This window comes from Gopherus evgoodei, chromosome 6 (genome assembly GCF_007399415.2).
Source record: "Gopherus evgoodei ecotype Sinaloan lineage chromosome 6, rGopEvg1_v1.p, whole genome shotgun sequence".
Taxonomy (NCBI): Eukaryota; Metazoa; Chordata; order Testudines; family Testudinidae; genus Gopherus; species Gopherus evgoodei.
In genome coordinates, this window is record NC_044327.1 from 70,423,022 (window position 1) to 70,495,110 (window position 72,089).

General features: G+C 39.8%; 1 long non-coding RNA gene across 1 annotated transcript; it reads left to right on the forward strand.

Annotated features, from left to right (window-relative positions):
* Positions 1 to 31,308: 31,308 nt before the first annotated feature.
* LOC115653040 lies at positions 31,309 to 35,854 on the forward strand. Its single transcript, XR_004000825.1, has 3 exons — positions 31,309 to 31,320; positions 32,791 to 32,797; positions 35,699 to 35,854. It is a non-coding gene; the product is annotated as an uncharacterized LOC115653040 (long non-coding RNA).
* The last annotated feature ends 36,235 nt before the right edge of the window (positions 35,855 to 72,089 follow it).

A 72,089-nucleotide genomic window follows, 5' to 3' on the forward strand; every position in this document is an offset into this window, starting at 1 on the left:
CGATCAATTCCAAAACCAGTATAACTGTATTTTATGAAGGGAGTTAAAATCCCTTAATCAAATATTTGGCAAATACACCATTAATTATATTTCACAAAGAAATAGCAAATAGTTTATCTGGACTTTAGTTTTCACTTGCAAAGAACACCCCCCTGAAATGAGAGATACTTAATTGGGAAATCCACATTCTTGGGGAATTTTGTAGGGAACTGAATTAAGACCAATGCTATTTAAGGACTGATTTAAAAAAAAAAATTAGATGCCTGATTGCATTCATATTTTTGATGTGCATCCGCTTACCTAGATTGGAACAGTGTGTGAAACTTAGGTATTTTTATGCAAAAGCATAGATAGGTACCTATCTAGCCATTTGTCCATGCAAATACTCACTATGTACACACAAAGTACCTGGATATGGACCTTCTCTCTCTCACTCTTTTTTTTTTTTGAAACTCAGATCTTTTATGGCAAAAATTTCTCTTCAATTGGGACACCAGAAGGTGATTAAATATTGTTCAAAGGGTGATAGCAAGTCATTGTGATGCTAAGAGATGGTGCTTTGTCTTCCTACAAAAGACCTCTGCCAGTGTTAGTCCAACAAAACAACACTGATTTAATTTTCCTTTATAGACTCTTTCATTATTTGAAATGACTTTCTCTTCAGGCTGGCAGTATCACAAGACTTTCATTACAGCTGAAAAAAAAATCATTTTGACTTTTTTCTCTGTGGCAGACCTGTCTCACCTTTATCTCTTTAATGAGCGAGCAGCTTTGATGTGAACAAAGTAATTTGAGAACCATTGAGAACAATTTCAGGTAGGAAAAAAAGGCTTTTAATTGTAATTTCCACTTAGATGAGATGAAAGGCCATTGATTAGGGTGTCCCGATTAAGGAGATTTCATTTGTCTAGGGATATACTTGTGTATAAAATACCTGCTACCTACCCATGGTTGTTATTAGCAGAATGTTTGCAAATGGAAATTAGGGATGGTAGGCAGAATTGGGCCTGTGCTTAAGTAGTGAAATGAATGGCAAGACCCATCTGGATTCAAACTTGAAGATATTTCACTATTTAGAAATACTAAACTTTTCACTAGTGTTATGGCACCCATATGCTTGATTCTGATGTCACTTATCTCAGATTTTCATTCGTTTAAACTTTACTGGGATAAACTGTGCTCTTAGGTACACCACTATGAACTGGGAATGTCTACTGATTTTAGTTCAGATTTGCACCTGTGTAAAATTATGGAGGGGAGGGATAGTTCAATGGTTTGAGCATTGGTCTCCTAAACCCAGGCTTATGACTTCAATCCTTAAAGGGGCCATTTAGGGACCTGGGGCAAAAATCTGTCTGGGTATTGGCCTTGCTTTGAGCAGGGGGTTGAACTAGATGACCTCATGAGGTCCCTTCCAACCCTGATATTCTAATTGAGATCAGAATTAGGCTGCTTGACTTTAATAGTTAGCACTGATTTACATTTGTATAAATGATGGGAAAAAATTGCCCCATTGTCTCTAACTCATACTATCAAACTACTGTGTGTTGTAATTAGTGTAAAATATAAATGAACACTCTAATCAGTAAAACAATGCCAAATGTATATTTTCATTTTGCTCAGTAACTTTATCAGTTACATATGATAAAACCATGAATCAGGAAGCACTGATCAGCAATTACCATTTAAATCACATGGTTCAGGAACTAGTTATATTATCATAACCATGAAAATCCACATCAGGCAATAAGTTATTATATATAACCTTAATTATTTGTTTTCATTGCTTCATAAAAAATTAGCAACCTCCAGACTGTGAATACTGAGACCCATTTCCAGTGCAGACTGAAAAAGTTATCTTGGGTCTAATGGACTTAACACTTCAGGCAAAGTTCATTCACATGGACAGAAGAAATCTTTTCTTGATGTGCTGCTCTAATTAGCCTCATGATAATCTCAAGTGATTTCCAGTTTAACAAATTTATGATTCCATCAAGTATCAGTTTCTGATATAGTAAGGACTTGTTTTGAGAAGGAGGCAAATTTTACAGGGAATGCCAAAAAATTAACATAATCATTTTGACAGAGAGTGGAGGTCAGGGACATTTTGTACTCTTTATTGCTCAGTTGTTTTTATGGATGAACCATTCGTATGGGTCTGTATAGTGTAGTGAGAACAAACTTTCTCAATCTAGCCTTTTATTAATTGGTTAGTGGACCTTGAATCTGTTGTTTCGGGAATTAACTAGAATTCATTTAGACTGAGCAAGAATCCCTATTCTGAAATTGACCTGATTGTTACTTGTGTTAGAATGGATGAACTGAAAAATAATCCTAATGAGTTTCACAGTTGGTTTCAGACTCTGATGCAGCCAGGATCTATGTAAAAACTTTTAGAATAGAGACATTGGTTCAGATATTCATATCTCAACAGTGTGGCATCCAGCATGGTTGAATTCTTTATTAGATTTCATATTCATTGATAAAGAGGAACTGATCCAGGAACTAAAAATGAAAGGTAATCTAGGTACAAGTGATCATTACTTCATCATATCTGTAATGTATAAAAAGAATAAAGACTTAATCAGAGAGAGAGAGAGAGATATATACTTAGTGCAGAGGAGACACATCGGGGGGGGCAGGGGGGCATGGAGGGTCAAGTGCCCCCTAGCAGCCACCCGGGCAGGGAGAAGAAGAGGCGGAGCCAGAGCCTCTTCAGCCACTCTGGAATGCTACCCATAGCAGCTGCCTGGGAGAGAACCTAGCTGTGGTGGCAGCAGGCTGCCCCCTTTGGCTTCCAGGGACAACGTCCAGGGAAGTTAGAGCTCCCACACACATTCAGTGCCTGTCCCCAGAAGCCGAGCCCAGGCAGAGAGCGTGCTGCCACTCCTTCCCAGCCAGGCTCTTTCCCATGAAGCTGCTGCTGCACACTGAGCATGCCAGGAGCCGGAGGGAGGCGCTCTGGCTTGCTCGACCCCTGTCCTTGGAATTCAAGCCTGGGCAGGGAATGGGCTGTCACTGCTGCCTCTCCCCAGCCAGGAAGTTGGCTAATCTGCATGGAGCAGCAACCAGGAATGGCTCTGTCCTGCTCCCTTCCCAGGCCTGGCTGCCAGGACAATAAGAAAGAGTTTTCCCAAGTATATTAGAAACGAAGAGCATCTCAACAGTGGTATTTGTCCATTACTAGGTAGAATTATCAATAATAATGCAGGGAAGGCAGAAATGTTCAATAAATATTTCTGGCCCATATTTGGGAAAAACAGATGATGTAATCATATCGTGACAAAACACTTTTTCTATTCCACTAGTATTTCAGGAGAATATTAAACAGCAGCTACTAAAATTAGTCATTTTTAAACTCAACATGGCCAGATAAGTTGCATCCAAGAGTTTTAAAAAGAGCTGGCTGAGGAGCTTGCTGGGCTGTTAAACTTGTTTTCCAATTAATCTTGGAATACCAAGGAAGTTCCATAAGATTGGTAGAAAGCTAATATTGTGTCAGTATTTAAAACAGGTAAATAGGATGACAGGTAATTATAGGCCTGTTGGTCTGACATTGAACCAAGGCAAGAAAATATTGTGGCTAATACAAGGCTCCATTAATAAAGAATAAAAGGAGGATAATATAATTAGTGCTGAGCAACATGGCATTTAACATTTTTATTAATGACATAGAGGAAAACATAAAATCGTCACCGAAAGTTTGCAGATGACACAAAAATTGGGAGAGTTGTAAATAATAAACAGAATAGGTCACTGAAATGAGTGACGTATATAACTTGGTAAACTGAGCACAAGCAAACAATGTACATTTTAAAATGACTAAATGTAAATTTATAAGAACAAAGAGTGTAGGTCATCCCTTACAGGATGGTACTCCCTATCCTGGGAAGCAGTGACTCTGAAAAAGATATGGGGTCATGGTGAATAATCATCTGAACATGAGTTCCCAATGTGATGCTGTGGCCCAAAAGTCAAATGGCTTTAGTGTAACTCAGATTTGGATACATAGTTTGTTATTTCCAATCCTAATCTCCATGCTCCAAAGGCAGGTCATGCAGTTGCACATCTAGCAAGGAAGATGTATTTTTTAGATTAGAAGGTATCACTACATGGTTCATGGACATATAAGTTTAAGTGTGCCACTGAGTGCTACTTCAGGCATAAGCAGATGTAGTGAAATTGCTAATGGAGAAATTATATGTTTTCCTAATTTGCATCCACCCAAAAAAGTGTAATGAAAATTAACATCTTTTTTTATGTGCAGCAATGTGCAATACAAAGTATAGATCTGTGTGTGCTGTGCCTGCCTTAGTCCAGGACATTGGCAACCGCAACACATAAGGATTCCTCTCCGCACTTGCTTTTGAGTGTATCGATTACATCAGTATCCTTTTTCCTTTTTTTTCAAAAAAATAATTATTCTGTTCCCAAATACTTTTCAATTCCCTCCTCAGTTTATAAAATTATTATTGAGGCAGTATTGAACTAGCAGATTCTAGCCTCTACACACATGTGAGTGAAGATGCACTTGGGAAAATATAGCCCACTATACCAACCTCTTTATGTGTTGTGATTTTACAAGTAGCATGGAAAGTCATATCACTTACTGACCTAACAGTATTATGCACAAGAGCTTGAGATCTTACAGAACCTGCTCCTGGTTTTCTGGTTTAACTTGCCTTCACTCTACTTTTGTTACCTCAACCCCAACATCTGGTGAAACCTGAAGAAGGGCTAGAATAATTATATCCTGAAAATGTGTATCTAATACTTGCATCCTGTTAATCTAATAAAAGCTCTCACCTTCAACCTTTTGTCATAGATTTATTCCCAAAAGGTAAAGTTAAAGCTTCCAGGGTAATAAATTATGAAACAACCACAGCTCATAAATTAAGCTTTCATGAAAAGCTACTTACAAATAGGAAGTCAAATTAGTCCTTACTTTAGAGTAAGAGAGAAATTAATTATAGGAAAGAATCTGGAAAACTTTTTTATTATTGCTGTAGTTACTTGCTGGGATATAACTGAAATGTAGAAGCTTGTTTTTTAAAAAAGAATTATTTAGAAAGCCAGTGTGGCTGTAGGAATTTAAGATACTTGAATTTGTCAATCTGAGGACATTATTTTGCTTCCTTTACCTTAGCCCCTAGCAAAGTTTCAGTTTAATATTTCACTTTCCTGAATATTTTTATGATAAACACTTGGGTACAGATCTCCTACAAATTGGTAGAAAGGAAATAAATCACTCTCCTTGGCATGCCCTGTGGTCTGCCAACACAGTTAGCCAGCTTCTGCAGATGACATTCCTGGCATCAAAAACCATGATCCCGCAGGAAGCAGAAAATGCCAGGTTTCTACTTCTGTGTGAGAAGGCTGTGTTTGTTATGAGAACCCTCTGTGCGATGATAAATGCTGCTGTGCTGAATCAGCATGGTGGACAGTTTAACTTTGCAACCTTCTTCAAGTTGACAGTTTCCCCTATAGATTGTCTTTGACACAACCTATACATAGACTGTCAAAACTACTACAGTAAAAGAGATCTGTATTTATTTTACTGCTTAAGACTCCTACCTCTGTGCAGATCACAGGTGTCTTGCCATTCTCCTGGACAATTTCATATGCTTTTTTAGTTGTTGTTGCTTGTCATGTCTAGGGGTTCTATGTAAGGGAGTGAATTCCTTGATTGGCCCTATTCTGTCACCTTGCCATTACACATGTGTTTTGAATGCCGGGACCCAGTTTCCGCCAATGGTTCAGAACAATACTGAAGTTTCTTGCAGTCTAAGCATTATTGCCATTACATTTACTATCTTCTGAGTCTCTGGAGGAGTTTCTCTTTTCCAGTTTGGGATCTGTTTGCAGAGTAATACTTTCCTAATAATAATAACAACAACAATAACAACAAGAAGAAAAAATCTCTCATTCTTGTAAGCAAAACTTAACAGGAATGTTCTGGATGTGTTTAAAACATCACCTCTTGGTTTCTGAGCCTGAATACCAATCACTCTCTTCTTTCTATCTGTGGTTGATTGTGAATATAAAATATAACTTTTAGGTAATTTTGATGCCCAGTTGGCACACACACAAAATGAATGAGGAGGTTAATTCAGACTAGTATTAATATTTAAAGCAGCAACTGATTAGATTGTGAATAGTCAAATGAGCTGGTTAGAAAATGGATCTTCTGTCCTCTCCCCCACACACCCAAAACAAAAGAGGAGAGGGTTAAAAAGTCTTTGGCAACCAAGGATAAAATTTTGAAATTATGTGAAAAATAAAATTCTGAAAAAATTTCCTTCATATAAATTCAGAAAGATTCATTTAAATTTTGACCCATTTTCACTTATTTTTTTAAATAATCTAAATGTAGAAATAAACTAATTTTAAAGTATAAAATAAAAATGTTTTGTTCTGAACATAGCAAAATGACATTTTAAAAATAGTTTTTCCATTTTTTTCTAAATAAAATTTCATCAAAATCAGTAAGATTTCTAAAAATAATAGTTAGGTACCCAGCATCCCCATACAATGCAACAGGAGAGTTAGGCCCTAAGAATGGAATTGCAAAAGCCAGCAGCACACAGTGTGGGCAGCTTCCTAGACTAGCCAACAGGGAATGCTGAGGAGAAGAGAGTGGCTTAAACCCCACCCCTCAAAGGGAGTTAGGTGCCTAACAGACCAGAGGAAGGCACCACCCTCCACTTAGAATTCATAGTCATGAATGTGGATTTAGCACCTTAAGCCAGGTCAGCCCTTTCTCCCCTCAAAAAAAAAAAAAAAAGAAAAAGAAAAAAAGAAGGTGCTGCTGTCCAATAGCCTAGTGTCTCCCACCTCCCAGATGAGTGCCCTAACCTATGACCTATGAGGAACTCTTGGTGGGTTCTCTCAGTCTCTCCTGATGAAGCTGTACCACTTTGTATAAATACTTAAATATTCATTATGTCTAAGAGAAGATCAGAATGACTGTATAGACCTGGGCTTAGGGCATGCATTTGGAAGGTGGAAAGCTAGGTTCCAGTCCCTGCTCAGAGTTCTGTAACCACTGAGCTACAGTATATAAGGGGGCACCACAATCACCATTTCCTCTGGGAGTGTGCTTTGTGTGTGATCTGGTAGACATTTTCAAATGTGACCTCTGAATATCTACTGCTGAAGGTGGGGGAATGCCTGGTTTGTGTATCCTACTGGGTGTTAGGCATGAGTTAGATGCCAGTCCACAAGACTTAGGCAGCTGTGTACATGGCCACTAGCAGAAATTCAGAAACCTAGGAAACTTTATCAGTGGAAACAGTGGTGCTTAGGGAATGTAGGCACCTGAAGTGTTAGGCTACAGCTAAGAGTGGAAATTTTTGAGGATCTAAATTTTGGACTTAAGTGCCTAAAGTGCTAGTTAGGTGTCTTAAATTCCTGTGTGGATCTAGCCCCTAGAGACACACGCTGCAAGTGCTCAGGGCTCTGAAGAATCAGGCCCCCAACTGCAGCTTATTCAGAACCTCTGTAGGTTCATGAATTTAATCCAAACAGTTCTGTTCTATACTCATGGAAAACCTATACCTCTATACCTAATTCCCTCTCATGTGCATATTAAGTACTCCTCTCCCCATGTGTGCTGTCTAACTTAGCCTATTCACTCTAGCATGTCAAAGAAGCATTTTTGCTCTGGGCAAAGCTCAAGTTATAATTAAAATATGTACAGGTAAATCTACCACCACTTCGGGAGGAAGGGAAGGGGGAATCAAGCTGATTATTGCTTTGCTATTTCTCTTTTCCAGCACCAAGAGGAATTATGTAAATGTTCCAATCTCTTTGTCATTGTCTTTAAAAAGAAACCATGGAACAATTAATGTTGCTTGAAAGTGTCAAAAGAGCTTGTTTGCTGAAAAATCACTTGGTTTTACATTTTTTCATGCACACAGAAAAAAAAAGTAATGGCAGTTTAAAGAAAGATGTTAGCTAAAGTATTATCAGTTTACTACTCTTCATATAATATGATAATCAAAGATTCTTTGAAATCCAACAGGAATAACAACATCAATATTTGAAATGGGCAAGGGAGACCATAAAATCTATATGTAGTGTAAATACAGTGGTCTCTTCTGAATGTCCCATACAAATATAATCAATTTTGACTTCATTGATAGAAAATAACAGACAGTGTTTGATGTCTTGGCATAATAAATAAAGCTTCTTTGTATCACTCTATTATGCAAAACCAATGATTGATGGCATAACTGAAATATCACCATGTATGCATGTCCGTATTTATGTGTGAACAAAGTCTCTCTGAGCGTGTATTCTATATGTAAGCCGGATTACAGTGCAATGTTACACCATATATATGTATGTATATAACTATCACACTGGCATTGTGTAACCTCTGATTCAGTGTGTAACACCAATGTCACTGTTTGTGTACCTGTGTAGCCCACTGGTGAGTGTGTGTTACAGCTCCCCCTGTGCGTCTGTTCTGCAGAGGATTTGAGTTGGTTATAGTCCCACCAAGGGAGCTTCAGCTCAAGCAGCAGCAACCCATACTTGTAAGTTTAAGGTTCCCAGTTTAATCTCCCATTGTGTGGCTACTCTGTGCCTCCTCCAGTAAAGTGAGGATCCCAGGGCTTCCTCCTCACAGCCTCTCTATTCCCAAGGAGTAATCTTAGAGCCTCCTCCTTTTACTTTCTCTCTTTTTTTTTAAATGAGGAAGCACACTCAGCCTCCTTCTGTTACAAATCTATTTATCTAGCCTACTCCTGCCCAGCTGGACTTCATGATTAGTTAAACCTGACTCTCTGTTCAGCTACAGCCTAGTATGTTGATTGGCCTCTCAGCCTCACATTAACCCATTCAGACATATGTGGGGTAACCCCATCACATATAACACTGGCTCTATAACTCAAACTGTAGCTGTTTGTACTTCTAATTCTCAAGGTCTCTGTTCAATCCCCATTGTCAACCAATATGGTAGGCTATGAACATACATGTTATTATTCCATATACACTGCTACCTTGATATAATACCACCTGATATAACACAAATTTGGATATAACGCAGTAAAGCAGTGCTCGGGGGGGCTACGAACTCCGGTGGATCAAAGCAAGTTCAATAAAACACGGTTTCACCTATAATGCGGTAAGATTTTTTGGCTCTCAAGGACAGCGTTATATCGAGGTACAGGTATGTATATATATACATATAGTTCCTACAGTTTGCTAGGCTCTTCACCTCCTCCTCTGGCCAGATTTTGAATGGGATCTGATCCTATAGGTGACAGGACCATCGGTGAGCAAGGTAATCCTCCATGTATCTTTGCCCATTTGTGGATTGCTCTGGGGCTTAGGCAAGAATAGGCATCCCAATGCCTAGAGTAAGGCTGCAGTGCACATGCCCAAAGGCAGAAATCCAGGTACCAAGTGAGTTTAGGCACCTATAGGGTTAGGTGGCCACCATTGTGAATTTCACGGATCTCAGTGGAGCCTTTTAGTGGGGTGGTTATCCGCTCCTGCCCTTCAGGGCTTAAAACAGCCCAGGAGAGTGCTGTAGCTGGGGCAAGAAGGGTAACAAGGATCATGCATATTCACAGAAGTGGCTTTGAGAGTCTGTTATATTGTCACTCATTGGCTATTCATAGTGGGGGTATTAAAAGTAAAAATGCAATTTAACATACCAGCGCATCAGTCTCTCTGTGACATACATAATATTCCTAGGCAAAAATGTTAATAATATGTTGAAAATCCAAAGGTATGGAAATGCACAGTTAAGGCATGCAAACCTTAACTCTGCCCTGTAGTAATAAAAATAAATAAGAAAGAAAAATAATTATGGAAATACACCAATCTATCTTTAAAATTCAGTATAATCAAATCTAGGATCACATTAAAAAATCATAATCATACAGGTTCAATATATTCCTCGCCCCATCCCTTTTACATAGACATTTCTCATCCCAACTAAAGCTGAATTAATTTTTTTGACAAACTTTTTTTTTCAGTGAAAAATTCTGATTTAGGTTGACCAAATAATTTAGCAAATTCATATAGATTTTGCCAAATTGTTTTGATCAGAAAGAAAAACCTAAAAAAAAAATCTAATTAAGTGGATGTGTTTTCTTCTGACATATTCAAATCAAAATGTTTTGACTTGATTCAAATTAACTTCATTTCAAAATTTCCTTTTGCTTTATATTAAAAAAGAAACCTGTGAAATGCTTGAAAACAAAATGAATTGTTGAATTTTGGATTGAACTACATGTTTTGTTTTTACTTCACAATTCATCAAAATTTTGAAATATTTCATTTTTTTTAGTCAACTGGAAACAATATTTTTTCAGAATTTCCTCAAATTGTGTTAATCACACAGTTCTATCTCCAACATCACAATGCAGCATCATGGGGAGCCAAGTAAGGGGGGAAGCAGTCATGTGTGGGGATGAACTGGAAGGTTCAGCAAGCAGAGGGGTTGTGAAAGGCAGAGAAAGGGACAAAGGAGGAAAATAAAGGAGCCATTCTTATCCCCATATTTATGTCCCCAATTCTCTGAAGGAGCTGTTCACTTTGTGCCATAAGAGTCTGGCTCCAATGAACATGATCCTAAACATCAGTGCAGAACTAGCCTTTGATGAAACACAGGAGCCAGTGTGTGCCATGGAGCCTGTAAACCTGACTATTGGAGTCAAATTTTCTACCAGTGAGAAGTCTTGGCATGCATAGTCTCCCTCATTGCCAGGACTCTTCTCAGACAATAGAATTGCAACAGGTAAACTGGTTGGACAGGAAAGTTCATGATTGCTTGAATTATCTCTGATGTCACAATGGCCTCACTTAAGAGTAACCTGAGTTATAGATCTGAATCAGTCTGTTATCATAACAATCTGATATCATAATTTTAATAATTTACAGAGCCAGACAGAAAAATTGAGATTTTTTTCTCATGGAAATTTTTGCCGGAAAAGTCCTGTTTGAAACGCTACTGTCAGGAAATTCTTATTTCCATGCAGGAAATTCTGAAAATGTTACAATATAGGATCTTTCACAATATTTCAACAAGCAGTTCTGAAAATCAGTGTGTGATCATGTAATTAAAGACTGTATCATTAGGAATATACATAAGGGAGCCAAATTAATGTTACATAGACAACCTTATCTCTGGTACTTATTTTTGAAACCTTAAGAACATTTTAACTTAACATTTTTATACATAATAGCAAACAGGCAATATCCCTTCTTTAAAAGCAAAACTCAGTCATCAGTTTCTTCATTTCTAAGAGGCAAGTTTTGTAGAAGATCTGTTTGAAATAGTCCACAATCCATTATTTCTTTTTAGAAGGATAATACCTACTCTAGGTTGTGTATGGGCAGTGAATTTTAAATTAAGTATCTAAGGCTGTTGTATAGTTATATCTATATTTTTAATGGAAACATGCACCCCACTACTCTCAAACTGTCTCATAGTCAATAGCAAATAAAATATGGACAGTTTCAATGTAAATCTCCTCATTTGTAACCTGATTTTTATATATATCATTCTTATCCTGTTTCTTACAGCTTCAATTTGATGCTTCTTCAGAGAGCTCTGAAACTTTCCTGTTATTGCTAATAAAATGACGAAATCATCTTCAAAAAGCCTTCATGTTTTACATCTTTTCTGACCTTCATCTCTTTCTCAGTAGTATCTGTATAGAGCTCCTTATCATATTGGAGGTGCATTCTGGCTAGCACCCAGAACTGTGTGACATCTCTGACAAAACAACGGCGTTAGTTCTCAGTCCTGTTACATGTAGAATAGTCTCAAAACTGATTTTAATCAGTGGGCATGGGAGGTGCTCTATCCCACATAAGAGGCACTCAGTACCTCAGAGAAGCAGGCCTTTTTCACTATTACTCTATAAAATTAAAAGGAGTCAGTGTCTATTGGTGTTGTACAAACATCTTCAATACTCAAGAACAGAGTTCTCTAATTGTGGTACATAGCAGCATATGGGCCAAAATGTGGTACACTGGGGTTCAAAGTATAGTATCATAACAAGAATACATTATGCTTACACTAATTAAATTAGAAACATGGTTCTCCAAGTATATTGTGTATTAGATGTGATGTGCTTAGTCTGAAAGTCTAAGAACTGCTGGAGAGACTTCTGCGAAACGCATAATCTCAATGACAAGGAACAATCTGACCTCCAACTGGCACTATTTTACCTGTTTACAGCTCATTCAGCAGACTAATTCTGTCTCTCTAGAGAACTAGGACTCTGATTCTTCCTGCTTCCCAGAGTCCAGAAAGGAACCTACCATGTTACATTTCCACCTGACTGTCATCAGCTCTGCACAATTCACCAACTTCCATGCAGAAGGGCATAGAGGGGGAGAATAATACTGTACTGGTAGCCAGAGGCAATAACAAATGCAAAGAACTTCATCAGATACTACTACAAAGATATAGCCCAAGCCCTCCCCTGCTGAGATACCTTTTTTCTTCTAGATTTTTCTTCTAGCTATATATGTTGCAAACTGTTAAGGAAGTAAGCATAATAGGACATGGAGTTCAGTAACTGTTCTGGGTTTACTCTGGCTGTATTGACTCTTTATACTGTTAAAGACTCTGCATGCCTGTAGGAAGATCTCCCATTTCTGTGAGACAGAAGAGATGCAGCAAGTTACACAGGAGATGCACACTGTGCTCTCTCACAGAGAATTTGTTCTTCCTTGCTTTGTTTCACTTGATGTAAAATCAAAATAATTCAGACTGAAAATAAAGTTTTTTTTGTGTATAAAAGAAAGCCTATCACATAGTGCAGTTGCATACCAAATATAAATAACAAGAACAAACCAACTTTAAAGATAACAAAATTACTTCCTACTGGAAGCCTGTTAAGGATGTTCTATTTACTTGATGGTCCCATTAATTTGGTGCAGGGTTCTTAACATTAAATACCATTCTTCCAAGATTCAGTTTAACAAGTGTGGCAATTATAATTAAATTGCCATTGATAACTACATCACAGTGTTTTTAAGTGGTTAACAAGTAAAATAAAAACTGGAATTACTATCTGCAGTCTTCACAACTCATATACAGTAAGAAATTCAGGAATATAACTATATAGTAGGAAACACAAAAAAACAGTGGATATGCATATTAGCTGTTTCATTGCTTGATATCAAATATATGAAGAGATTTAGCTATAGGTTCCATATTCCTAAAACCACATAGCCTTCCAAAAAGTTACTGAAGAAGAGATAAATTCAGATAAACCCTTTGAAGATTTTGCAGACAAATCTACTTACAGAAAAAAAAGTATCTGCTTTTGTTAAGATTTTGCTTAGCCTTTTAAAGGCAAGAACTTAGCTTGAATAGACTGCATCAACTCATTTAATATGGATTTGCATCTTATCTAAATTCCAGTGACTCATTGCTTCTTAAACAGGTAGGAGTACAAATCTGAATATTAATGCAATAACTGCAGTATGACGTCAAGAAGATTCAATAATAAAACAGACCAAGTGGTCAACTATTAACTTGTCCTAAGAAAGATACTGGCTTACTTCAGAATTTATTTCTGTGTAGTCGTGCAAATGACTACTAAATATAACATTCAACTGGAATGTGGAAGTGATTCAGAATGCATTAGATCAACTAAGTTGTATGGAAGTCGTTTAGAACTCAATATGTCAAAGAACAGAAACCTTGTGGCTTTTTAAAAGAGTGATGCTGGAGTAAATTTGCATTCTATTATTTCCATATTATGTCCCCTAGGTTTTGGTAATGACTTCAGAAAGCAATTCCAGATGAGTTATGCTTATGAAAACATGCATACACTGCTGCAGCTCACAGCAACAGCAGTCTTATACCTGTCTGGCTAAACTACTGTGACACATACCAAGTGCTTCAACATGCTAGTAAATTATACGTCTTTAACAAATGTCAAAAAATGAACAGTATCAGGCTTAAACACCGAACTTTGTTTTCATAAAGACCTGATATGAAAAACATCACCATACTCCCATTAAGCTCTACTATCATACAGAGTTATACTTAATCATCCACAGACAGAGAAAACAGAGTAGCTCTTGAGGTTCACTGTGAGCTGCTGCTGCCCCCTTAAGACAAGTAAACATAAATAATAGTAAGTATGCCACAGTTCCCTGACTACATTTTCTCAAAGGTCTTTCTCAATGAACTATCACAGGATAATCATAATAAGGGGCTTGCTTAGTGGAAGCTGGTGCAACGATAAATCCAGGAATTTTAATGGACTCCATTAGAACTGCAATGAAAACCTAAGGTTTAGATTAAGGACCTTAGAGAATAGGAGAACCAGAGTCCTTCAGTGAATTCATGCTAGCAGCTTTAAGATAACAAAGCTCAAACTGTGAAAAAAGGATACAGTTAACATTATTCACTCTTTAAATAAAAGTTACTAGCAGAGGGAGAAAGAGGCCCAGTTTCTCTCGATTCACTTTAGAATGACATACTGTGCGGTAACCCAGGTAGGCCATGAGATGATAATCTGAAAACTATAACAAGGATAAGTTATTAGCACTTTCCATTCCTTTAACCTTTGTCAAGAGGTCTGATTAATGTTTGGTCATTTGCTCCTATCTTTAAATTTTGACTAAGGCTCTGATATTAGAATTTTAATGACTGCTATAGATGTGCTTTGAAATTGATTCAGTGTAATATTTTGATCTAGACTGATTTTCTTTATTTTCATGTGGATGTTTATTCTATCCCTTTGATTCAAGTTTGCCCGGATGCAATTGTGCGAGGAGAAGATTAGATACACTAAGATCAACATTGTGTCTTTAGCTGGTTTTCTACAACCAACATAATATGAAGTAAACATTTGGGCACAAAGAACTCCGTTTACTGAATATACAAAATTGAACATATACAGTCAAATTTTCTTCTTTGCCTAGTTTATGCTGTGCAGAGCGGACATGGGATTCTGTAAGCAATGCCAGCTCTGAGCCCACTTAGGGACTCCTCCACGCCAACAGAATCCCCAGCTGTGGGCTGCAGCTAGTCTCTGCTCCCTTACCACCATCTTGAATAGTGCAAAGGGAGCAGAGCAAATCTGCCCCAATGTTAAAACTGTCTGAATACAAACATACGTTACAATGGAGATATGCAGAATATATGAGACCCAACAATTTTCATTTTAAAAACAAGGATTTAAAATACATTAACCTATTCCTGTAACACAGATTCAGTAAAGTGGGAAAGGGAACAAAAAAGTTCCTTTTGTTAAATATTATTTTTATTGGGGTTCACACCCAGATTACACTGTAAATACAGGGTACAAGAGAAAAGCAACATAGGGACCAGGAAAGAAGTGACATGTTTCTGCTGATTATCTTCCTGTTTCATGTAAAAAATAATATATGTATTTTTAGCTTCTAACCCTAGTGTGTGTTAAGAAATATATTACATCTTAGGTATAAAAGGTAAATAAATTAATTTTCTCTAGCGTTTTTTCTTCTCTGTTTGGACAACAAGAATACTCTAAACTATTGTGTATTTACTAGAACTGAACAAATGAAACAAAAATATTTCTGAGAATAGTTGTCCAAGATCAAAAATGAATTTTGTTGCCACCATATTCACTTTCAATAAAAATAATAATAGCTTTCCAGTTTTACTAGCATAATCACTTAAACCTCCATTCAGGAAACAGATACAATACCACATGGTTTCCCTAAGTATTGAATGCAGAGTGAACTTTGAAAATAAGGCTTTTGCAATTGAATATGTAAGTCAATTTGTTTTTCAGGGCCAGCCCTAGATCCAGCATTTAAACATGTGACTTCAATGGCACACCTCACATGCTTAAAGTTAATTTTGAGCTTAATTGCTTTGTTAGAGCGGGATTTATGTGTGTCAGTCATTTAGGATACAAAAGTATGTGAATTATATAACGACACAGATCAGACTATAAATATTTATAATAAACTTTTGTGAAAGATCATCAGAGCATGAATTATTCTTTAAGAAATATGCAAATAAATTTAAATAAATAAATTCTGAACTTTCACAACATGGTCATGGATACTTCAAAAATAGGGGAAAGTGCAAAAATGCTTGTATTATTTCTTGAGAGTTATTCATTCAAACTCTAGTAATTATCTTAATTAAGTCAATGGACACAGGATTAGAGGGGGAAATGTTGAATAGTTGTAGCTTAGCATTATTCACTATGGACACTGCATTTGTGCAAGAGAAATCATAACTATAGTGTGGTATTTCAAGTTGTACTATATGTTGCTTTTGTCACAGAATATGTTATTCCTAATCCATTTTTCTCCCCTTAAAAAGATTTAACAGTATCTTTTTGGGCTAAGCAACATTTTTTTTTGTTCTTGTTTTAGTCATTTAGTGGTTTTTGTCTCTCTTTTCCAGATAGAGTTCATTTCTTCTTGCGTTGTTATTCTTTTTGAATGCCCATTTATTATGTGCAATCTAGCATTTGTGACATTCTGCATATTTATGATAGCATGCACAATCTGAGTGGTTTTGTTTATTGCAGTAAAAAATTCTAATTGGTTTGAGTTTACCTTTTGAACTGGGAACATTTTAACTTCTTTGCTTGGTGTTCTACTGTCTCACAGTTGACAGCTTTGTCCATAGGCTTTTTTTAATGTAAGGTCTGCCGTGCTAGTGCTTTCCTGTGCATTCCAGATATTAACTGATAAGACAAATCTGTCCTGTGAAATCTCTTTTAAAAGCTATCCAAACCTCTCCTATGTTGCCATTTTAAAACTGTTGAAAATTGTTGATTCATGTTCATGGTCCTTTAATTAAATTTTTACTTTTCAACTTATTATAAATATCCTTCTATATTAATGCTCGTTAACCAAAGCACAGGTTTCTTCATAATATTTTGACACTAAAACATTGGGGATTCTAATCAGAGCGGGGCAACATTTTTCGACCTAAACTTTGTTTTGGAAAAAAAAAAAAAAAAAAAGGCAGATTAATTGCCACCAAGAAGTATCATGAATTTTGTCCATTTCACCATGTTGTTTTGGTAAATAAAAACTTTAAAATTTTCCATTCAAAATGGCTTTTGTTTCAAAATTTCCTGTGGGGTCATCTAAGTGTTTTTAGGATGCTTTATGGCTGCCCAGAATTTGGCCATTAGTTTGCATTAGCTAAAATCTTTTAATAGGATATTCTCGGTCACTTCTCTGGCTGTTCCAAGCAGGTGGTTTGTAGAATCCCCATAAAAAGTGAATTAGCCAAGTACCTGACTGTAACTTCTTTTATTTTAGTTTTTATAAAATATTTGAATTTTTTTGATCAGCTTTTCTCAGCTTAGTTTTTCATTATAATCAAATGTTTGCTGCAAATCTTAGAGCAAGGGTTCCCAAACTTGGTTTGCGGCTTGTTCAGGATAAACCCCTAGTGGGCCGCAAGACACTCTGTTTACCTGAGCATTTTCAGGTACAGCCGCTCACAGTCCCAGTGGCCTCAATTTGCCATTCTTGGCCAATGGGAGCTGCAGGAACCAGAGCAGGCCTGGCCACCACTTCCTGCAGCTCCTATTGGCCAGGAACTGTGACCACTGGGAGCTGCAAGTGGCCGTACCTGTGGACGCTCAGGTAAACAAAGCATCTTGTGGCTCGGCAGGATCTTCACCTGAACAAGCTGAAAACCAAGTTTGGGAACCCCTGCTCTATGTTTTTTTCCTCAAAGATCCAGCTCCTGGAGTCATATGATTAAATGTGAAGCTCAGCTTTCATGTTTTAAAAAGTATATTTCTGTCCATTATGTTGTGGGGAAAAGTTTGAAAATGTGATTCAAGTGCACTCTAAAAGCTCAGAAACCAAAACAAAAAATAAAATGAGCCCCAAATTTACCCTTTCTTAAAAATGACATGATTTCTAAGCCAATCTCATGATTTTTGAGGCCTGACTCATGATTTTTGAATGTTTAGGGTTGGCAATACTGGCGTAGCCCTTGTGCTTTCTTGGCAGATGCAGTAGTTTAGTACAGCCCTTCTGCCTACTCCAGGAACTCGGCCAGCATAGACCCACCCTCAAGACTGGGAGCCGTAAATGGCTTTTTTGGGCACTCTCTCTCCGCAGATACATGGAGTTGCTTCATTAGCACAAGTGTGAATCTTGAGCTGGTCAAAAAACAGTGAATTACTTCTTGATTTAAAAAAAAATGTTACCAGTTTTACAAAATTACATTTTAATAATAATCTTTGTCAAAGAGTTTCAAAAACAAAAAATTCTAACCAGCTCTGCAGCAAGTTAAAAATCTTGAAAATAGTTTCATTTTTTTCATTACAAATGTGAAAATTACCAGCTGTAATAATAATGATCTCTACCAAATATCAACTATTTTTGCCAAAAATAAAAATTATTCAGTTTTGTAGAATAATTTGAAATGAGTTAGAAGCAGTGTTATGAGAAATGGAGAGTAAATCTCACCATATAGTGCATTTCTACTTAAAGAATAGAATATAAAGCTACTTCTTCTTTTTCATCCCAAGATAATTATATATGCTCTTTCATCTGCTTTTCCAAAATTATACACAACTAAGAAAGGAAAATTGTCCTTAAAAGTTTGTTTTCACTTTCTGTTTTTATCACACCATGAAGATGCTAACTGAAGCTTTTTCAAAACTAAATTTACACTTGGAATAAAGCAGAAATCAAAGACCTGCAGCAAGAGCATGTTTTCAGTTGATACGTTTGACATGATTGTTTATTTGTTCCGTGAAGTTACTGTTTGCTTTTGACTGGCATTCAGTTTGTGTTTTTCTTCTGTTGCAAATGTTGACATTGCTGGATTTGAAAGGGTTTTAATCAGCTCTGTTCCATGTTTTTAGATTTATTCAGATACACAGTTATATAGTCTTATAATTGCATGAATTTCTCATCTGCAAGATGTATATTATCTTCTTCAAATCTCTGTCCTCCTCACTCCTCTGTTCCATTTTATTTCGCAAGTAAGAGGAATGGAAGCTAACACTTTCTTTAAAAACAAATTGGAAAAATATAACCATAGTGAAACCTGACTCTTTTTTAGCACCTTCCTGATTCCTATTTTCATAAATTCTTTAAATTTTAACCCATAACTTTAATAAGAAGTATCTTCTCCTTTAACACTTAATCATAAACCATACAGGTAATTTGCACAGTACTTGAAACAGCAAGTTAGATGTGATTATATCAGTGTGAGTTCTTGATGGCACTAATTTACTGCTGTGACATTGTAAGAATACCTAGAGATTCACATCCTGAAAATGTTGCCTCTTGTCTTCTATAATTAATCCATTCTATAAAGAGTGCACTAAAGGTTCATGAAATCAGGCTAGTGTTTCCAAATAACAGTACCACTTTGAATATCTTATTTCTAAGGAGCAAACAGATATTTTGGATTTGAATAAGACAATATGTCTAGAATTTTTTTTTATTTTATTTTTTATTTTTTTTATTTTATTTTTTATTTTTTATTTTTTTAAAGAAAGGTAGTTTGTTTGTCTTCTGCTGAATTCTTGCAGTGCAGACACAACCTGCTCTTCTACACATAAAACTTCTACACTGTGTGACAGGACTACTCTGTTTTGTTTGGGGTTATTTTTATGGTATGATCCTGCAAAAACTTCATATTGAATAGAGTGCTTATTAGTTGTTATTATTATTATTATTTATTTAATGTGATTGAATCCAAATATAATAGGTATTTTTCAAATGCAGAGGAAGACACAAGTTTCTAGGAACTTTCTAAACACAAAGACGTAGACTCCAGCCCTGAAAAGCACAATCTGTCTATATTTAAAAAAAAAAGCATGTTAAAGATGGTATGCTCTCTCCTTCTCAATAGTAACAATTCGCAGGATTTTGTCGTTTTGTAAAAAGAAGTCTTTGCAGCAATCCACATGATGAACTATGGATACAGAGTGAAAGAAAATTAAAAACAGAAGCTTACCAGTGATGATCATATACAAGAAGCAATTTGAGTGAAGAAGAGAAAGAGAGAGAAAATGAATCAATTAGCATTCATTTATCTCCCACAGTTGCTTCCACCTTTTTACTCCCTTTTAAAGGCCTGGATGGATTCTCCATTTTGTTTATGCAATAAGACTTACTGATTTGTTATACATTTTCAAATGGAGGCTAATTGATATTGATCTCCATGCCTTGTTTAGTATCATTGTGTAGAGAGGAAATAAGTTTAAGGGTGGTATATCTGGAGTGAATTGTGGTCCTGGAGGCAAAATCAATATGCTCAGGAAAAGCTGAAGAAGTGGCTATGATTCTAGCTTGTTGTTCTTAAGGGAAATATACTTGGGGATAGATCTCAGTGAAAATTTTCACTCAAATTTTTTTTAAATGAAAAATGCAGATTTGGGTGAAAATATTTTATAAATTTTCTGAATTATTTTAGTTTTTAAAAAAATCCCCTAAAACTGAATTGTTGCAATATTTTTTAAACTGAATGTTTTATTTGAAACTATTTTTAATTTCAAATTTTACTTCAATTTTTTTAACATAATATTATTTTTCGCTGGAATGAAAAAAAAATCTAAAAATAATTCATTTCGAGTAGATACCAAAAAAATGTTTTTCTGATTTTTTGGAAGAGCCAGAAAACCAATCAGTTATTCATACTGCTCTGGTTCAGGAGCATATGTTGGATGCTTAAATCATGTAATTTTTCTGAAGAGCTCTATTCATTTCCATGTTTAAAAAATATAAAGTGCCAGTTTTTGAATATGTAGTGTTTCTGTAGCCATGCTGGTCTCAGGATATTAGAGAGACAAGTTGGGTGAGGTGATATATTTGATTGAACCACTTCTGTTGGTGAGAGAGACAAGAAGAAGAGCTCTATGTAAGTCCAAAAGTCTTTCTCTCTCACTAATACAAATTGGTCCAATAAAAGATATTACCTCACCCACCCTGTTTCCGTAGTTTTTGAATTATATACTATCCAATGTATTGAATATATGGAGGGAAACCACAATCTGCCTGACAATAAACACATGTGGGTGTTGGAAAACAATCAAGAGTGTGAAGAGAACCAGGAACCGTCACTAAGTGAGTAGGGAGAGGCAGTCAGTGGGACAGAAAAGGCGGAAGGTCAGCCAGCAGGTGTAGGTGCATCCAGCATGAGACAGAAATGCCGGGGAGTGAGAATGGCATGGGTTGGGATGGATATTTTGGAAGAGTGAGGAAAAAGATTCAGGATACTGGAAATGGGGACACTTGGAAGTTCTTTAGGGAGGGGAATTTACTCCACAGAACTTCGTACTTACAGAGATGAAGTTCTCCATGTTCTTTGCACACAGGGAAGAACAGGCAGTTTTATCTGTTTGGCAGTCGTTCTGTGCATTTTGCTCCCTTCTGCAAGTGCATAGCAGAAGCATAGCATGTGGCCCAAGAGCGTCAGAAGAAAAGACACTGGAGTCAGATTTCTACTCTAAGACCATGTCTACACTATAGGGATTATTGTGGCATAGATACAATGCTCTAGCTATGCCACCATAACCCCATAGTGTAGACTCAGCCTACACCAATAGAAGAGGTTTTTCATTACTGTCTGAATTTCATCTCCCTGAGCAATAGTAGCTAGGTTGACTGAAGCATTTTTCCATCAACCTAGCTGTGTCTACACCAGAGATTAAGAAGGCATTTGTTTCACATCCCTGAGCCAAGGTGATGTGTTGACTTAAATTTTAAGTGTAGACCTGGACTAAACTCTTAGGGCCAATTCCTCTCAATCATATTTAAGAAGGCATTTAATGGGAGAACAGAGTTCTGCAAGTTTGTTTTAGGTCGACCTAAAAGGAAAATGTGTCAGTATTTTCACTCATTTTTAAATAATAAAATTAAAGTATAATTCAAAAGGGAAAGGGAAAGACATTTTGAATCAAAAAGTTGAAATGATATGAATTTGTGAAAAGTTTTGGTTGAACCAAATCTGCATTTTTTGGCAAATATTGTTTTCATTCAGATCTACTGTGGGGTCACCTCTAATCTACTTTGGGGCCATTGAAAGCATGCATCTGAGAGGGCAAGTGAACTGTGAAATTTTCTGCTGATGAAACCCTATGGATCGCTATGAAGCAATTACCCAGGTTCATTCTCCTGGGCCTATCACTGCCCTACAGTACCGATTCTTGCCACACCTGCCTCCTACTTTGTAATGTACAAAAAATATAAAGGGGGAAATACTGTTTCTCAGAAAAGCAACAGTTTGCAGTATTCAGTCCATCTTAAATATGTATACATTTCAAAGGGGGGATTTCAGAGACCATCAAGAGCAAAAGTTCTCCTGATTTCTCTTGCAATTCCCTAGCCATTTACCTCTTGGTTGTGTATTGTTGAGATTCGGGAAAAGGTGAGGGAAAAGATAAGATTACTTTGTTGGGGGAGAGGAGGCAGGTGATCTATTAGCATGGTATAAAAACCTTGATAGAAAGCAAGAGAGCAACTACCTTTCCCAGCTGCACAAACCCCATCCTTAATCTAAGTAGGACCTTTGAACTCTGCTCTATTCTTCTGTGATGGGGTTCACTCACCACTATGGCACCTCCTGCTGGCTGTCCTGGGGATTTGCTCTGTTTGTCAGTGCACCCTCTTCTGTTGGTGCCTCGCTGTCGTCATTCCAGGACCCGCACCACTCTCTTCAGTGATGGCCCTCCAGTTGTGCCACACTGTGTGTTCTCCCATCCTGGGGCACCTGCAATCTCTGTCTAGTCACTTCCCTCAGTGGCAATTGCAGTCCATTGTCCCGGGGCCACTTACTATGTGGCTCCAGAACCCTCTTCTGCCTTTACCTAAGGGCCTCAGCCTGCAGGCCCTAGCAGCCCACCAGGAGCTCTCTATAGCTTCCCGGTCCCTCATTGCAGCACTGCTCTGTCCCAAGTGCTGGCACTTCTTCCTCCTGCAAGGAGCCTAGTCTTCTCTAGTCAGCTACTGACCTCTGCTCTGCTCTATAGCCCTTCTTATATGAGCCTGCCGAGCCATGATTGGCTGCTCCTTGAAGCCCCTCTCTAAATGGCTGTCTTCTCTGAAGCCTTCCTAGTGCTCTATTAACCCCTTACTGGCCAGTGTGGGATAGATGCCCCATCATTCCTTCATTCAGTAAAAATACCTTCATTCAGTAAAAATGCACATAGATCAAATAATATAAAATATTATTCTGTATATCTTAGCAACAGATCAGAAGTAGAATCAAGAGCATAGGCTATGAATAAGGCCCTTTGTTACTGATATTTACTGATTTCCCCTCCAAAATTCCTGGATTTTTGAAAAAGCCAGTGTTCAAGTTTTACTGATTTTCACCCAAATTTTGGCTTTTTCAGGACCAGGTGTTTTGTACTGGAGAAGTGAACTGGACTGCATTGAAGGGATGGAGTCAGGAAGGCTCTGTCTGGCAGGGGTACTGTTCTCATGATTTTTAGTCTTCTGCTCCCCTCTTGATTCTGGCCCTTAAGCACTTCCTCTGTGCAGTGGGGAAGTGAGATGGTCCAGGGGGGAGCCTGGTTCCTGAAGTTGAGACTACCCAACCACGGCAGTAACAGGCCCGCAGTGAGCAGAAGGCTGCAACCTGGGACTACTGGCCTCCTTGTCAGACAGAGCCCCCTCCCCTCAACCTATAAACTAGCTACATATATGCTTAAAACAGAAACACTAAACTTGAGGGTTATGTGTGTTATTTCTGAAGTCTTAATAATACTGTGAGATTTGCATGTTCTGTTTTCAGCAAAAATTCAAATTATTTTGAAGGATAATTTTAGAGGACACTCCTCTTAGCTCATTCCAGGGTGCTGACATTAGAGAGATTAATTCTGAGGATACATGTAACCCGTGGATGTGTGTGTGTGCTAAAAGGCATATCTCCAATGCAAACTATTAAATGTGTTTTTAATTATAATCAAGACCTTTGAGAATCAAAATTTAGAGAAGAGTATTCTTCTCTAATCATGATTGAGAAGATACTGTATCCAGCATGCATGCCATATTCGTTTATATAAATTAAAACTAGAAGAGTTTGACAATTCCAGCAAGTAGAATAATATCTATTTAATAAAAATGTAATTTATGTCTGGACTGTGTTCACTGAGTTTAGAAGTGCTAATATTAGAAGGTAAGTGCAGCATTAATGTTTGTAATGTGATCATGTATGTAAGAGGTACTTCTAGGGAAAATCACTAATTTTTTTTGGAGGAGAAAATTTTGAAGGTAGATTGTTCTCACTTCAGGGTAGATGAGTGTAATCAACTCAAAGTCTTCTTTGGAGATCAGTGAATATAATGCTGGGAGGGGGAAATAATAAATTTACTGAGCAGTAATAGAATATTTTCTAATAACAATCAATTTGAAGTAATGCCAAGTCTTTCTTCAGGAGTAATGGAAATGCTACATCGGTATGAATAAGAAAAGATTATTTTCTCCAGCAATAAAATGAATGATAGAATGCTTTATTACTGTTGCCAGAATATTTATACTGACAAATATACCCATATAATTCATTGCATGACATAGAACATTGTGTTGTCTTGTCAAAAAAAGAGGATTTTAATTTAAGATGAATTGTTCTTTTCTAACTTGTGCAATCTTCATAGAGCTGAGTAATTAAACTAATTTAAAGAAAATAGCTAAGATGAGTTTAGCAATAGCATGATTTGAACAACTTAGTAATTAGCCAAGGAATTTAGCATTTTGAGGGTAGATGTCTGCAAGAGTGGATTCCCTTTACAAAGGGAAAGTACCTGCAATAATATCGGTTTTTAAAGTTTAAGAATACCTCATGATATGCAAGATGCTTTGGATATAAAAGATGCTTTAGAAAAATAATTCTGTCATGCTCAGCTCTGCAACAGTTGTGCAGGAAAATTATGGTCTTCATGGAGATGTTTTAATCACTTCCTTTACTTGAATCATGTAAAGCTTGTTATTAATAGAAATAACTACTTGAACAGTCTCACTCCGTTGACTTCAGTATGGCTGAGTCAGTACAGTACACATTAGTATAATGAAATATAAAGAAATTGGACTATTTTCACATCTCTCAGCCACAAAAAAAGCTTGAGCTGAAATTGTTTCCATGGAAGATGAGCAGTATCTTAGAAATTGCTCATTTTGTCACTTACAGCTATTTCTGTCTTCAGTTACCCTGGTGGAATTTCTAGTGTGGATAGCTTTGATATAACTGAGACCAGAATCTGGCATAGATAGTGTAAACTCTGTTGGAGACATCACCACCTGTCCAGAGAAGGGATAGGGTGTCAAAGAAAAACAGTAGATAAAGAACACAATTTGAAGAATTTTTATCAGTTCCCAAGGGGCCTCTTGATTGTAATGAAAAATTAAGAGGAGACTAAACTTTAATAGCTAACTTAAAAGACTGTACAGTGTGGACAAGTTCAGTGAATATACTTGTCTCTTTAGAGCAATGATTCTTGTTTAGAAAATACAAGTATGGAATGGGTTTCAATTTATTTCATAAAGCTCCACTCAGGAGGGGTTGGGGAGGGAAGATGGAAGTATTAATACAACTGAAAATACTGATATGCTGATATGTTTAAAAGCAATTTTTTTTCTTTGCACAATTTGATTGTCAGAACTTAATGAGAAACAAAATATATCCATAATCCTTAAAGGTTCCAAATCATATTAAGCCAAATGCAAATTAGCTTAAAATAGGATTAGATATTTAATGGTATCCATTATGATAATGAGAAAAGACATAAAACAAAGTGAAAACAGGCAGTTATCCTGTTACAGTTAACAAATAGGACATACAAATTATTCAAGTAATGCAAGCTCACTGAATATGTTAAATAAAGGGACTTGGTTTTTGCAATTATTTTTTGTTGTCTCAAATATTTATGTATGGTGGAAGTTTTTATTCAAATTGATAATCTCTTCATTTGTAAAAATAAAATAAGTAATTGTTTGTTCGTAGCACCCCTATTGTAAACTTGAGTACTGCTTTAAATGAAAAACAACCTGTTTGTCATGACTAATCCAGTTTCCTAATTCCCACAATGAGCTTGATCCGGTCTGTGGTACCAGAATCAACCCTTGATTATGGTACACAAACCTGTGGAACAGATGGGCAGGTGAATAGCTCATACTAAGCTCTTTTCATCCTTCCACAGTCCACCAAGTGCAGTAGTATTTTTAAGTCACTATTGATGCCTGACCTCACAATACATTTTGCAGCATAAAGCGTAACTGGAGAGGCTGATCCTGGAGTTCCATCATTTTCAAGAGACCAAAAAAAAAAATAGTACAAGGCAGAGAGCGGCAATTTAACCTGGAGTTTTTCCTTTTTAATAGGGCTGGCTAGAAAACAAGATTTTCATTTCACAAAAATAACTGAGGTTTGAACATTTGTCCCCATTCCAGTGCTGAATGAAACAGAACTTTTGAAATAAATTTTGCAAAAATGAGACACATATACATACAGCCCCAAATTTCCAATAGTCTTGGGATTAGGGTACTCACACCACCTTTGGAAAATCCATGTTCAGATTTCTGCTTTTCCTGATTTAGACCAGGAATTTAAAGCTGATTGTCCAGCGTCCCATTGAGGGCCCTAACCAGCAGGCTGTAGAGTAAGTATCTCCTGTTGGAGCTGTTCTGCTTTGTATAAATAAATATTCTGTCAGAGAAAGAGACTTATGAGTGTGATGATTAGGGTATTTCCGGTGAAAAAACATTTTGTCTAAAAGTCTCTGGACCAGCTCGACTTTTTAGTAAAGGTTGCATTCTCAATGGTAGTTTACATGTATGTATTTAACCATTGATATCATTGTACCTTTACCAGTCTTCCTTGGTTGTTTCCTTTCATGTGGACAAAAGCCAAAATAGAAAAACTGTGGGATGGGCAAGGACTTCTGTAGATGTAATTCCACAAATAGAACTACAGTCTTAAAGCTAGTGGTAGTGGAATAGAAGGTCTGCTATCACTTTTTCGCATCTTTCAACCAAAACCTTTTGGAAATGTCATAAGCTCAAGAATGAACAATGACAGGAAAAGAAGGGAAAAACAGAACAGAAACAAACAAGAAAGGAAATGTCTATGCTGCTATAGCTAGCCTTACCAAGCTATTATCAGATATTGGCAGTGGAGCACCTGTCCTAATGCCAGTGATTTGTGCCTTGGGCATCAGTTTAAAGAAGCCAAAGCAAGAAAAGGGTGTATGGATGGGTGAAATGTGCAAGGTTTGATTGTGTGAGGTACAGAAAGAGAACCCTTCAGGGCCCTTTTGCAAAGGTTTAGCAAAGGATCAAACAGCACAGTTTGCTTAGAAGGAAATCTGAGCCTCCAAGGCTAAAAATTACCACTTACAATCAGGGCACTCTTGTCCCAGAAGCTGTCCCCCAAATGCCCTTATGCATTTGGATGCAATGGCAGTTACTTAATGGCTACAAGAAGGGGAAAACAGCTATCATGGGCCCCAGGATGAAGTGGGAGAAGGAAACAAAGGTAAAGGGTAAGGTTGGGAGATCCTGGAAACTGGGGATGGAGAATTGAGTTACAGAAATAAAGGGAGAAGTGGGTTGTAGAGGACAGGCAACGATACATGTAAAAAAGTGCTCAGATCCAGGGGAAGTTTGGCAACTGGCCTAATCTTTGCAGATTGCCATGAAATCAAAACCTAACCTTAAAAGGGAAATAAAGAATTAGGATGCATTTATATATTTAAAAATGTTCTCTATGGGATACCACATTACTTTGTTGTAATTTATGAGCTGTAACAGTTAGCCAGTTTCTCAATGATATCATATATTGCATGGACATTTCACTCTCCCAATGCAGATTATCAGGGCCGCCCAGAGGAGGGTGCAAGTGAGGCAATTTGCCCCAGGCCCCGGACTCCACAAGGGCCTTGCGAGCCCTGGCCCAGCAGTGGTCCAGATCTTCAGCGGCATTTCGGCAGTGGGGGGCCCTTCAGTGCTGCCAAAGGTGCAGAGCTACTGATGGGCCCCCCGCCGCCAAAATGCTGCCGAAGACCTGGACCGCCGCCGAGTGAATGCAAGTGCTGCAGCTCCCCCACTTTGCCCCAGGCCCCCTGAATCATCTGGGTGACCCTGCAGATTATATAACTGTTACAAAAAAAATTCTTCTTTTGTATTGTTCCCTTTCTCCTGAGGGCAATACTCCTAACTATTGGATGTTTTTCTCTGCCTGGTCATGTTACGTTGATTATTTGTAAATTATACAAATGTAGGAGAAAAGTTTGCAGAGTCAAAGACTTGCAGTCCTGCAGAGTAGACATAAAAATCAGAGAGCCAAGTTAAGCATTGATTTACATGCCATGCCATGATGTCAAAATGGATCTGGACAGTGAGGAGGTCAGTGCTGAATGTTGCCCAATGGATTTATTCCAAACTGTTACACAATATCTAAATATTACTAATCCACATGTTAAATATCTTAATCTTGAAAGATCTTCTATTTTTAGGGGTAGGAAGTGCCTCTGAATCACTGGTACATTTTGAAGTAAGAGTGAAAATCTAGGGTGCCATAATACCATAAGATAGCACCTTTGTAGCTGGTTTTGTCACACACAAGATATATATCTGGCAAACCTCAGACACCCTCAATGCCCAGGCATGATAGCTAAATTGAGGAGCAAGTGCTAACCTATATTATAAATCTTAATTTCACTCTTTTCTTTTCTTTTCTTTTATTTTATTTTTAGACACTTAGTAATGTCATGATTTGAAAGTGGAGAGGGCAACTTAGTTGAAAATATTCAGCTCTGTGTTTATATGCCCAGTAATTGCTTTAAGTTTCCCCAGATATTTTCAGACAGTAAAAGGAGTTTGGGTTGGTTCACAAAATTTGCAAGAGGTTTATGAGTCTCATCAATTTCCCCATGCAGTAATACTATTTCTCTGTATAAAATATTAATCAGCACAACCTTTAGGTTTAAAGGAGATATTGATTCCACAATTACCTCTAGTTTATCAGTAAACACTCTGGATTTCTCAAATATTCATTGACAAACACATTAGGGAATGGTATGTAAGAACCTCTATGCAAATCGCCATAAGTAAAGCAAATCACCAGTGGTAAAGAGGTTCAGTTTAATAATGTACATTGATATGATGTGATCATTAAGGTTTCAGTACTTCTACACAAGGTCTACATGCAGCTGCATTCACACACCAAAATTCATTTTGCAAATGCAGGTGACACGCAGAACTAGGCTGCAATTTTTTTTTAAAAATGTAGCCATGAATGTTTTTTACCATCAGGAGGAATTCTGCACCAGTAGTGCCTGGACTAGTTGACCTAATAAGTAATCTTCCATCTCTAAATCCTTATTCATTGTCTGTTCCTATTCCCATAAAAGTCAACAGGAGTTTTCCATTGACTTTGATGGAAGCAGAATTGGGCCTTAATTACTTATTCTGTGACATTGGGTTCAGCATAAGCCATATGGTCTTATCCACAAATTGATTTCTCAGAGGCATTATAATGTTTTATCAGTAGCGTGAGTCAAAAATTACCTGTATGTATATAGTTGAGTGTCATCAGCATATTTTTGGGAGCTAAGCCCATGGTGTCTCGCTGTCGCTCCCAGGTCCGGTGTCATTCCCTCCTGTGGCTGGTGGAGGTGCACATTCAGGGTATCTCTGGACACCAGATGTCCCCAGAAATAAGGAAAACAGCCTGCAGCAATAAATTAGAGCAGGCCTTGAAATCAGGGGATTGCAAATGTAGCATAAAGCTACCTTTACATTCTTCTTTTCTTCACTTTCTTCAAGAGGTGCTGAGCTCTTCTCTGTCACAGCTGAGTATTGAAGCCTTAATTATCTAAGTACAATTTTGTAAAAAGTGAAGTGTATCATTTTGAATGGATTCAGTCAGCTATATCATTAAATTGATCATTTAGTTCTCTAATATGATATATTGGAAGAAGATTCAGAGTCTGAGCAGGGTTCATGTTTGTGCAGTATTTTTATTTGCTGTGAGTCTTTATGACATTTGCCATGGAGGGGAGAATTTGCTGAACTCTGAAGCTTATAACTTACTTCTTAAACAAATTAACTTATTTAAATGTAAAGAGGTCAACCTAGCAAGAAATGCCTTGAAGCCAAACACTCCTTAAGGGCTGCTTAGCTTGCCTAAGAAAATTAAGACAAGATGGGTATAAGTATGATTCAGCAAGAACTTTAAATCACTACTTACGCTTGCCAGTCTCCAGCTCGGTACTGCAGATGTGATTATATAGACAGGAGATATTATTGAAATGGTGGCAAATAAGCCATTCTCTTGTGTAAGCCACTATCTCATATGTGTTACATTATTTTCACCCTGCATCAGTTGTTTCAGAAGGACTTATCTCTGCCTGGAGGCTAGAAAATTTACAACAACTAAAGGTAAGATTAGTAATGGCACAGCCTTATACCCAGTGCAGTAGAAAGTCATAGTATATTTTATGCAGCCTTCTGAAAAGTGCCTCCAGCGCTTGAAATGATGTCCAAGTTTGCTTTTTCTCACACTTAGCAGGTATCAGGCTGTTCTTCAAACTCTCTTTCAAGAGCAGTTTTTTACTTTATTTGTGACCAGCTATAACATAAACCATTTCCCTCTGTTTTTACTTTTTATTCATAATTTCCTTTGCATGTGCTAGGCACTTTGTGTGGGAATTTGCTCAATAGCTAAGGGTTCTGGTTCAATGGTGATTTAAAAGACAGAAGCACCTGCTTCTAGTTATTCAGTTTTCTCTATTTTTGGACAAAGAGTTTTGCTTACAAACTTTATTGCTATATTTTAGGAACCTTAAATTCTGATATCTGCTGGTAGCTAAGGGACTTCACATAAGCCAACTTTTTCCTTCTGTTCCTAGGCAATTGCTATAGCTGTCAGCACATTGCCAGGTAGCTAGGGCAGTAACAAACATCTCAGACAGTTTCTTAATGAAAGACCCATGCTGGTCCTTCTATTTATGTATTAAATCATTGACTGCTCTAGGAGTCATGTTATTCTAGCAATATACTGAATACTTATAATACTCAGCCAAAATTCCCAGCAATGAGGAGATAGTGTCCACAGTGCAACTGACTCCCCAAAAGGGCATTATAATGACACATCACATAGTGTCCTAAACCTCTCCATCTAATCAAACATCATACAGTGGAAACTGAAAATAGCCCCAAATCTTACAACTTTCCATTGGGCTGCTAGAACTGGTAAGCTATACCACCTTCATCAGTGGAATATACAGTTTATTTGAACCAGAGCTACTGGCTTGGCAGAAATGACTATGTGATTGGAACTTGTAAGTTCCACAAGAGCTTGCTTGAATGGTTCCCACAAGTGTTTTTAGTATAAATGATAGTCTTGTCACCTGCACGGATTCATTTACTAGCAGTAGTTGTTTGACTCAGTTTAAAAAATATTGTAAACTACTCCCTTGAATGTGTTCTCTACTCTTAGAACAAAAAATGACCAACTAGCTTCAAATCTAGGAAGGGCAAGAAGGAGAATGTTTTCACTCTGAGACCTGCCGTATCATCTGCCTCAAGCAAATTTTCACAGTTGAGTTATATGAGCAGGTTTTAAAATTGAAATAATGTCATATCCTTGACCACAGCAGCATGAATGGTCCTGCTAGACTTGCAAATGATCTTATGAACAAGTTGGTAGTTAAGACACTATTGATATCATAGTGTAAAAAGTGAATATAAAGTAGCTAATAACTTGTTGCTTCTGCCAGTCAAGGTTATTTGTGGGTCACCATCAGGACACAGTTTGGATATGTAAGACTTCTGTAAGATTACAAAGTTTTGGAATATGAAATGTTAGGAGGAAAAAGTAAATGATTAATGGTAAATATGATCTGAACATTAAACATCAGAAAACTGAGGAAATCTGCAATAAGGAAATGACAAATTGGTTTCATCACACTTAGTAGTTAGTTTATATCAATGTAAATTCAATAATAGACAGTATTTTAAATTTATATATCTTTTATTGACAATCTTATTTTCCTACCTCTAGAACAACACTACTATAATATGTCATATTTCAAGATAGTTGTTTCTTTTACACTACCATTTTTTATTTAAAATAACATTGCATGTTACAACTTAATTATAAATCCATGAATTACTATATGCAATACCTAAGAATGAGCTCCAAAGCATACCAGGAATCCTGTTCTATCGGATCATCTGAAAGGTTTATGTTTTGGAGTGTCACAGCCATGATATTAAAGGAGACAGGTCATGCCTGACCTACTGTTGCTATAACCATAGGATGATAACAAATTCTTCAAGTGTTTTACAACCTTCCGTCATTCAAGAAAAGTTGCAGACAGATGTTTTCCATCAGACTGATAGTATGTTCTCACTGATTTCATTAAACTGTCATTTTAAAAACTGCTTCAATTTCAAACCCTTTTCTGCTTTCTTAGTTTTAATGTATTTCTCTGTAACTTGGATGACAGAAGAGGTAGCCTTTATTCTTATTGTGTGTAAATTTGCCAAAGATTAGGCCATGCACACACACACACTAGCCCACACTGAACTGTATGTAATTGTGCAATAGCAAACTGGTTTAGGGCAAGCACAGGTTTAAGGATTTATACTTATTTGTCTCCAAGCCTGAGAAGTGTTATAATGTATTAAAATGCTTTGAAGTGAAACATTTATGCAACTTTCTTTTGAAAGACTCAGCTGTAGCGCATATAGTTCACGCAACATACAAAATAGATGCTTCAGCTCTTCCCAAATAGACATAAAAGAAAGATTCCAGAATAAGCACAGCAAATAAACTGTATAATTGATTTAAACGATCCTTTAGCAAGACAGGCATTTGGTTCCAAAGCCTGAGAGTCAAGGATGTAATTCCCCTGCTCCTAAGCAATTCCATGCTTGCTTTTTTTGGCCTTGGAAATTTTCAGTTCTTGTAAAAATGTTGCCCTTAGGAGGTAAGAACTCAGTAAAACAATAAAAGAGATGTTTCATAAGACAAATGTTTTCAGAAGTTTTGTAGGAGCAGAAGCATGGGAAATCAGGTGATATTCATCCAGTACTAGAACTTTATATACAGAAATGAAGAAAATAGTTTATCTTACTTCTTTTCACATTACTAGATAATATGGGCCAAATCCTGACATCTAGCCAAACTGTACAGCGCACTAGTCAGCAGAGAGTGAAATGGTGACTTAAAGATCACATTTGCACTTTCCTGATCCAGGGGCTGTAGTGTGCAAGTTTAGTCCCCTGGTGTAATTGAGATCAGCCCTCAGCCTGTTTGTACTTACACAAGCTACATAAGACACCAAAGGTTTGGAATGAAGACTAGGCATCAGTGTGGTGCAGGAACATTTCAGTCACACATCCATTCCTATGGCTATGCTACAGCAGAGTATGTTGTGAGGGTGGTGTAAGAACCTCTGTTCAGACCTGCTTGTGCTGGAGCGATCATCTTAGAGCTACAGACAGATTCCACCAAAACTGCGGCTCAAAATGGTCACATTGCAAATTAAGAATCCACCCCTCTATGTGTAATGATGCTATACTTAATCATGGAGGTAGCTGCAGTTCAATGGCATGGCCTTGAGAAGTGATTCCTCTAACTATCTACATACATGTGTGTATCTAAGCAAATTATTTCTGAAAGCAGAGGGGATGTGTGGAGGAATGGGAGGTCAAGTGCCCCCAGATTGGCCTGCCTGGGGCAGAGAGTGAGGGGGCTCTGTCCTTCTCTCTCTGTGCCTCCCTCCTCCCCTGGCATGTTCGCCACTCTTCCTGGTAGCCAGGCAGGGAGTGAGAGGTAGCTGCAGTTCTGCCTGACTTCTGCCTGAGAGAGCCTGGCTGGAAGGCGGTGGTGGTCCAATCCTTTCTCAGGCTTGGCTGCTGGCAACAGGGGCTGAGCAAGCTGGAAATGTGCCGGGGAGGAGAAGAGACTCCAGCTTCCTCAGCCCCTGTCCCCGGTAGCTGGGGCAGCAGCGGGCTGCCCCCCACCCAAGCCCAACTGCCAGGGACCGAGGCCGAGTAAGTTGGACCCTCCTTCTTCTGCAGCATGTTCGGCCTCTGTCCCCAGCAGCTGAACCCACTGCTGCCTCCCAGCCAGGCTCTCTCAGGCAGAAGCTGCTCCATCCCACTCCCCGCCTGGCTACCAAGGAGAGTGGCAGAAAGTGCGGGGTGAGGGAGGGGCAGGGACAGGACAGATCTCCCTCCCCCTGCAGGTAACATGGGGTAGGGAGAGTGTGGTGGGCTGGGCTGGGCACAGGGCTGCAGTGTTATTGGGGAGAGGAGACATGGGGTGGTCATATGTTTTCCATTTTAGATTGCGCCCTTCACTATGGGGAGGCACGAGTTATCTGTTTTTGAAAGTTCATTAAAACAGAGGCAATTCAAGAAGAATGGAATAAAATAAATGTCATATTGATCTACATAAAAGGAAACAAGGATGATACTGGTAATCAATTTCCAATGAGTGTTATATCTAGCCTTACCAAAATAATGGCTCAAATATTATGATCCTACTCCCAGTGAAATTCTTGGTAAAACCTCTTCTCCCTTATAGGAAATATGGTCCACTGGTTCAGGCACTAGTTTAGGACTTGGGCAGAGGTGGGTTCTATTTCCTGCTCTGCCCCAGACTTCCTGTGTGACATTAGGCAAGTCAATTTCTTTGTGCCCGTGTTCCCCATCAGTAAAATGGAGACAATAGCACTTTTCTACCTAGATTATTAGAGTTGGAAGGGACCTGAAAAGATCATCTACTTCAACTCCTTGCTCAAAGCAGGACTAAGTCCCAAATGGCCCCCTCAAGGATTGAACTCATAACCCTGGATTCAGCTGGTCAATGCTCAAACTACTGAGCTATGTTCTGAGGATCAATACATTGAAGAGAGTGAGACACTCAGGTACTACAATTAAATAGATAAAACCAATAGAGGCTTCAATGGCAATCAGAGCAGGCTTATGCAAAAGTCACTGACCTTCTAGAGTATAAAGGAATTATGAGAAATAATCAAAAGGGATTTACAATGAATAAATCTGGAGTGATGAACATGTTTATTTTTACAGAGATTAAATTAATGGATGAAAGAAACAGTACGTGTAAATGTCTGGATTTCAATAACGCATCTGCTATGCTTTCTCTCAAAATTAATCCAAATGGGTTTTGATGTGAATTCTGTCACTTGGGCTGAAAACTGTCTGAAGGAAAATCATAATTCTTGTTGTAATTTTTGCAATGATTTCCCCATAAGTTTACAGGGCACTTTTCAAATACAAAGCACAATCCCTGCTGTGAAGAGTTTATTAAACTTCAGGTCTGATTCCACAGTCCTAGGTAAAGTGGGATTAAAATACTATCATTCAGATGTGGCAACATTTTATGTGCAGTTTGAATTCACTTTGCACATGTGCAAATGATGACACGAAGCTGTAGACAAACAGCCCCCCAACCCCCCACTATGTACTGATGTAAGTAACAAGGAGGGCAGAAGAACAGTCCAGGGGATGAGGCCAGAGAAAAGTTGGAATCTCTGGAATGATGCTGTGCTGTGGTGTTCCTATCTGCTAGAATAGCCATTTCCTCCCTCAATTTGTTCTAACTTTCTCCAGAAACTGAAGGGGAATCTTGAGAACATATTTATTAAAACTGGTTGGAAAACAGTGGAAAAAATGTAAAAACATTTTTGAACATATGAGCACCAATAATAATTTGTTTAAGGCCAGTTTCTGCCTGACTCTTCTGCAGTTTGCAAGAAGCTGGCAATTGGCAGCAGGGGATGGATCACTTGATGATTACCTATTCTGTTCATTCCCTCTGAGGCACCTGACATTGGCCACTGTTGGAAGACAGGATTCTGGGCTAGATGGACCTTTGGACTGACTCAGTATGGTCGTTCTTTTGTACTTACGTTCTAGTTACGCAGTGGTGGGGAATGGAACAAAGAACTTTCTCTTTTGTTTCAGAGTGGTAGCCATGTTATTCTGTATCAGCAAAAAGAACTAGGAGTACTTTGATAAATGTGTTAGTCTCTAAGGTGCCACAAGTACTCCTCATTCTTCTCTTTTGTGTGGTCCATGTAATGGCCAGGCAGTGTTGCAGTGCTCGTGCACATGGAATTGCAAGAACTACTTCCTCCATAATCCCATGAGGTCTGCAGTTCTCCAAATGGGGTAGGGAGAGGGTGGAACTATGTCCTCCCTTCCAACAGGCCAGTTCAAAGGAAGAAGGGTACACCTCATTAAGGAGTACAGCAACTCTGGAGTGATGCATCTATATGCCACCACTTCTATGGTCTGTGCTTTAAAGCCACAGCCCTAACACATTGCCATAGCTTCTGGGCATATAATGGAGATTAAGACCCATATACAAAAGTCAAATGGTCTAGAAGAAACCGCATAAACCTCCTCTCTCCCTGTGGTCCCCTAACCAAATATAATCTACCAATACTCCATAGTCAAGCAAATGCTTGACCAAAGAAGATATTTTGCAGTCTCTTAGCAACCTATATACTGTATTAATATCCATGCAGAGAGTATTTATGAAATCTTCCCCAGTGGAATTAGATGAAAACTCTTCTGTAAAAAAAATGATGAAATCTCTCTTTAAAACCCTTTTTATGAAACTGAACAATAATTGGAACTCTCTCAAATATGACAGAATGCAAAGTGGAGTCTATGGAGATTGGCATGTATTTCTCAATACTGTGTGCACTTTAGTTTAATTTTTAATATATATCTCTATTTTCTATTTAATTTTCTCCTGTTTTTTTCTTTAGGTTATAATGCTTTGGTACAATTCAATTTTACACAAACTTTTCACATTCATTCTTTATTCCCAATGCAGCATTTTTGTAATCATTTTCAGCTCTTCTTTGAACACATTCAATTACACTATATGGGACTTACATATTACCAAGCTTTTTATGCCACAACAGAGACACTGTAATATAAGATACCTCTAAAGCTTAATAATTTGCTTTACACAATATTTTTTTCATTCCATACCACATCAGTTTCATTAACAGTGATAATTTGAAAACTAATGTAGGGATGCCATTCTGATCAGCAACAATTATTTCTGAGTTTCGCAATGAAGTTGGTACAAATAAAGTGGGATTTGTTCCTAGTGGTGGAGTTTATCAGGGCAAAATGGTACTCATCCTGACAGCTACAGTAGCCGTATGCAGAGGCTATAACAATAAAAATGCTTTTCATTTCATACCCAGTGCTTTTCTTCTTCATAGGGCTTAAAAGACTGTCAGAAGTTTTCATTAATTTTGTGTGTCTTAGTTTTTCTGTGTCCAACTTGAGACACTTTGCACTTGAGTTTTTGATAACCACATAGCAACAAATACAACTCGGTTTTGCTGACTTGATTAAGCCCCTGGTAATCAGAGTGTGCTTCATATTTCACTTGAGGAGAAACAAAGGGTAACCTACACACACACAGGTAGTCCCTACCTTCCACTTTACACGAACAGTAAATTATAGTTGCACTTAAGTGAGAGGTGCAAATATGCCAGGACTGAGGGAATGGATTCTAATAGGGATTTTCTAGTGATTTTACTAATCATTCCAGTAATAAGAACTAATCTGCTTTACTCAATAAATAAATCAGACAAAGGCACAGATTGATATCCAGCCCAAGTATTTGGGCTTGGTGCTGGGCAGATATATAGGTGGGAACACAAGGAATGGGGGGCATGTTCCCAGCTACCCATGAAGCAGCTGAAAAGCTTCACTGAGGTAACTTAGTACTTCAATCCAAAACCTGACATATTTCTGGGTGATGATAATACTTCATCATCATGGGCAGCTATTCCGACAGTTTGCTCTTGCTCATTCCTACCGCCTGCTGTGTGCTGAAATGGAGTAGGGCTCTGTATTGTGCAGAATTGTGTATACTTCAGCTCCATAATTTCTCCACCTGCCCTCCCCCCCCGTCACTCCATGCAGAACCTTAGTACCATTGCTGCCATGGAATCCTCTGCAGTTGCAAAGGAAATAGGGCAATTTGTGTGCATAGTTCAAAAGACACATTTTTCCAAAAAAAGATGTCTTATCTTTCTCTCCATATTGCTAGGAAGCAAGCTAGATAAGGCAATTTTCTGTTTAAACGGTGTGTTTAAAAATACAATAACATATATAATTGCATAGCTAGGATAGTCAGCCTAGTGCTTTATGCTCTTGTTAGTCTAATAGATAAAATTTAAGAAGGGACAAAAGACGGTTACTCACCTTTGTAACTGTTGTTCTTCGAGATGTGTTGCTCACATCCATTCCAGTTAGGTGTGCGCGCCGCGCGTGCACGTTCGTCGGAAACTTTTTTACCCTAGCAACTCCAGTGGGCCGGCAGGTCGCCCCCTAGAGTGGCGCCGCCATGGCGCTCTATATATACCCCTGCCGGCCCGCCCGCTCCTCAGTTCCTTCTTGCCGGCTACTCCGACAGTGGGGAAGGAGGGCGGGTGTGGAATGGATGTGAGCAACACATCTCGAAGAACAACAGTTACAAAGGTGAGTAACCGTCTTTTCTTCTTCGAGTGATTGCTCACATCCATTCCAGTTAGGTGACTCCCAAGCCATACCTAGGCGGTGGGGTCGGAGTGAGAAGTCGCGGCCCGGAGCACCGCAGTTCCGAAGGCCGCATCCTCCCTCGACTGCTGGACCAGGGCGTAGTGGGAAGCAAAGGTGTGGACCGATGACCAGGTCGCTGCCCGACAGATTTCCTGGATGGGCACACGGGCTAGGAAAGCCAGCGACGACGCCTGCGCCCTGGTAGAATGCGCAGTCACACGGCCCGCAGGGACATGGGCCAAGTCATAACAAGTCCTGATACAGGACGTAACCCAAGAGGATATCCTCTGGGAGGAGATAGGAAGACCTTTCATACGATCTGCTACCGCCACGAAAAGCTGGGGGGATTTTCGGAAGGGCTTAGTCCTGTCTATGTAGAACGCGAGAGCCCTACGGACATCCAGCGAGTGGAGCTGCTGCTCCCTGCCTGAGGAGTGAGGTTTTGGGAAAAAAACCGGAAGGAAAATCTCTTGGTTGACATGGAAGGCTGAGACCACCTTGGGCAGAAAAGCAGGGTGTGGTCTCAGCTGCACCTTGTCCTTGTGGAAGACCGTATATGGGGGGTCTACCACAAGAGCTCGGAGCTCCGACACCCGTCTAGCTGAGGTGACAGCCACTAGAAAGGCAGTTTTCCAAGAGAGGTAGAGCAGGGAGCAAGTAGCTAACGGCTCAAAGGGGGGCCCCATGAGTCGGGACAACACCAGGTTAAGATCCCAGGTGGGAGCAGGGGGACGGACGTTAGGGAATAAACGTTCCAGCCCTTTAAGGAATCTCGACACCGTCGGGTGAGAAAAAACGGAGCGACCGTCCGCACCCGGGTGAAAGGTGGAGATAGCAGCTAGGTGGACTCGCAACGACGATAAGGCCAGACCTTGCCCTTTGAGGGACAAAACGTAGTCTAATATTTCGGAAACCGAAACTTCCATAGGGCGGAGATTTCTCTCTACGCACCAACAGGAGAAGCGCTTCCATTTCGCTGAATATGTGGCTCTTGTGGACGGTTTCCTGCTGCTCAAGAGCACCTCTCTCACAGGCGTAGAGCAACGCAGCTCTGAGCCAGTCAGCCACGCAGGAGCCACGCCGCTAGGTGCAGCGACTGCAGGTCTGGGTGACAAAGGGTCCCGTGGTCCTGGGTAATCAGGTCCGGATGAAGGGGCAGGGGAACTGGGTCGGCTATGGCCAAATCCAGCAGCATGGTGTACCAGTGCTGCCTGGGCCACGCCGGGGCTACCATGATCACGAGCGCCCTGTCCCTGCGCACCTTCAGGAGGACCTTGTGGACTAGAGGGAACGGGGGAAATGCATAGTACAGGTGGGTCGACCACCGGATGAGGAAGGCGTCCCCTATCGACCCCGGTTCCCTGCCCTGAAAGAAGCAGAACGCTGGGCACTTCCTGTTCCCCTTGGACGCAAAGAGGTCCACCCGGGGATAACCCCACCTCCGGAAAATGGAGAGAGCGACATCCGGGCGAAGGGACCACTCGTGCGACAGGAATGATCTGCTCAGTCGATCTGCCAGAGTGTTCCGTACTCCAGGGAGGAAGGAAGCCCTGAGGTGAACGGAGTGGGCTACGCAAAAGTCCCAGAGACGTATCGCCTCGTGGCACAGGGAGGAGGACCTGGTGCCGCCCTGCTTGTTGATATAGTACATCGTCGTCGTGTTGTCCGTAAACACGGCGACACAACGACCCTGAAGCTGATGACAAAACGCTTGACAAGCAAGGCGGACCGCTCTCAACTCCCGTATGTTGATGTGGAGCCCCACCTCCTCCTGGGACCACAGGCCCTGTGTCCGCAGGGTCCCCAGGTGGGCCCCCCAGCCCAGATCTGAGGCATCCGTTGTCAGGGATACTGATGGCTGAGAGGGGTGAAAGGGAAGACCCGTACATAACACGGACTGGTCCAACCACCAGCCGAGAGAGTCCAAGACCTTCTGGGGGATTGTTACTAACATGTCTAAAGGTTGCCTTTGCGGCCTGTAACGGCTGATAAGCCACAGCTGGAGAGGCCTCATGTGGAGCCGAGCGTAGCCGGTCACAAAAGTGCACGCTGCCATGTGGCCTAACAGGGTTAGACATGTCCTTACTGACGTCAACGGGGCTGACCGCAAACGCTGAACGATCGCCGCCATGGTCTGGAACCGTTGCAGAGGCAGCGAGGCCCTGCCCATCGTGGCGTCCAAGACCGCCCCGATAAATTCCACCTTTTGCGTGGGCCTCAGAGTGGATTTGTCTGTGTTTATCAAGAGGCCCAGACTTGCAAATACGGCGGTGATCAGGCGGACATGGCTGCTGACCTGCTGCTCCGACGTGCCCCGAATCAACCAGTCGTCCAGATAAGGGAACACGTGGACACGGTTGCGTCGAAGATGCGCCACGACAACTGCCATGCATTTTGTAAACACCCTTGGGGCCGTGGACAGGCCGAAAGGGAGGACTGCAAACTGATAATGAAGAGCCCCCACAACGAAGCGGAGAAAGCGTCTGTGGCGCGGCCAAATGGCAATATGAAAATACGCGTCCTGCATGTCGAGGGCGGCGTACCAGTCTCCCGGATCCAGGGATGGAATAATGGTCCCCAGGGATACCATGCGGAACTTCAACTTCACGAGGTATTTGTTGAGTTCTCGCAGGTCGAGGATAGGCCTGAGGCCCCCCTTGGCCTTGGGGATCAGAAAGTAGCGGGAATAAAACCTCTTGCCTTTCTCGTTTTCCGGAACCGCCTCTATGGCTCCTTTGCTGAGGAGCGTCTGCACCTCCTGTCGAAGGAATTGCTCGTGAGAGGGGTCCCTGAAAAGGGACGAGGAAGGAGGGCGGGAAGGAGGAAACGAAACAAACTGCAGGCGGTATCCCGTCTGCACCAGGGTTAAGACCCAGCGGTCCGATGTTATTTGGGACCACGCCGGGAGGAAAAACGAAAGGCGGTTTGAAAACGGGGGGAAAGGATCCATAGGGGAAACTGCTACAGCGCCCTCGGGCGCACCTTCAAAATGAAGGCTTAGGACCAGGCGGGGGTTTCGAGGAGCCTTGGTTCTGCCCCCCTTGGTTCCCAGACTGCCTGCGCCTGCCGTTCCTGCCGCGGCGCCTGTAAGGGTCCTGCCGCTGGCGGAACTGGGAAAACGGCCTACGGTACTGCTGCTGCTGTGGCCTAAAGGGTCTACGCTGCGTCACGGGGGTGTGCATCCCGAGGGACCGCGCAATGACCCGGTTGTCCTTCAGACTCTTGAGTCTGGGGTCTGTCTTTTCCGAAAACAGGCCCTGGCCTTCGAAAGGAAGGTCCTGTATCGTGTGCTGGAGCTCTGGCGGAAGGCCGGAAACCTGCAGCCAGGAGATGCGACGCATCGTAACTCCCGACGCGAGGGTACGGGCAGCCGAGTCCGCAGCGTCCAAGGATGCTTGTAAGGCCGTGCGCGCGACCTTTTTGCCCTCGTCCAGGATGGCCGTAAACTCCTGGCGAGCATCCTGTGGCAGCAGCTCTTTAAATTTGTCCACTGCCACCCAGGAGTTAAAAGCGTACCTGCTCAGCAGGGCCTGCTGGTTAGAGACCCTGAGCTGCAGGGCCCCAGCCGAATATACCTTACGGCCAAGGAGGTCCATCCGCCTGGCCTCTCTGGATTTGGGGGCCGGAGCCTCCTGGCCGTGACGCTCCCTATCGTTCACCGACTGCACCACCAGTGAACCGGGAGTCGGGTGAACGTGTAAGTATTCATACCCCTTAGAAGGGGCCATGTACTTTCTCTCGACTCCTTTCGCTGTCGGAGGGATGGAGGCCGGGGACTGCCAGATAGTATTGGCATTGGCCTGGATGGTCCGTACAAAGGGCAGGGCGACCCTGGTGGGAGCATCCGAAGAGAGGATGGTAACAATCGGGTCCTCTATCTCCGAGACCTCCTCTGCCTGCAGACTCAGGTTTTGGGCCAAGCGCCTGAGGAGGTCCTGGTGCGCCCTGAGATCCAGCGGGGGGGGACTGTTGGAGGAGGTACCCACCACCGCCTCATCCGGGGAGGAGGATGAGGAGACCCCAGGCACGATAGTGTCCAACTGAGGGTCTTCCTCAGCCCTCGCCTCTACCTCCGGAGCCACAGCGGAGTCCTGCTGTTTGGACCCTTCCTCCGCCTCCGGGGAGGGAGGGGGGCGAGACAAGGAGGCTTCAGGGGCCCTACGCTCCGCATTCGCCGGTGTGGGAGGGAGCTGCTGGGGGCCCTGGGCCTGATGGTATGCCCAGGGTGTCCAGAATCCCCACTGTGGTGGGCCTTGGTCTTCCAGCGGCGGATCCCCGAAGAGCGCCGCCTGCCGGTCGGTGCCGAGCGCATACGCACTGTCCGCCTGTGAAGATACGGACGGCTGTCTCGAGGGCCACGGCGGGGCCGACCCCGGATGGTACGGGCCGGCGCGGGCCGGCACGGAGGATCGTCTCGGTGCCGGGGACCGGTGCCGGGAGTCGTATCGGTGCCGGGACCGGGATCGGGACCGGGATCTGTCACGGTGCCGGGATCCTGATCGGTACCGGGTGTCGCTTCGGTAGCGGGACCTGCCACCGGCTCGGTGCCGGGAGGACGACCGGGACCTACCACCGGCTCGGCGCCGGGAGGTCGACCGAGACCGGGACCTGCCACCAGCTCGGTGCCGGGAGGTCGACCGGGACCTACCACCGGCTCGGCGCCGGGAGGTCGACCGAGACCGGGACCTGCCACCAGCTCGGTGCCGGGAGGTCGACCGGTGCGGCGAGTAGCGATGGGACCTGCTCCTGGAGTCGCGGTGCCGGTGACGCCGACTGGAGCTTGACCGCGACCGTCTGGAGGTCGACCGTTGCCGCGAGTGCGACCGGTGCCGCTGAGGGGAGCGGTGCCGGGACTGCGAGCGGCGTCGGGATCCGGAGCGCCCAAGACGTCGGGACCTGGATGGCGAAGGACTGTCTCTGGGCGGCGCCGACATCATGGGCTTGCCCCTGGACACGACCCGCACCGGAGGTACCGGGGGTGGCAGCCGAGTGGGCTCCGTCAGGGCAATAAGGTCCCGAGCCGAGGCGAAGGTCTCCGGTGTTGATGGGACCACTATCTCAACCCCAGATCTCATGGGGGAGCTCGGCGGCACCGGACTCAACGGACCCGCCGGGCCCGGAGTCAACGGTGCTGACGATGCCGGCGGTGCCGCGGCCGATGTCGAGGCCGGGCGCTCAAGCCGGGTCTGCCTGGCCGGAGTAGCAGACTTCGACGGCCTAGGCTGTGATTCCGGTGCCGGAGAAGGTCGGTGCCGAGGAGTCTTCTCGGTGCCGGAGCGATCCGGTGCCGGTGCCGAGACCACGGTCCGCGAAGTCGACGGGTCAAGTGCCGCCTCCATTAGGAGAGTTCGGAGCCTCTGATCTCTCTCCTTTTTTGTCCTCGGCTTGAAAGCCTTACAGATGCGGCACTTGTCAGACCTGTGCGATTCCCCGAGGCACTTCAGGCACGCTTCGTGGGGATCGCTGGTGGGCATGGGCTTCTTGCAGGCCGCACACTGCTTGAAGCCCGGCGAAACAGGCATGAGCCTGGCGCCGGGTGCCGGGAAGGGCTAAGCCCCCGGCCAAGAACTATTTAACAACTATTGACTAAACTACTTACTTAACAACACTAATTAACAACTATATAGAACTAGAGATAAGCGATTGAAAACTAGGAGAGCTAGGGACGTGGAGGACAGCTATGCCGCGCTCCACAGTTCCAACGACCGACACGGCGGTAAGAAGGAACTGAGGAGCGGGCGGGCCGGCAGGGGTATATATAGAGCGCCATGGCGGCGCCACTCTAGGGGGCGACCTGCCGGCCCACTGGAGTTGCTAGGGTAAAAAAGTTTCCGACGAACGTGCACGCGCGGCGCGCACACCTAACTGGAATGGATGTGAGCAATCACTCGAAGAAGAACATCTGTTTGGTTTTCAACATCTGACTGATGTTCAGTGTTTTATGAGACTCTCTCTGCTTTTCCTCTTTAATGTGATTTTTCTAACCACCAACAGATTTATCTCGCTTTAGAACATAAGAACATAAGAACGGCCATACCGGGTCAGACCAAGGTCCATCTAGCCCAGTATCTGTCTACCGACAGTGGCCAACGCCAGGTGCCCCAGAGGGAGTGAACCTAACAGGCAATAATCAAGTGATCTCTCTCCTGCCATCCACCTCCATCCTCTGATGAACAGAGGCTAGGGACACCATTCTATACCCTTCCTGGCTAATAGCCATAAATGGACTTAGCCACCATGAATGTATCCAGTTCCCTTTTAAACATTGTTATAGTCCCAGCCTTCACAACCTCCTCAGGTAAGGAGTTCCACAAGTTGACTGTGCACTGTGTGAAGAAGAACTTCCTTTTATTTGTTTTAAACCTGCTACCTATTAATTTCATTTGGTGACCCCTAGTTCTTGTATTATGGGAATAAGTAAATAACTTTTCCTTATCCATTTTCTCAACATCACTCATGATTTTATATACCTCTATCATATCCCCACTTAGTCTCCTCTTTTCCAAGCTGACGAGGCCTAGCCTCTTTAATCTTTCCTCGTACGGGACCCTCTCCAAACCCCTAATCATTTTAGTTGCCCTTTTCTGAACCTTTTCTAGTGCTAGAATATCTTTTTTGAGGTGAGGAGACCACATCTGTACACAGTATTCGAGATGTGGGCGTACCATGGATTTATATAAGGGCAATAATATATTCTCAGTCTTATTCTCTATACCCTTTTTAATGATTCTTAACATCTTGTTTGCTTTTTTGACCGCCTCTGCACACTGCGTGGACATCTTCAGAGAACTATCCACGATGACACCAAGATTTTTCTCCTGACTCGTTGTAGCTAAATTAGCCCCCATCATATTGTATGTGTAGTTGGGGTTATTTTTTCCAATGTGCATTACTTTACATTTATCCACATTAAATTTCATTTGCCATTTTGTTGCCAAATCACTTAGTTTTGTAAGATCTTTTTGAAGTTCTTCACAGTCTGCTTTGGTCTTAACTATCTTGAGTAGTTTAGTATCATCAGCAAACTTTGCCACCTCACTTTTTACCCCTTTCTCCAGATCATTTATGAATAAATTGAACAGGATTGGTCCTAGGACTGACCCTTGGGGAACACCACTAGTTACTTCTCTCCATTCTGAGAATTTACCATTAATTCCTACCCTATGTTCCCTGTCTTTTAACCAGCTCTCAGTCCATGAAAGGACCTTCCTTTTATCCCATGACAGCTTAATTTATGTAAGGGCCTTTGGTGAGGGACCTTGTCAAAGGCTTTCTGGAAATCTAAAGGACACTATGTCCACTGGATCCCCCTTGTCCACATGTTTGTTGACCCCTTCAAAGAACTCTAATAGATTAGTAAGACATGATTTCCCTTTACAGAAACCACATTGACTATTGCTCAACAGTTTAGGTTTTTCTATGTGTCTGACAATTTTATTCTTAACTAGTGTTTCAACTAATTTTCCCGGCACCTACGTTAGACTTACCGGTCTGTAATTGCTGGGATCACCTCTAGAGCCCTCTAGTGACACTTCAGTCTGTGACAGTTCCTCAGATTTGTCACCTACAAAAGCCAGTTCAGGTTTGGGAATCTCCCTAACATCCTCAGCCATGAAGACTGAAGCAAAGAATCCATTTAGTTTCTCCGCAATGACTTTATCATCTTTAAGCGCACCTTTTGTATTTCGATTGTTAAGGGGCCCCACTGGTTGTTTAGCAGGCTTCCTGCTTCTGATGTACTTAAAAAACATTTTGTTATTACCTTTGGAATTTTTGGCTAGCCGTTCTTCAAACTCCTCTTTGGCTTTTCTAATTACACTCTGGCACTTAAGCTGCCAGTGTCTGTGCTCCTTTCTATTTGCCCCACTAGGGTTTGATTTCCACTTTTTAAAGGAAGTCTTTTTCTCTCTCACTGCTTTCTCTCTCACTCACCATATTTTCTGTAAATTTAAAGGCCTTTCATAGTGGGATTCCATACTTTATCAGTGGAAATATTTGAAACAATTAACTTTAAACTTATTTGAGATAAATACAGGTGCCTGTTTCTCATTACTCAGCACCAATATTTTGGACTTATCTCGGTGTTGACACTGACCAAGGAGCCAGCCAGTCCCATCCTATCCACATAGGATGCCAAGTGATGAGACAGGTGATTCTTTTTCTAGCTTTAAAAATTTTGAATGGAGATATATCTACATGTATACAGATTAAGATATGAAAATACTCCTTGCTCACCAACACCCACTAACTGAAGTAGATGAAGGCATTCAGCATATCAAGTACTTGAGACTCTATCAATTCTGCTAGTTGTCAGCCTTAAGTTTCATCACATTTTTACATAAATGCTGACAAATACCTCTGTAGTTTAAATCTGAAGGAAACCTGACTATTTTTTGTTTATCTGTTCCTTGTAGTTTTGTTCCTTTACTCCATAGCTAGTCTTGCTTTTCAGTTACTGCTCTATGTTTTAAGTAATTCCTCATATCCTACAATATCTTCTTATTCAGAGAGTCAGATAGTGGCCAACAATACGACTGCTTTGTGCCACCCCAAAAGCATCAAGCAGTCTCAAAGATACCTAACTGGGCAGCTGAGGATTCCCAGGAACAGAGGACATGCCAGAGACAGCAGTTTTGGAAGTGAGGGCTTATTAGCACAGCACACCAATCTCCAGCAATCAACAACTGCAGAAAGGTCTCTAGTGGGTCCAGCAACTGGGCATAATTTACAGCAGCCTAGACTGGGGCCCAGTGTCTCAAGACTAATGGATATGCCAAGTTTGCTTCCATGACCTTGGCTCTCCTGTTTTGAGCAGAGCTCTGGAACAGAGGAGGATCTGAGCCAATATCTCAAAGTTCTGTTCTCTCTTAAAATATGAGCAATGCCTTAATACGTTTTAAAGCATCCTACAGCACTTTAGGCTTGCTTGTAGCCTTTTCCACACATGACCTCCTGTTACAACAGAAAAATAAATTCCTTCCACAGGCCATACAGAAAGGACATGACCCTCAGGTTGAGAATCCATATTCTAGTGCTGATTTTAATTTAATTGCAAGAGCTTCTGCAGAGAGCATAAAGGTTACTATTAACTATCCAACGCTGACCAAAATTTACTTCAAAGTGATATATGAGATGCTGCAATTTTTCCCCTTAACTAACTATGGCAATTTCTATATTAAGAGTGCAGTTTCTAAATACCTAATTTGTGCCCACAATCAGATAGTAGAACAGGCACTTAGATTTTCACACATACTCCATTGTATACACACTTCGCCTAGGGACACAAATAGTTTCCTCAATTCAAAAGCAAGTACTTGAAATCAATGGAAGTTAGGAACCTAACCTGTTCAGATCCTTTGGAAAACCCTGTTAGAAACCTATCTGCATCTCTAAGCACTTGGATACTTTTGAAAATCTGGCCAGAGATCTTCAACTACACTAAGCACTGTAAGCCATCTTTCTATTCCTTAAGTCCTAGGGCCATTGAGGGCTGCTCTAAATTACACTTCCCAAAACTTCCCTAAAGCTCTTGCAGCTGCATCCAGCTGAGGATCAGCCAGATTTCTAGGAGTCAACCCTGTTCCCTCCCAAGGCTACGGAGGAAGGTTGGAGGGCAAAATTGTCTTTGCACCAGACAGAAGTCCCTCAGTCTGAGAAATGCTTTATTCTCCTGTTTGAAGTAGCTTTTAAGCCCCTTTGTATCACTGGAGAGACACCAGAGGGATTTACACAAAACTGAGGATCTGGACTTGGAATCACACCGCTAATAAAGATATAATAAAAGTGCAAGGAATGGGATGAACAGGGAACCCAGCTGAAGGGACATATCTCCAGACATAGGTGCAGTAGCGCTGAACTGAGCTAAGCAAACTGTGAAGGATCTATCTATTGTATATACCAGGATATTAAAATAAAATACACAGCATATATTTAATAAGAGAAGTAATAGGAAGCTTGTTAGTGAATAAAGGAGTGTAGTAACTCCAGCTTGCTCCCTCTGACCCCAGGCTATAGTTCCTCTCTAATGTTAAGGTTCAATGGAGATAGAGGTCCCTCCTTGGGTACATGTTTCACTTCTGTAGGGGTAAGTTCAAATGAGCAATGAATATATTTACACTAATCAATAAGTAGGAAAAATATGTAATCAGTTGTCTAAATTGTAATTTTCAATTTAGCACTAACTTATACACAGATATAAACACAATCATACAAAATTCAATCCATTCCATGAGTCCTTGTTAGAAACCAATTCATAAAAGCATAATATGATTTTAAACACTTATTTGATGGATTAGATGCTTTTTTTGAATGGTTGAAGGAAATAATAAGCAGAATCAAAAACTCAGGCTTTGGAGAAGTTAAAATTTGTGTTGGAACTTCATGGCTGGTCCCTATCTCTATGATGGGCTAACCAGAAGATCCAGATTCTAGAACTCTGGGGAGATTTGAATTCGTATCAGACTCAGATCAGAAATTTGAGGCCTAGGTCCCTCTCTAAGATACAGTTTTCTAACCAGATCAAACTACAGGTCCATAGTGAGTAATCATGTAACCACCTCTGTTAGACAGAATGCATGGTATAACAGGAATAAATACAATGTAAAAGCAATTTTCCCAGGATCCATTGTCTTCTACCTAGGAAAGTAAACTTTTGGTTTCATTTCAATATTAAAGGCTGCATATGGAAAATGGCAAATCAGATATCTGTGTAAAAACTGCGGAATAAAAACTAAATTGTGGCTTTGTGCATCTGTGTGAGGAGGAAGCATGTCGGGAGAGTTTTTCTGCCCTTCCCCACTGCTGCCTTGTGCCAGGCACAGTTGCTGTTTGTTGATCCTGCATTCTGGGAAGAGTTAAGATTATTTTCTTGACACTCTCCTGCAAGTTACAAGTCACTCTAAAACAGAAAGGAGATTTAGGGTGAGGTGTTACACTCCCAAACCGGGGAAGTTTTAAAACTGGAGTTTTATTCAACTTGGTATTAAAAAGACAAAAGAAACCCAGTTTGCATAAGACCCTTTGTGGCTCAGCCTTTTCAGAGTACTCACAACTCTGCTGCTGAAATTATTAGAGCTGTCTTCTTAACCACCCGCCCCCCAGCAGACCTTTAATCCTTGAAAGGACAAGGCACAGATAAATCTAACCTTGACATTGCTTTATAAGTGCTACGGGGCAGGACCCATATGTTCCCCCCTTCACAGAATAGATTATTTTAAGGGAGGGTTCAGGATGCACATTCTTCCTGTGTACACTAAAACTACAGGATAGTCTGTGCCTCTTGAAGGGCAATCTTTTCCCAGGGCTGGGACAGATGTGCATTCTCCAAAGTGGGCTTGTGCCTTCAAGACATAATCTGACCCTAAATGTGCTGGCAAAGGTGAAAACATACAAACAAGTTGACCATTACTTTTCAAAGCCTAACTTCTTTTTTTAGACTTTCAGTCCAATGTCCAGAACACAAATTTCCAAGAAACATTTGGGTAAAAGCACCCAAATTGAAATAACTGCCCCTACCCGCCAAATCTTTTCAGGATCACTTTGCACTAGCTCTTAAGTAAAGCATGCTGCATTAATATAATCACTTAAAATTGTGCTGAATTCATGTTCTTCATTAGAGAATGGAACTTTCCACAACTTGCCTATAAACTTTAAAAATAAGCCCTTGCATACTTCAGCCTGTGAGCTGACCAAGGAAGGTCTCTAAGTATAAAACATCCTGAAATTTTAATTTAATTATTTTGTGCATTTACATTGTTAATCACGATTCAGCTGCCCAAAACTTAAAAGCTTTGGCTGTGTAATATGGGCCTCAGTGTTCTTGTTGTATTATAGCCAACCTGTTCAAGAAGAAAAAGAAAAAAACATACTTGGGAAAAATGCCAAGACAATTCCTTTAAATATATAAGGAACATTCACATTTACACACTAGTACCGACTACATTTGTTTTAATGATTTCTTATCCAACCCCTGCCTACCGTTATGTTTATGGACTAAAAGGCAACCAGACATTAAATGCTTGAATACTGTGAAGTGTATAAAAAGCAGGCATTTGTATGCACTATATGGACAGTTTTGTGGCTGATGACAGGAACTGCTTGCCTTAGATCAGGCTCTAAATCAAACTGTCCACAAAAGACAGTATAATTAATCCTCCATCCTCTATAACACCAACATTCATAAATAAGTCCACTGTCAATCAAAAGTTTCATCCAAAAAGTGTGTTTTCACTGTATATTGACAGTCAGTAAAATCAAGTGCTGGTGGGATGACAAGTTTTGTAAGAGCTTGTAGATTAAAATAAGCATCCTAAATTATATCTGAAAGCAGGTGGAAAGTCAATGCAATTTTGTGCAGAGTATATGTAATGTGTTCATTAAACTTACCTCACTAAGCAGATGGACCATTGAATTCTGCACTAGGTGAAGGTACTAATGAGCTTTCATTTCTACAGTACATTACAGTAGAACACCAGAAAGTGTCAAGAGAAAAATATGATGGAGGAGTGGCAAGGTGAAGCTTGAAGGACCCTCGTGCACAGGACTTCTGAGGTATAAGAAAGGCTATTAAATATTATTTTTTGAGATCTCATAAAAAGAGAAGGAGCCACTGAAAAACAAGCCAACACCTATGATGCCAAATTCCATTAACTGGGCCAGTAGGTTCTGAAGTCTACCATTACAGACTCTAGTTGGTCCTCCAAGTCTGCTGAGCTGATGCCTCAGATTATTTGAACTTTTGATTAACTGGAGGTTCTGGGCCTTTTCCAAGATCTTTGGGTAATGAAGGATGTACAGTATAGCCCAGCTAGCTAAACAGTGATCGAGTCATCAGAACTTTATGCACTGAAATACCAACGAGCACCTGTAAAGTAAATCTGACCATTGTCCACACTAGATGCTTTTTTAAAAATAATGAGAGACCCGATTTTTATTTGACAAACTGAAACTTCTTTAGTATTATGTAAAATGAAATATAATCAACATGTAATGGTGCCCTTCATGTGTTAACACTGAATTTTATTTCACTTCAGCTTTAACAAGTGTTTTTTTCATCTGCTGTATTTGATATTTTTCTTTAGCAAAAATTGATATATTGTGTATGTGATATATAGCCACATCACACAAACACATATATTTACATGACATTTATATATGAAAATTTACAACATACTTAACAAACATAGATGACAATAAGCTTAAAATCTAAATAGCACAAACAAAATAAGACAAACAGAAGGATTGCCATTGACTTGAATGAATGTTGTGTTGAGTCCTAAGTGAACAAGGAAGGAATGAGGAAAGATGAAAGAAGTAAAACTTAAGGCTAACATTTTGAAAAATGTCCTCATCTTGAGATCCCAGGCCTGTTTTTCAAACTTCAGGGGCAGTTGTGGGTACTCAGCCCTTCTGAAAACCAAGCTTTAAAGCCCAGATCCTTAAAGATATTTAGGTGCCTAATTCAGCTTGATGGGAAATTAATGAAATTGATGAGAGTGGAGTACCTAAATATCTTTGAGGATCTTGGCCCAAATGTGTAAATTTGAGCAGACAAACAGAGCCAATCAAAACTAGTGGAAACTTTTGAAAATGCAAGCTACTCAGAATAAAGGGAACTGTGAAGGAAGAAATGAGTCACTGGCATGCCTACAACTCTCTCTGATTTACTATCCCTCTCACTTATGTGATTTAATGAAGAAAGTACCTGTCCTCTTTTAGTATATACATAGGTTTGTCTTCTCTTTAGCTATACAACTAAAATACCAGCTGCTATTATTTACCAGAGGTGAAAATACATGGAATTAAATGAATGCAAAGTATCTGCTACTTACCTTTTTCATAATGCGGAATATGAGCATATATAGTAGAAATTCCCAGTTGTAATTATGTACATTTGTCATGGTAACAGCAGAAGCTGCTTGGAGTTCTGCACTACAACTCCATTTTGGAAAGACCATGTGAAAAGTCATAGCACACCGTAATAACTTATCAGGGAGTTCATAACATACCATATTGGAAACAAGTTTTGTGCTACATGAGTCTGCACAAAGAAGGTTGTTTTAATGAAAATTATAGATTATAATGTGTTGACTCATTATACTGCCATCTAGAATAGTTCTATGTTACAAAATAATATGCACATAAAAAAATTAACGTTCATTAGCACGGGGATTTTTAAAAGAAATAGCAGAAAATCTGTTAGATCTGATTTTACAAAGTGCATAAAAGAGTTTTGATTTCCTCCCCTATTTGGCAACGAATACCTTTGTGGGAGAAATTAATGGTTACCTACCTGAGCACTCCACTGAAGCAACTATTTGTTGTAGTGTGGTTGCAAAGTATCATATGTACATATGAGTGTGTATGCAGAGGTCACGATTGAAAAGTCAACAGTTACCATGGTTTGAGCTTCAAGACTACATTATTGCCTATTCTAAAGAAAGGGAGATGCAGTAGTGTCTCTGATACCATTAAGTGGCACTTGTTAGCAAATGTTGTCTTTTAAAGGTGACCATTATCTGAATGCTGCATATATTTATGAATAGATGTATCTATATTTATCTTGCAGCTTTTACGTAATCTCTTATTGGTAGAAAAACCAAATGAAGTGATGAACACCAACTGCAGAATTTTGATCCGCTTTGTTTAAATATAGTGTAATTTTTTCAGATTTATGCAAGTTTATGCTTAACTGAAATCATGAATGTAGTGTAAATTAACAGACTTCCCACCCATATTCCAGGCATTTTGACTTCAGGGTCTGAGTGGTAAAAATCTGATATTTTTTCAGTCCCCAGTGGTTGTAAATGTGGAAGGCTCTAGATATTTTAGGGCAATTTACAATGGTTACTGATTTACATATGGCATCTATGTGCGACCACAGAATTACAATTTTAGTCTTTGTCACAAGAATGGATTACTTTAGTATGATTTTCAGTTCTAGACAGAGTCTTTGTCCTGAGGGCCAGTTAATCTTGTATCCTTTCCTGCCCTATTACAATTTTAAGATTGTCACAAGAAGGATAAATTTCATACCATTTTCTGTTCTCATTACAATCTTCACATTGTTATGAGAATGGATTAATTTTGTTCCATTTTCTGTCCTCATTATAGTCTGTTATGAGAATGGATTAATTTTATGACATTTTCTTCTCTCATTATAATCTTTGTTATGGGAATGAGAATATGTAATGAGAATGAGAACATATCAGGCATTAAAGGTCTATGAGAACTCATGACAAAGATTGTAACAAGAAGAGAAAATGGTACCCAATCCATTCTTGTGACAATCTTAAGATTGCAAAGAGAACCCAGAATGACACTGCATTTATCGCTTCGCAAGACAAAGATTGTTGAGAAAATGAGAACTGGGACAAAATTCATCAATTCTTGTGACAATCTTGAGATTGTATGTAACCTTATGGCACATTTTTGTATAGTAGAGTATTTACATGACAATATGCATGACATGAATATGCAGTAGCTATGACCAAGAATCAGATTTCTTTCAGGTTTCTTTTCTGGATATAGCCAAAGTTCACTGCGACTTAAAAGGATAATGGCATATTGTATCATCCAAAGTGTCATAGTGAAAAACTAGGGTCCACAGGTGGCTCCACTAAAGTTCACTGCAATCTCCCTTTTCACCTTAAATCCTGATTTCCCTATTTAGTCAGCAAATGAGGGTCTCCTCTGCATGAAGACTGCAGCATTTGTCCCTAGATTTAACACATTAAATACAAGAAAAAATCAGGCTTCAAAAAGCAAGAAACTATTACCAAGTATCAAAGGACCAAATTCAGCAGGGATCTAAGTGAGTACAAATCCCATTTACTTCAATAGCTGTTATATCCCTTTACACCAGAGACAAATTTGGCCCCAAAAGAAAACTGGTGGGTTTTTAACACTATTTAGAGTCTTTCTCTCTGACCTTTAAAATCATATACTATCATGGGCAATGTCTTTGTTACCAGCCCCTTCAGGATTTGCAGTCTGATCTAAGAACAGTCCCTTAAGAAGTGAGCTAATGCAACTCAGCCACAGAGTCTTAAGAGTACTTTAGGACATGCTCTTACTGCTGTAAAGGGGAAAATTAAGTTTTACTGCTGCTACAACCTAAATTGCCTGTACCAAATGGAAACTAAGTAATGAATGTGAGACTTGGCAGGCTTTTGAAGACAGTTAAAAGCCTATTCCTCTTTTCTAAGGTGTCTGATGTCAGATGCAAAATAGACAGGGTACTTTGAAGTTAGTGAGAGGAGAAAGAGCAACATGAACCAAGGGAAATAAAAGGTTACTCCTTGTGCCTGAGAATTCTTTGCTAAAATGTTTGGTCCTTCATCAAAATGGAGAAGTGTCTGACAAAGGATGACTTAATTTTATCTATAACTTATATATGATGCTAGTAGCAGCACTCCAAAGCTGCTTTCAACTGGAATCTCAGCTGAAATCAGTAAGAATGATTGATGATGCAACTTCAAATTCAAAATGGGTATCAGTGCCTCAGATCTAATCACATCTTGTACCAGGGTGTTCTTGTGGGAATTTCAATCCTGCTCTGCACTGACCTACACCCATTGTTAAAGGTCAGCAGCAGTCACCTTGCATGGCAGTTGTTCAGGGCAGGAACATAATCAAAGGGACGGTGGCAAGGCTTTTAGGTGAAAGACTGATATACCTTGATAGTCATCCCATGTTACGAGGATTCGAGGATTGTGTGTTCTCAGCCAACTCTAGATGCAAGGTAAAACTAATAATAATAAAAATCTGACAAACTATACAATCCATTGTAAACAAAGCAGTAGACAATGTGGTGAGCTAGAGCAGCAAAGGTAGCAGCAAAATTCAATTGAAGTAGAGGAAACAGTTTTATGTGGATATTTTATGGTACAAATATTCATTAACTGAGGGGAGTATCATAAACTGATCAACAATGATCCTGGCTTCACTTATTTGCCCACCACCTGGAGTGGATTAAGCAAACTTCTGTTTACCAGGAAATAAACCAGTCCAGTTAACAGAATCTTTCATAAGTATCAATGGTCCATTACAAAACACACAGGATGAATTCATTTTTGTACCTCAGTCATGATAGTATGATGAATTTGGGCATAAGTCACATGCACCAGTTGTTTACAATAGCAGACGTTATGTGTATGGATGTGGTTGTCAAATGGTTGTGGATGGGAATACTTATTACTATTTGAGTAGTCCAAAATTTTTTGTCAGAACAGTTTTTTCTATCTTATCTTAATGTTTTAAAGACTCAATATGTTTCATTACAAAACAAACAGTAGACACTTTGATCAAGAAATTAAGAAGCATCTGTATTTAATGTTATTTTTTAAAAATAAAATAATATGATGTCATAATATGATGTCATATTATGCACTACTCCATCAGACATGAAACAATGTAAAAATAAATATATATATATATAAAACAAAATAAATTTCAGAATAAATATTTCAAAAAGATTGAAACAATTTTGGAAATGATTCATTTTTATCTTTTAGAATTTCTATTTTGCAGAAAACATTGAAAATATTTGTTACTACTCCAAATCAGTATGAAATAAAATGTAAAATGTCATAATTTCCTGCAAAATGGAAATTTTGAGCTTTTACCTCCTCTAGTTACTATTTGCCCTGCAGCAAGAATTGTTGGGAAAAGTCCATGGCCCTTTATTCCTTATGATAAGGCAACAGTAGAGGTCTGTCACTGGGGTCAATAATTACATATCCCAACAGCCTTTATTGTGTCCTCTTCACTGATAGAAACCAGTAATTTAATCTACTCAAATCAATAAATCCGTCAGTGTTGTTTTAATTAGTATCTTCAGATAATGCTTTTTGCTGTTCAGCTGTTTAAGCTATATGAAAGCATTTACTACCTACACAACTGATCTTTAATCCTGTTTGAGTATTTCTCCACTTAGCTGGATAGAGACTTAGATACACTTTTTAAGAAGGCTATACTTTTGGTCACAAACTTGAGGATTGTTATCTCAGCTACAAAACAGATGTGTGAGAAACTGTGGACTTCCTTTCTTCAAAGGAAGAATATTCACACCATATCTTGTAAAATTACTGTATGACGGATTGTACTATTTATTGTATATGGTCTAGAGCTTGTTAGATAATGCTGATTAATAGACTCGCAGTCAACACACTTCATGATCATTTTTAATAAAGTATTCAATGAATATTTTTTCTTTTAATCTTCATCCATCTCCATTGTGTGCACAAAAGCAGGACCTACTTTCACAAAAGACAGAGCAATGCACACTCTTGTGTACTGCTGAAAGAGTTTATACCAGCTATTTAAATACCCAGAATTATGGAATGCTTGATGCTAGTTTGGAAAAAGGTCACTAGTTGTAACAACTTATAATGCGTATAATTTGATGAGAAATTTTGAGGATTGTCCTGACAATATTAAACATTCTTTTGCACAGACCAATACCCTAAATCAGCAAGGCACTTAAACACGTGCTTAAGACCTGTTGAATTCAAACACATACATAAGTGCTTCACTGTCAAAATCTTCCTTTAACAGTACATAAAAATACTAGTAAAGTAAGACTGTTCTCATTTTTCCCCCATGTCTTTTTACAGCTAAAGAAAATTATGGTAAATTAAGTCTGAGTTTCGTGACATTTTTATGCTTAGAGATGATAGTATGAGCTAGGGAACACATGAACTGTGGATATTTTATTAATTTTTCCATGGTAGCTAAATAACACATTTTCACGTAGTAGTAACCAAAGTCTAATTCACCTACTGCATACAATTGCTTCATTCTGGTTCCAGACTATTGTGCTAAACTCCCATTCATGTTGTTTTTTCATTGGGAATGGGCATACAAGTTCCTTTAAAATGAGAGCTGAATTAAACCCAAAATTTAAACCCAATTCAATCTTAGTGTTTTCTGAGGTTTGAAAGTTTGGTTAACTTTTAATTATCCCCCATCCTACCTCACATCACTTCTTCACTATCAAGATGGCGACTCCCACCTCAGATCTGTCAACGATGCCACCTTCCAATGGCCACTTGTGAAATTTTCAAACAAGCATCTTCATGTTTTTTCACATTCTGTCCCTCACAATTATATAAAGATATATCATTCTCTTCCTTCAAATCCTCTTTAAAATTCTTCTTTTCTATGATGGCTATAAAAAACTTGACAGTCCTTTGGTTGCTGGTGCACCACCTATCATGTTGACCAATATTGTCCCATTGTTCCCTTGTACTATCGTATCTGTCTGTATCCATCTGATAGTCCTTGTCTTATACTTAGATTGTAAGCTGTCAGGGAAGGGATCATCTTTTTGTGTGTGTTTGTACAGCACCTAGCATAACAGTGTACTGAACCATGACTAGCGCTTCTAGACATTACAGTAAGACAGTAATAATAATAATAAGAATTAAGAATTAATGCAGTTTAGAGATGCACCCAAGTCTAGATCCATGCTTCCCCAAACATAAAGCTTGCTGGGAAATGGGGTTTTGGTTCAGTCCACTATAGTTCTGATTGTGCAATTGTGCAACACCAAGGTCTGATCAGACACCAGGAGAACAGCAGGAGAGAATGATCTCAGGATGCCCATTCAGGATACATGTGGGAGTCTGACTTCATAAGATTTTTACACAAATGTATATCAGAAGTAACTCCATTAAAGGTATTTGTGTTAAAAATTATATGAATCGAAGGGGGGAAAGGGACAGAATACACTAGCCATTATGCTGGATGTTCTATTACTTGTCCTTGCAAAATAATACATTTCCAATAGGTATTACCAAAGACCAATTAACCTGTGACATGTAATTTCATTAATAATATGCCATTACTGTGACACCTGTGTACGTAAATCCAGATTCAGACTCAGAAGTGATAGAGATGCCTAATTTGGGCAATATTGTTTGACAGCCAGATTACTCATGGTGAGTTGTATCTACAATGAAGTCAATGGAAATATCTATGAAGTAAGGTTCTACTTAATATGGCTAAAGATGTCTGAATGTGGCCCTAAGTATTTTAATGAAAGAAACGTAAGTACATCAGCACTCTACCAATATTATATATTCAATGTCAACATTTTACATCACAAGGCCTATATAGGAGAGTGAACATCCTTTAGAATTTCAAGTCAGTTAATCAGTTTATCAAACTGTTTATCAAAATTAACAATTAATCAAATATTAACACATTGTTCCTGCCTCTGTTCGTTCACTTTCGTAGTTTGGCATTATTTCGTGATAACTTCAATATTAGCATATGTAATAAATGTACTTTCAGGTTAAAAAATTCAGTCCATATTTGTGCATTCAAGAGTCTCCCGATACTATCTGCCTCCTGCTGTGCATGGAATTATACTCTAACACTTCCAGATTTTATGTATCAGAGGGTAGCCGTGTTAGTCTGGATCTGTAAAAGCAGCAAAGAATCCTGTGGCACCTTATAGACTAACAGACGTTTTGGAGCATGAGCTTTCGTGGGTGAATACCCACTTCCTCAGATGCATGTCATGCATCTGAGGAAGTGGGTATTCACCCACGAAAGCTCATGCTCCAAAACGTCTGTTAGTCTATAAGGTGCCACAGGATTCTTTGCTGCTTTCCAGATGTTATAACTTTTTCATTTTCCCCATTTTTGTAGTTTTTTTCCTAGCCTGTCACCTCAGAATAAGAAGGTTAATTGTCTAAAATATATATATTTAACTTTGACTAAAACCTCTAAATGAATATACCTGCTTTCCACACAATTATAAAGGAAAGAATACATTTCCTTGACATGCAACTGATCCCTGGTCCCATACAAAATCTGCTCAGAATATTTGGCCACTTTTCCCAATTTCTACTTTTTCTGAACTTCTTTCTTTGTGATCATCGTGGTACTTTTACCACAATAATTACATAATTATCCACTTTCCTTTCTTTCCAGAATGATAGAGGTAATCTAATATATGAGCTAAATTCAAAGAAAAAAATTATGGGTATTTTAGGAACAATTTAAACTGGTTTGAATGGTGATAGAGCAGTAGTTCCCAAACTTTAACAATCCACAAACCCCTTTCACTAAATTGTGAAATCTCATTAACCACCACATAAAAATGAATATTTCCAAGGATTTAAGTTTAAATTTCAGGTCTGGTTCAGTATCAAGTCTGTTTCTGTATTTGGTTTTCTGATATGCATCTGAAGAAAATGCTTTCTCGCATAAGTATGTTGTCGATAATGGTAACAAAAGTGGTATCATCAAAAGGGTTGCGAATCTAGTCATTATCGCCTGACACAGCAGGAAAGTATTCTCTGGAAGTTGTGCAAAGTCCATGGTGTGCAGTTTAGGGTTTTAGTGCACTGATCCAACTGAAGTTTATGTTCTGCCAGGAAGTCATGAAGATTACTGAAACACTCAGTTTGATTGTTTTCCAAACACCTTTCGCAGAACTGCACTTTCTTTATCGTGGATTCAACCCACTCTTGTGCATGTAAAACTGTTATATTGAGGCCTTGAAGAGATACATTTAGGTCATTAATTCTTGAGAAAATATCTGCTAAATAAGGTAGACTTTGGTGCATAAGGTACAGCTTGCAAGGTGGAAAGGGTGGCTATTGAAAAAATCTAGGATTTCTGTTCTAAGCTCAAAAAGTGCAAAAGGATGTGGCCACATGAGAGCCATCTAAATTTGATATGTGTCAACAGACAATTATGTATACTACCCATTTACTCACAAAGTACGTGAAATATTCTGGAATTTGTTGGCCATGATTTTATGAAATTCACCATTTTCACTGCATTGTCCAGCACTTCCTTCAGTAACTCAAGAATGCATTTTGTTGCAAGGGCTTGTCTATGGATACTGCAATGAGTCCAAGAGACTTTTGATGCAACCTTTTTGTTCGAGCTAGAACTCCAGTATACTTCCCCATCATTCATGTGGCCCCATCAGTGCAAATGCCTAGGCAATGAGACCAATCTATTTCTTTTTCTTGAAAATATGTATTAGTCAGATTGATGTATTATTCCAGTTGTATGTTCTTCCAATGGTCAACAAAACAACGAGTCTTCTTCAACCATACCTTCATTCACATAACGTACAAACAGTACCAAAATAGCTAAATTAGCTACATCAGTTGATTCATCCAACTGTATAGCATATTATGAACTATTTTTCATTATATGTACAATTGTAGTTTCTACATTATTTGACATGTCATTAATTTTTTGCGGCAACATATTATTGGACAGAGGTACCATGTCAATCCTTTTTGCAGCCTTTGCTCTGAGCATGCAATGAACTATGCCTTTTATACATGGACCAATCAAGCTTTCTGATGTGGTATGGGCTTCTGAGACTTTTGCTACTCGGTAGCTCATGTGGTATGACGTTTTAAGTGCATTTTCATTATCAGTACTTTCTTTGGATATAAAATTGGTAATGTCACTTTTCCTCTCAGCTAATTTTCACTGGAAAAAATCAACATGCTTGTCGAGTTGTGCAGGATGCCTAGTTTCTAAATGGCGCTGAAGTAGAGAAAGCTTGAGACTGCTGTTTGCTAGAGCATCACCACAAATTACACACAGTGATTTTGGATGTTCTTGATCACCAATGCATGTAAAGCCATATTTTATATAATCATTGTCATATTTTCTTTTCTTTGTAAGTGACTTTCCAGGACCATCATGATCATTAAACTTAGATTTTCCACAGTGTGGACCCGAGGAAACACCATCTGATTCTTGCATCTTTAACATTTCCTTTTTCAGACACTTATCCATTGACCTTGTGTACAAAAGTTCTAATAAAAATAACACAGATAGAATGCTAACAACCAACAAATCAGAAAATGAGAAGATTCACTCTTGTCTCACTGAAGCAAAATAGGACTCCAGAGAGAATGATTTAGTATTGAATTACTGAGGCCCCTTAACATTGCTAAACGAACTACAACATGGTTCTGGCTGGTTTGGCGCGCAAACACCTTTTCTTCCACCATTGGGGCATCCCCGGGGGATGCCCTGAGAGGGACTAATTAGCCTGGACCACCCCCCATGTACAGCGCGACCCTGCTCACTGTGCCCTTCATGCTGCCCAACTTCCCCTGTCTACCAAGGACAGGGTTCCAAGCTGCCACCTGTGTGCCTGGGGTCCCAGATGCCACCTTGCCCACCACAGGACTCAGGCTGCTGGCCCCGCACCACGGTATGGGCTGCCGGATCTGCACTCAGCAGAGCTCAGGCTGCTGGTCCCCATTAACCAGGGGTACATTGACCAGGGCTTGGGCTACCCACTCAGCGCTCCTCTGAGCTTGGGCTGCTGGTCCCCACTGACTGCCGGGACTTGGGCTGCCGGCCCCAACTGCCAAGCCCTGCGGTCCATGGGGCTCGAGCTGCCAGCCCCACACTGGCTGCAGGGGCTCAGGCTGCAGGCCTCAACTGCCGCAGGCTTGAGCTGCTGGCCCCCCAACTGACCTGGGCTCAGCTGCCTGCTCAGCACTCCATGGGGCTTGGGCTGTCTGCCCTGCAACTGGGTTGCACCTGCTGCTTCCCATGCCTGGGGTCCTCTGGCCGCTATTCGGGAAATTTTTCTGGTGAACCCCCTGTAACATTGTGTGAACCCCAGGGGTTCACGAACTGTAGTTTGGGAACCGCTGTGATAGAAAGACTAGAGTCAGGTTGTAATCTTGATATAAGGGGATGTAAATAAAAAGTTCAGGGGCCAAAATCTCTCTGTTGGCATTCATATAAAAGAGACCTGATTTTCTCAGATGCTGAACACCTGCAACTTTAATAGCTTAGCAAGTCTGAAAATAGACCACTTACATGCATGCATCAAAATACAAATTGAGGTTCCTAACTTTAGGCACTCAAAATTGGAAATTTCAGCCATATTTCCATTAATGCTTCTTTGTTTTATACAAGTATTGTCTTGTACATTCAGATTAGAATATACTCCTTAAATAAATGCAGCATAACCCAGTTATACAAAGGTATGGGGCACACTTGTACCCTTCAGATAATTGGGATTTCAGATAATCAGGGGAGCAGATCAACAGGCTTTGAAATCTGTGGCATAATGTCCAGCTCTTTCAGAGGCTCTATGCCACATACACACACTTCACCCAACAGACATTCTAATGTAGCTGAGGAATTCAGTCTTGGTCATGGCCTACTAGCCCAGAGTCAGACAAGATCATACATAGGTAGGGAGTAGTTTTGTGATTTGTCTTTCTGCATTCGTGCATGATTTTGTCTGATTCTGGGACTACTAAGCCGTGAGAGAGAATGAATTCCACAGATATCTTGGGTCCACAAAATGCAGGGCCTGCAGTCCTGTTATTGACATCCAGCTGGATTTCCCAAGATCAGCTAGCTCAACAAACTGAATTCCTGTGCCCTCTCTTTTCTCAGCCATTCCACACTAAAGCTGTGTGAATAACAGATAATTTTTGTTCAGAGGCTGAACAAAGGAATAAAAAATAAATGTTCAGTTCATGTCAACTGGAAACAAAAAAATACCTTTTTTTTTTTGGTGGGACAAATATGTAGAAAAAAATTGTTTTGGGATAAATAAAATGTTTCATTTTGTTTTTGAGCTGTTTACCTTGTAAAAATAAAATAAAATGGAAGTAATCATTTAAACAAAAATGTCACTTCAAATCAACATGTTCCATTTAGAAATGTCAAAACTTTTCAAAGAATTTTCTTTCTTTCTCCAGCCAAAAACATTTGGTGAACTTGATAAGAATTTGCAAAATGCTTTGGGTGTCCCAAATATGTATTTTTGGTGAAAAAAAGTTTAACCCAAAAAATATCGCTAAGATCTACTCCATTCAACCCATTTCTCCTGCTATCCCATATCCTACACAGGGACATAATTTCAGTCCAACAGAGTTTCTAAGTTATGGAGTTTTAGTTTTATTGCATTACAGTTGTGCACACTAGATATACAGGGGGCAGGATTTTCCTTCTGGATGGTAGGAAGATGAACAGGGCATGGGGGTGATTAGGTTTTTATATGATATCATGTGTATTTAGCACAGACTGTATATGTGCTTATTTTATTATGTACATTTAGTAATGCTTTGTGTTAAACAGTTTTAAACTTTGTTAAAATATCCACAAGAATTTATATCTCATAAATATTGACCTCTGTAGGAAAAAGGAGAGGACAGGTCAGTGGTTTGAGCATTAGCCTACTAAACATAGGGTTGTGAGTTCAATCCTTGAGAGGGGTTGCTTAAGGATCTGGGCCAAAAATTGGTCTGCCTAGTGAAGACAGCAGGCTAGACTCAATGACCTTTCAAAGTCCCTTCCAGTTCTAGGAGATTAGTATATCTCCAATTATTTATTTATTTATATTTTTTAGGTTTTTTACAGTAGTACAAAAAAGTTAGATTAAATAATATTAGCACAGGGAAGGTGAAAAATGCTAAAAATAGAGTAATGTGTGAGGAACACCACTGTCACTGTAAAAAAGTCAACTTCTGTATTAGTTATGGCAGAGTGGTGCCTGTGATATGTTGTTATTATTATTAATAATAATAACATTTAAAATAACAAATAATTGCAGTATTTTGGATACCACTATGTGTTAACTCTTGGTAAATGTGGATTATTTGTAGCAAACACTGCTATAGCCTGCCTCCACTCCTCACCACCATAGAATCAATCAATCTGTTGCAAGTGCATCTAATCACTAGATCACACATGATTCTAAGCCAACTGCATATGGGTTGAGTTAAGTCAGTTTCTAGCTCCAGGTCTCTAGGCATACTTTCAAACTCAGACCTTTTTCCTACAGCCTATCTTGAACTTGAAACACCACAGTCCAGCTGCCTTAGAACACCTGAGCTCCCTTGTTGCTTACACAAACTTTGCCAAAGTTCCACCTAGCTGTGGGTGCTCTGGCTTCTAATTTAACCACTTTGGGTCCACATGAGAGGAAAGCAAGGAACACAGGCTTAGCAAAGGAATTTCTTAACCAGTCACTTTACTCTTGAAAATATTAGAAAATTAGAGATCTCTGAAAACAGTAGACCACCTAAGGTGCATCCCTAATCTGATTTAACCCCTTCTTTGAGTTTAAGGCTTGTCAGTTTTTCAGGTTAGGCAGGGTCCCTCCTGCCTCCTGTCTTTCACACCCCTCTCCCCCTGGAGAATAACCCCTTCTTAAATAAAGTTTTTGTCTCTTTTTGCCATGTGCTTCATTGGTATGCTTGTCCCTTCACTCCTCTGGGATCCTGTGTAGAGAGTCCCATTGTTCCACAGGGATGGACTGGTAGTTGAGAGACAAGAGTCAGTAAATCTAGGTTGTTGTCTTTATGGCTTTTCACAAATTGTCCTTAAATGAGGTATCAAGTACCTTTGCTGGACAGGTTAGCTGACTGGAATATATTATAATAACCTTGCCTTGAGCAATATTAGACATGAGTTCAGAACATAATACAAAAGGGATGTCCTAAACCAAAATGGATGTTAGAGTACAAAATGAAGATGACAATCCAAAGTGGAGTTCACAATTTGATCCAGACATATCCCACTCTGTCAAAACCATTATACAACTGCACTTGATTTTGGTTTCCAATAAAATCCAAACTCTTATGTTGCACTGAGGAGAAAAACACTTTTGAATTATATCTTTGTTTTTCTCACATCTTGGACTTGGTCATGTGCTCTTCACTCTGAAGCATGTCGCAAAGGAGTAATTACTTCATTTTTATTATGAGAAAAACAGTTATATAAATCCATTTGTTCCTATGCTGTTTTGTGACCCCTTTATTCAAGATGCTATAGCAATTTAAAAGGAGTTCTTGCAGATTTTCTAAAAATGGACTGGCAGTTTTTTCTAGGCAATGGAAAGGGTTTTAAAATGACAAAGAGAAAAACATTTGGATTTATTCTGAGTTTGAAGCCCATAATCCTTAACAAAGTTACATTTCAGCTTTCTCCTCAGCCAAAAGAAGAAAAAAAAAGCTTGAGAGTGTTAAATTATGTATGGCAGTTTTAAAGATGAAGACTATCATCTTTCAGGAGGGAATGAGCTGAGACTATAAAAGTCATTTGTGGGAAGGTTTAACAGAGGTGAAAAGCCAAGTGCTAGATCCTCTAACTCATCCTATCCTTTATAAAATTTGACATTGGGTGGGCCAGTGGAAACAGACAGAGATTACTGTACATTTCTTACAAAACAGAATTCCTAAGACAATCTTTAATATAGAAGCGCCTGGGGGCATGTTGGATTTTTTCTTTTCTTCACTTCATTTGTTGCATACTGTATAATGTTCAGACATCCAGATGGTGAGGGGATCCTGAAAGTGATAATGAGGAAAAATATCACACTTTAGCTGCATTCCCCACATTCACACACAAATACACATTTACGTTTACCCACCACATTTTCTCATTAATACACAGAGGGCTGTTTTGACAATGCTGAGCAGTTTTGCATTTCACCTTCTTTGTTTCAGAATCAGCACTCCCACAGTTACAGATTCCTCAGAATAAGTTCTTCAATCTAAATAGTCAATTTTCTTGCTTACAGAATAAGCATTCAAATCCTTGCATTTTTCACTACTTTCAAAGGAGGTTAAGAAAATTTCCATATGATATTCAACTGTGATGGCAGTTTAGAAAGGTTGAACATGTTTTTTTTCCCTTTCCCTGCCTTTCTGAAGGAGATAACAATCATTTATCTCAGCAAGGCATTTTTCTTGAAGAACAGTAAGCAGATAGAGATGACACCAGTGGCCATTTAAGCTGATCCAACCTATTTGTCAATAGTGAGACAGGGCAGAAGGTGATATAGACTCCATTTAATTTTATTGCAGCACAGGAGTTTTTTACTCTCCTAATATATTGATGGTATTTTTTCACATTTGTACCATAAAAATCCCTTGTCAATTGACTTTCTTAGGGGCAGATCAGATACTGTGTCTTTCTCCTTCAACTATAGGTAGAGATAAATCTGCATGTGGGAGTGCAGGTAGCAGGCAAGGAAAACTGGAGCCATTATTTACTCACCATTTGACAAAAACAGAAACGGAAACGTTATTTAACATGTTTTGATCACTGAAGGTAATTGATCTGACAATCACACCAAATAGAGCTATTTACAAAAAAACTATTAGGTCTCAGAACCCATTTAGCTCAGATCCTTGGGTACTGAGAAAGGGTATAGAAAAAGCATCTGTTTCAAACCATCTGTCTCAGTTTTGGGGCACAGTGCTTACCCTAACACCAGGCTAGACAGGGGATAAATAATCCTTTTACATCCTTGTTTTCTCAAAGTACAGCAGATAGAGTAGACCCAAGAATCATGTAAAAACAACAAGGAGTCCGGTGGCACCTTAAAGAGTAACAGATTTATTTGGGCATAAGCTTTCGCGGGTAAAAAACCTCACTTCAGGTAGAATGTCTTTTTGATCTCTAGAGAGTTTAACCATTGTGCCATCCTGTAGGAAGGTGTAGCATATATTCCTCTCTGCTATGAGCTAGCTGTGCAACAGTGGCTGCAGGGTAGCGCCTGAAACTCCATATCCTGAGTGAGAGGATTCCCACAAAGCCCCACTGTATCAAATACTTCAGCGTACATATGACATGGAAAACAAATGAATAAGGCATAAAAAGTATAAGAAGTTTCTCTTGTTTAATTCTCAAACCCAAATTACAGTAAAAGCCTAAAATACCTAGCACATCACAGACACTCCAGCTGTGCCCAGTATTCAGTTCGCATTTTCCTACATTTCTTTCCTTTTCCCCTAATTATTTAATTAAAATCTGAACAAGAAAATAAACATAGAAAAATATTTGTTCATTGAAAATAAATTAATAGGCCCTTAAATACACATTCAGACTACTGTAATAAACCTTTTACTCTGACATCCAATTTCAAGAAGCATTTCTGTACTTCAGAGATAGCATTTACAACATGTAATGAAAGGAATGTGATGACAATTACTTTCTCTCACTAAATAGGTAAGTAAATCGAGCTTGAAAATCCCAATAAATAGTGACTGTGGAAGTTAGACCTTTTCACAGGAGGCTTAGCCCAAATATCAGTCTTTTTTCCTTTTAAAAAAATCAATCATTTTTATTTTAATAAGTGCGATTTCCACATTTTAGTTAAAACTAAGATCCTTCATCCCTCCAGACTTCAGGCTTTCTTTGACTTAGTGGCCCCAGAATTAAATTATAAAATTTTAAAGTCTCTATTTATACAAATGAAAGATAAGTTTAATAAACGGTGTGAGCATGTACTTTATGTAGTTTCTGAAGTGTTGACACACTCCAGAAAAATAAAACCTGTACAAATGGTACATAAATAGTACTTGACCTCAAATGTTCCACTTCCATCCTAAATCCAGGGTAGAAAATGTTCATCAAACAATGCGCTAAATGGGACACATATCTCTACGCTCAAGGGCAGTATTTAGCTCTACCAATATAGTTATCCTCATTTAAAGGTGATTAGATGAGAGGTAAGTCATGCACATGACTTTTCAGTGATGGTCTTAAATAACAAGGGGAAATTAGCTTGGTGATTCATGTTTATCTGGGTTATTTTGGCAATTTATCTTCAGTTTGACAACTTTTCTAATCTGTACTAAACAATTTATAGATTCTATATATACTGCATATGGACCTTGTGACCAAAGGACCTTTTAATGCCAGCTGGCAATGGGATGCAGAAGGATTGCAGGAATCTCCCAAGGCTAACGTATGCATTTTAGTTCACCAAAAATGTCACGTGAGGTCTCAAATTAAAGGCGGTAACACGGATTATCAATATCACTGTGAAACTCATATACTGATATTGTGTGTAAGAAGGACTGAATGCAAATGAATGATTGCAAAGCCTTCAGAAAGACTCTAACAGAGTGAGAAAAACATTTGGGGGTAAAGCCCTAAGTGTATAACAAAGGTTTACTTGAAAATATTGGGGAGGGGGAAGACAGAGGAGACTCTGGACACCCTTCACCAAGGAAATAAAGGAACAGCAATTTTGCTTCATGAAAAAGAGATCTCATGAGGTATTAAGGTATCTCAAGAGGCATCAAGCGGAGTGCCCCAAGGGTAGTCCTGGGGCCGGTTTTGTTCAATATCTTCATTAATGATCTGGAAGATGGCATGGATTGCACCCTCATCAAGTTTGCAGATGACATTAAACTGGGAGGAGTGGTAAATACCCTGGAGGGTAGGGATAGGATACAGAGGGACCTAGACAAATTAGAGGATTGGACCAAAAGAAATCTGATGAGGTTCAACAAGGACAAGTGCAGAGTCCTGCACTTAGGACGGAACAATCCCATACACTGTTACAGACTACGGACCGAGTGTTAGGCAGCAGTTTTGCAGAAAAGGACCTAGGGGTTACAGTGGATGAGAAGCTGGATATAAGTCAACAGTGTGCCCTTGTTGCCAAGAAGGCTAACGGCACTTGCAGCTGCGTAAGTAGGGGCATTGCCAGCAGATCAAAGGACGTGATCATTCCCCTCTATTCGTCATCGGTGAGGCCTCATCTGGAGTAATGTGTCCAGTTTTGGGCCCCACACTACAAGGATGTGGAAAAACTGGAAAGAGTCCAGCGGAGGACAACAAAAATGATTAAGGGGCTGGAGCACATGACTTATGAGGAGAGGCTGAGGGAACTGGGATTATTTAGTCTGCAGAAGAGAAGAATGAGGGGGGATTTGATAGTTACTTTCAATTACCTGAAAGGGGGCTCCAAAGAACATGGATTTAAACGGTTCACAGTGGTACCAGATGACAGAACAAGGAGTAATGGTCTCAAGTTGCAGTGGGGGAGGTCTAGGTTGGATATTAGGAAACACTATTTCACTAGGAGGGTGGTGAAGCACTGGAATGGGTTACCTAGGGAGGTGGTGGAATCTCCATCCTTAGAGGTTTTTATGGCCTGGCTTGACAAAGCCCTAGCTGGGATGATTTAGTTGGGAATTGGTCCTGCTTTGAGCAGGGGGTTGGACTAGATGACCTCCTGAGGTCCCTTCCAACTCTGATATTCTATGATTCTATGATTCAGTCAGGCTTTGGTGAAAACACTGAGGGGAACTTTAAGCAAGATTAGCTTCTTTAGACAAGACAGTAGTTAGTTAATCTCTAGAGAGCACATTATGTTTTTTTTTATATTTAACTATTTGTTTCTAATTTTCTTGCTCAGTATTATTTGAATCTCTGTTCTTTGATAATATATTTATAGTGAAATGAATGTTTATCTAGGAGCTGTGGTGTTAAGCAAAGTTGAATCTTATAGGCTGGTAATTCTGTGAGTGCTTAGTGGATAAGGAACTGAAATGCTCCAAGTATTTGGGGGTTGGTGTGAGCCTGTTGTTACCTGTATAGAAAGAGAGAGACCTGTGGAGGGCTAGAAGGTAGGGCTTGTGTGGCCAGAAACTGGTGGTTTCAGGGATCCACAGTAGGCACAGACCATAATGCTTCACAGTATTGCAATTATTAGTGAAGTATCACCTCTTGCAGAGGTGGAGTAATTATGTCAACAAGAGAGTTCAGCTGTGCCAATGTAGCGCTTCTAGTGTAGACCTGCCCTCAGAGAATCACAGTTCAATTTTTGGCTCTGCCACAGATTTCCTTTGTGACTTTGGGAAAGTAATTTCATTCTGTTTTGTCTCAGATCCCCATCTGTAAAATGGAGATCAAAATATAAAAATAACAAATTGTTAATAGCATAGATTTCTATGGCCAAGTGTGCATTCAAAAGTGAAGTTGCAACCTTCTGATTAAGCATAACTGATAAAAAAAAAGCGCTACAGGATTGGTCTCTGCTGCTGCAGAAATCTGCAGTGCTGGATGCTGAATCCAAGCTTTCTTTCATGAGCTAGGAAGGGTGAAGAGTAATAAGAGAAAGGTTTATAAGTTGAAAAGAACTTTAGCAACTCTTCATGTTGCAATTCACAGAGATTGATCTCCAGTATACAGGTTATTCCTATGCAGGGGAATTTGGGTTCCTTAGGTACTAGGAGAATATGGGAAATGCATACTGTTATTGAATAATATATTAAGCTCTCATCTTGAATACTACTTTCACTCTTGACATTTTTACCCCCCAAAAAGGACAATCCAGGGATAGATAGATAGATAGACAGATAGATAGATAGATAGATAAAGAACATTTCAATTACAATGTCAAGCACGCACACAAACACACACAAACTCAAATTAGGAAGTGCAAGAATAAGGATTGCCTGAGCAACTTAATTTGGCTCTCTTGTGTGTATTCATTATGGTACAGTCTTTATTACATGACCACTCACTATTCTTTCTACCTAAATTAAGAGGAAAGAGAAAAGCCAACCTGCTCTATAAAATCAATATCCTTTGTAAGCTAAAAAATAAACAGAAAACAATGGAGAGAGGACCCAGTAAGTAATAATAATTGGCTATGTATCTGAAGTAACACTATTTCAATATCTGAATTAAGACAAAAATCTCCTATACAAATTAGAGACCAATATCATCAACTAACTTGAGTCTTAGTTAATTTAGGTACTTGGGCTACTAATGACAAATGCAAATGAGTATGGATATATGTGGAGTAATTACCAAGGAGAAAATGATAAAAAAGAACAGGGGTGCACAATGGTGATTAGTAGAAATAACAATAAAAAGATATGGGATTGAGTGTAGAGAAAAACTGTACAGTCCTCAGCTTCCTGAAGCTTTTTCTAAGGAAAGAAGAGGATACATTGCTAACAGAGTACAGTATAAATCAAAAGAAGCAAGATTATCTATATATTAAGTACTGAACAGACTGCACCCAATTTAGTTTATCCAATATTGGTGACCATGCCTTAGAAAGGATATAATTGCTCTCAAAGGGAAGCAGAACAGAACAAACAAAACAAAACCATGGTTCAAATACTTACATTGTGAAGAAAAACTAAAATTGGTCTTATTCTCTCTGGCGAGAAGATTTTGTTATGGCCTAATTCAAGTTTTTAAATTACAAAGAGCATGATAAAATTGATCCAGATAAAGTTTCACATATACAAAGAACACAAAAAACAGTGGATTAGAATTGAAAATACAGAAATTAGGAGCAAGTAAAGTATCTACTTTTGGTTCCATTCCATCTCCAGACCCATCCTGGCACATCCCCTATACAACAGCTTATGAGTGGGTCAGTACAAGGCAGCTTTATGGCTGTATTTCACAGTTCCAGTGCTGGGTAGAATCCATTCTGTTGGGGATGGGGCTTTTTAGAGTCCTTTTAAGCCACTCCGGCCCTTTTAACTAGTGTAATAAGGAAAGAGTGGAGGTCAGGATCTCATGAGAAATATCTCACTACTAAAACAATAGTGAACTGTTCAGCAGAGATTCCAGTTCTGCTAGACAAGACACACAGGTATGGCCATGCACAGTGGTTAAAAGCTACCAACAGAAATTAGTAGTTGCATTTTCCACACTTTTTTTCTTGTGGATTTTCTCAGGGGATTGTATTTCCCCTGTGATTCCTGAAACCTAATAATGTAGAGAAGAAAATTAACTGGGAACAGAACTAGACCAAAAAATCAAAAATTAAAAAA